The following is a 71,374-nucleotide window of genomic DNA, read 5'->3' as shown; positions in this document are numbered from 1 at the left end:
ATTTCTGAAGTCATGTAAATGAAGAGACAAAGGCTTTCGCTTTTAGATCCACCTGTCCGGTTTTGTGAACAATATTTTCTCATTTCCTTCCTTTTTATAACCCAACTTCCCATGGAACCTTGGTGTTTGGTGTCAGTTTCAGCCTTTCTGGGCCTCTTAAAGAGAGAGACAAAGCGACACAGAGAGACAGAGAAAACGAGGCTGTAATGATTCCTTTGGGAGTATCAGAAAATACCGCCTAAGAGATAACATCTTTCCATTTGTAACATGAAAATTGGTGCATATTTATTTTAAGTAAATTGAACATTCAGTTGGAGAAAACAATTGTTCAGGTGGGATCTGAAAGCAAATCTCTTCTGAGTTTGGAAGAATAAGTCCAGCGTGTACTGAGAGAAGAAACTGCTTGTGGAAAGAAGGTGTGCTGATGGAAAGCATGTGCAAATGCTGTGCTGGATGGCTATACACGCCCTGTGGTGCAGGAAATGATCACTCTATTATCTCTTTCTTTCTGACAGAAGCATGATTGAAACTCATCTTGATAATCTTGCCTCCACCAAAAAAAAAAAAAAAAGTCATATTGGCATATGTTTCAATGTTCACAATTGTGAAAGACAACACCACATGTTCTAAGGACTCAAATGTGGGTACAGGATTGGGTAAGCAGCTCAAGAGGGGTAGAAGAAGGTGCTGGTGAAACCAAGGTATGAAGCAAGTTGGGGGCCATAAGATATGTCTCAGTTTCTGGTTTGCATTTTGCAAGTTTCTATTGAAAATTCTCACAAAACAGTATCATGTCCAAACACCAAAGACCATCCTCCATTTGTTTCCTGTCTAAACCTCAAGCTTAATTTCTAATTATTTGCTGCACGCACAACGCGCTATGACATGCTCCCAGAAAACACCACCAACCGGCATTTCTTCAGGACTTTTGCCAGCAGATGTGGTCTCATTCTGCAGATGAAAACTCCTGAGGGCATGATTTTAAGTGCTGGCTCACATGATACTTTCTCAGGGAATCTCTTCCTTGAATTCTGCACACCCCTTAGCAGGTAGAATTGTTACATCTTCCTGTGTGTTCCAGCAGCGTCTGAAATATTAGTAACATGGCCTCATTTATCTCTGACCTACTCTTCTAGCTTGTGAGAGTGAGTAGGACAAGGGCTGGTACCATGGTATCCACCTCTGCATGCTCAGTGACAGAGAAGTCCCTTTTGGATGAATGTGTACATAAAGAAGTTTTATTCCTTAATTTCGATAACACATTGGTTCAGTCCACAAGTTCCCAACGACACGGTAGGAAGATGGCACATGGCTTAATACATTTTTGTCATGAAAGGTACGCTCATATATCTTTTAATGTGCTCTGTTCACACACATACCTTAGTTTCCTGGAGAATGAGGAGAAGTTTCATCACATCCCAGAGAGACAATACAGGTGACTAGAGGGGCAATTTGGAGTATCTTACAGTTTAAGGAAGAGCCACTCAGGGGTATGTCTATAATTAAACTGAAATAAAAGAATCCCAAATCTGTGAATCTCACCTGTGTATTTATTTTGCCATGTATTCATTTTTTTTTAGCTAGTTATGCTATTAAGATGAACACATCAGTTAAGCGCTGACCCTAATTTAGATACAGTGCTCCGTCCAGTGCTGCTTAGATCTACTCATAGGATTTGTTATCAAGTTCACACCCCTTGGTGCTTCATGGCCGCATCCTTGCCATCACAAAAATCAAAGCAGCAGAGAGTCTGTGTAATGTTTAGCAGCCAGGGAGTCTTAGCTCCCACACTCTATCAGGAGCGGCTCAGAGCATTCTTCCTGTCCAGTCTCTGAGCTCATCTGCTGCAGAGAGCCATATAAATCATGTCCAAAAGACAGGAAGAGAGAGAAAAAGACAATAAATATTGAAGTTAGAGACAAATCCAGAGATTCAGAGGCTAAGATACACTCACTAGTAGTGTTTCAGCCCTAGATTATGTGTGAAGCCCCCTATGCCTTAAACAAGGAAGACAGGTTTCCAGAGGTACCTTTGGGAAACTTCTGATACAGAAATGGTCAAGTAGAGAAAGCTCCAGAAAGGAAGAACATCTCTTTCTGTTCTGCAATTCTCTCTCACCTTCTCAATCTCCACTAAACTGTTTCATTTGTTGGTTCTGTAAATTGTGCTGGGCTCAGGCAGATTTATTCTCCAGGGGTCTCAAATGTCCGCATTTCATACCACTCTCTGTTCAGTCCTCAATTTTGTTCTTCGTTCTAAAAAACTAATAAACGAAAAACCCTATTGCTCTTAATCAGCTGGGAAACTTATCTGACAAATGAAGTATGAAGATAGTCATCAGTGTCATGAGCCAACCCATGTTAACTGCCCATGTGGAGCACACGCAGGAGGAAGCCCACCAACGCTCACCGTAACAACATTCCTCACTGGTGGACAGCTCAACTGATGAAGAAATGGACCCAGAAAATAGCAGAGCAGGTCTTGCTCTCCCAAACCCACAAGCACCCTCCAGGTAAGTACAAGCTACTATTTTTTTCCTATTCCCAGTGGGCCAGAGATAGTCACAGTGCTGGGGAGATGCCAGTTCATGGATTTAGGCACAGACCCATCTGGTTTAATTAATATATTGAGTATAGGGGCGCCTGGATGGCTCAGTCATTAAGCGTCTGACTTTGGCTCAGGTCATGATCCCAGGGTCTTGGGATCGAGCCCCGCATCGGGCTCCCTGCTCAGCGGGAAGCCTGCTTCTCCCTCTCCCACTTCCCCTGCTTGTGTTCCCTCTCTTGCTGTGTCTCTCTCTGTGAAATAAATAAATAAAATCTTAAAAAAAAAGAGTATAAAGAAGCTCTTTGCTATACTTTGCCAGTAGTTCTCTCTGGGTGATAGGGAGGAAGGTTTTTACTCAGCTTGTGACTGGAAATAACTTCAGTTTTTTTGGAGCAGGGGCTCATATTCTGGGATTGGGGTAGGGGAGTTCATACTATCGATTGAGATTTCTTGCCTCTGCATCTGATATATGTTAAGGGAAACTTTTCAACATGACCTGGGGCTCCTTATTGGTTATTCTTTGTGAACCTCAAGCTATGGGATCCTGCCCCACTGTTTAGAGGGGAAATATTCATGAGTGAGGTTGGTAGAGGTGCATGATTCAGTTTTCCTTTGCATACTGAAGACAAACATCTTATTAAGACTTCCCTTTTAAAGTGTTTAGGAGAGGCTGATGACAGAGCTTTGGGAATCAATATTGGATTGAATATCATTGCAAAATATTAAGCATATCCCAAAGTTTTAGAAGGGACAGTATTTCCAGTTAGCCTCCTCTGAGGATGACAGCAGGAATAGAGATTGAACTAACCCTTCGGAGCCGTTCCTTTCTGCGCAGGAAGTTGAGTGTGTCATTGACAAAATATATTCGGGTCCATTTCTGAGTTAAAAAGACTGAGAAACACATAGGTAAACGTGCCTGTTTTTATTTTTACTCATTAGCATAGATCACTGGGAAAGAACTTGGTGTGGTAACCCTGGATTAGGACTTGGTTCATTTTTTCTTCCATTTTGTTCATCTCCATCTGGCTAGACAGTGATCTTGGTCATCAACTTGGACCCTCTGAGCCTCAGCTTCTTACACATTTCAGTGAAGATTTTAATTGCAAGATCATTTTTGAAAAAATAAACAATCAAGATCCTCCCTTTCTGTCAGTTGAGAACTTTTCACGGAGAGAGAGAGAATTTTCTCATGGTTGAATTTCTGTTTAAACTTCACAGTGCACCTGAAATTGAACTTTCGGAAGTATCTCTCCATGAAAATCCCTTACTGGAGAAGGCTGCTTCATCCCCACCATGCCATACATGGCTGATATTTTTGAAGAGGGAGCTGGAATTTCTGGGGGTGAGTGAGCATCTTCCAACCTCAACCAGAGTAGGACTGGCTCTAGGAAAGAGTATTTGGGTGCATGAACAGTTTCCCCACTTGGATTCATGAGGCATGAGAAACCTGGCAGATGAAGAGGTGACACTGGGCCCAGTTGAGTAGAGAGAAGCATTTCCTCATGAAGACTAGGATAAGAATGGCAAATAGGATCTGCCAACTCTGGTCAGTTGCTGGTGGATTAATATCATTAACATCCTATTAATAATTTTTGTCTGCACTTCGATGGAAAGAACAATTATTGTTGTCCGCCATGACTATGTAAATAAAGGTACATGAGAAATGTATTGGTCATTCCTGCATTAGGTTATGCCTGTATCCATTCTTAGAGTGGCCTGATGATACTGGAAAATATTGCATTTGAATTCCATCTCAGGATTGCCTAAAACACCAAAACAATTTCTCATGTTTAGCCTCAATCATAAGGAATTTAATGAAATCTTGGGAAAATACCTTCTTATTCTATAGAACATATGCATTTTTTACAGGTAACACAAATTCTGGTTGGCTTGATATGTCTTTGTTTTGGAACAATTGTCTGCTCCGTGATCAATATTTCAGAATTTAAAGAAGACATTTTTTCGTCATTTAAAGCAGGCTACCCATTCTGGGGAGCAGTGTTTGTGAGTAAATAACTACAATTGCTTCTGAAATAACACTGCACATAGCTTTTCTCTTGTCTAGGTCAGGTCTAACCAATTATTTATTCCAGTATTTAGAGTGTATAAACATATTGCAGTTTACAAAGCACTTGGGTTAAACATGTTAGCACACTTTTATCAGATGAGAAACCTAAGATTGATAAAAGTTAAATGAATTGCCCAAGGGACATTTAGCTAATAAAAAATGAATCTAAACTTTCAGAATCCAATTCCAGAAAAATATCCCTAACACTATTTATCAATCAAGTTATCTTCATAAAGGCAGGGGGAAGTGACTGAGGAGGTGAGGAGAACAAGGTCAAACGAGGTCAAAGACATCTGATGAACTGCTACTATGTCCTAGAAACTCTTTTAGGTGCTTTCTCATTGTATCTCCTTTAATCATTGTACTGTTTCTAAACTAGATGACTGAATGAGACACAAAAATATATAGCTTTATTGATGTGTAATTGACATGCAATAAATTGCACATATTTAAAGTCTATAATTTGATACATTTTGACACCTGTGTACACCTGTGAAAACATTATCAGATCAATATAATGAACATATCCATCACCTCCAAAAACTTCCTTGCACCTCTTTGTAGTCCCTCCCTCTCTTCCTTCTCTTTCCATCCTTAAGCAATCACTGATCTGCTTTCCATCACTTTAGATGAGTTTGGATTTTCTAGGATTTTATATAAAGAGAATTATACAGCATCTTCTCTCTACACTCTGTCTTCCTTCACTCAGCATAATTATTTTTGATTAATCCATGCTGGTTTTTGTATCAACATTTCATTCACAAGGACATACTTTAACTCTAAACAATATCTCATTGGCTTGGCACTCTGCTAAATACTTAGGACTTATCAGGTCACTTACCTGTTCACGACTCTCCTTGAACCTCTGCCATATTTTATTTGACCCTTCTCTCTATTGTCCTTCATTCCATACACTTAGCTTATTAGGTGTCTCTCAACCCATCATACACTCTGAAACTTTGAAATTGTTTTGAATTTGTGCTATCGACTTATATTTTCAATAAATCTCCCATGTACAGTTTCGTAATTACTGTATGTCTATATGACATATGTCAGACTCGAGATATACATGCCACAAACACACGTTTCTTGCCCAAAGGAGCTGACACTCTAACACACAGGATGCCCATACAAACAAATAATTACAACAAATTAGAGTCATTTTATAACAGTCATGTAGCAGGTCTGCTGGACCTTGCTACTCTGAAAATAACCCATGGATTGTCAGGGTCAGCATCACCTGGGAGGCTGGTAGAAATGAAGAATCTCAAGCCCCCTCCAGGATCAACTAAATAAAAGTCTTCATTTTGAAACAGACCCATAAATACAGAGAACAAACTGGTGGTTGCCAGAGGGGAAGAGGTTGGGGCGATGGGCAAAATGGGTGAGGGGAGTGGGAGATGCAAGTTTCCAGTTATGCAATGAATAAGTCAAAATGATAAAAGACACAACATAGGAAATATAGTCAATGGTGTTGTAATAGCGTTGTATGGGGTCAGATGGTAACCACACTTGTGGTGAGCATGGCGTAATGGATAGACTTGTGGGATCACTATGCGGTACACCTGAAACTAATGTAACATTGTGTGTCAACTATACTTCAATTAAAAAAAAGGAATCTGTATTTTAACAAGACTGTCACATGATTCATATGCACATTTAACATTGAGAAGCACTCTATAGTAAATAAGAGTAAGAAAATAGTGAGCTTCTGGGGAATATTAATATATAGCTTTATAGAGCACCCACAACTTTACCTTATATTTGGAGGATTGGGCTGAAGGAGAAATAAAGGTCCAAGACTCACTGTGCTCTTCCCCCCTTCCTTTTGTACAGTTTGCTATTTCTGGATTTTTGCCATTTATGGCTGAAAAGAAACATGCTACTTATCTGGTGAGTTGCCATTCTGTCTTTATCCATCCTTGAGAAGATAAGAAAGATGGAATTTTAGGAGTCTTGAGAGAGGCGTGTCATCATATCCCATATTATGAGTGAACGTGGATATGTGGGTTTTTTTTTTCCAACCTATTATGTGTTGGATATAATCATTAAAAACATAATCATTAAAATATCAGCTGTCTTTTTTAGAAAACAATAAAGCATAATTACCTTGGCACTTGTTTAAAAAATATCCTCACACTGGACCTCGTCCTTGTAAGTACAATCACACGATCACATAGATGATTTGTTTCTGATCGAGGAGATTGTTTGAGGAGACATGATGTGTGTCCATGTGGGTCTTTCTGAACATAGTCCTAGCAAGAAGGTTATAGATGCTTATTAAACAATGAGTATGTTTCCAAGATTTCCTTGTTTTAATTTGCATTTTGAACCAATGCAAAGTTTACTGGGTGCAACCAGCCCTAAAAATGCAGACAGGTCTATTGAATGCACTAGCAGGTGGAGGCTCAGGTCTGAGTGTTGTCCTTCATCATCAGGTGTGGGGAACCCTGGGGGCCAACACTGTCAGCAGCATAGCTGCTGGGATAGGAATCTTCATCCTGACGGTCAACCTGAAGAGGAGCTCGGTTTATATCTACAACTGCCAGGAAGCTTACAGAGAGGACTTCTGCTTTATGGCTTGTTTTTCCACGGTATGTATTTCTTGTGGGAAGGCTAAGACCTGGGTCCCACTCTAAGTAAGAGCCCTCTTTTCCTTTTCCATGAACATCATCCTTTGCTGTAACCTCTATCCCATGATGTAGTGTTCTGGGGGTTCATGCACAGAGATGCTGGCTGCCACACCCTCCCCAGCTGAATTCTGCGAGGTTGGAGTCCCCTGCCTCGAACAATTTTGTGGCTTTCTCGTGTGTGTGTCACTTCACTGGGACTGATCATGTGGGGGTGGGGGATGAAATGGTGATGAAATCAGGGGCTGCTATAAAGGAACACACTTTCAGGGTATCTACCTTGTGACTCTACTTGTCTTGTTGCTTATTGTTTGACAGGAAATCGTGGCAATGATCTTGTTTCTCACCATTCTGGGATTTTGCAGTGCTGTGTCCCTCATAATCTATGGGGTTGGAGAAGTAGTCCAAGGGAACAAGGTAGGTAGAGGCCTGATACTCAATCCTGAATGACAAGCTGAAGAATTTGAGTTTCATCACTTAAAAATACGGCTTGGATTTCACGGAACATTTCGCCCAGAAAATTTTTTGTCCATGTTTCAGTATTTTGGCTTCCAAATCTCTTACTTTAAAATCACAATTTCCACTCACCAGAGCACAAATCTCATGGTATAGCCCCATGAATGAGGATTAGAAAAGTGGAATCTTCATAATTTTAGAAAATGCAGATATGCTTCTAAGTGTGTTGAGCACGAGAGACAAATATGCAGGTAGCCTATGATGGAAACCCTCAGGCATCTGGGCTTATTTTCTCTTCCAGAATAGTTCCCTTATATTTGTTCCTGCTCTCTCCTTTTTCTTGGCTTTTACCTTCATCCTTGCTCGGAAGCCTCAGTTTTCTTTCCTTCCTAATTCACGGCAACCAGCTGCATTTCCACTTGCCTTACCCATCCATTATACCTTTGATGTATGAAAAAGAATCAGCAATACTTGAAGTGTATACACTTATTCAAATCTTCCAGATGATACACACTCTTTCCATCTGTCCACTTGCCTGAAGCATTCAAGTCCGGTGGCCTTTTTATTGCTTTCCTCCAAAGATAAATAAGACAGCAGATATACCCAAGCTCAGACACATAATAGTCTCACCAACTTGTTATTGACGGACATAATTTCTTCTGGGCCCACTGGCCCGCCAGACTGGCTTGGTTTGTTGGAGATGGAGGGAATAATTATGGTGTAATGAGGGAGAGTATGAGACTCAGAAAGACAAAAAGAGATGAGCTAGGTCTCTCAAATGAGTCGTCTAGTGATGGAAAATTCCTGGTGACTGATATTAAATCATTTTTCCCTCATCAGATTGCAGAAGATCGTCTTTATGAAGAATTAAACATATATTCACCAATTTACAGTGAGTTGGAAGACAAAGTGGAGGCATCTTCTCCCGCTGATTCGTAAGAATCATGTCTTCAGAACATTCTGACTCACAGCAAAGGGTCTAGAACAAAATCTTTGTTTAAGGGGCTACCGGCAAAATTTCGATTCTGTCTATGATCTGCCAGTTTTACATTAGGATTTATTCTCCAGAGGGTAATATTCTGTCTGTTGTTTCTGTTCACCTAAACTGCCCCCCCCCCCCCCCGCCGGCCCATTGTGGATATGTGATAGACTCCTATTTTTCTTGTTTTCCATTGCTGTCTCGTACAGCAACTTTTGTGGGAAGTCAACATGTAATCAGCAAGCATTTGCTTTGTGCCTATAACCGAGCAAATAGAGGAAACAAGTGGAAGGTTGGTTGAGCGCTGAGTTAAACTTTGACAGTTTTGGAACACCTGGGTGCCTCAGTCGGTTAAGTGTCAGACTCGATTTTGGCTCAGGTTATGATGTCATGAGGCGTGGGATCAAGCCCCATGTCCGGCTCCTCGCTCAGTAGGGAGTCTGCTTGTGATTCTCTCTCTCTCCCTCTCCCTCTGTCCCATTTCCCACTCCTTCTCTCTCTCAATCTAATAAATAAATAAATAAAATCTAAAAAAAGAAAAACCTTTGACAGTTTGATCATGTTTGGCTCTTAGCCCTTTTCAGAGTTCAAAAGAGCTACACATGTGCATGATATATGGCCCCCTACTGGACTATAAGCATCTAGAGGACAAAGCCTGTGCAGGAAACATATACTGAGGACAAATTAGGTGTTTGAAATTCCCCACACTTGTGTCTTTCACCTCGTGTTTCCCAGTTTCCCTCATCATGGGAGCTCAAAGTGTATTTACGAAGTGAATGGGTGAACATTCTGGGAGGGTATCCCACGAGGTCAGGTGAGAAGTAGAGTAGACAAGGAGAAAGAAATTACTCTGAAGTGAATTTGGAGGTGATAAGGAGACCAAATTGGCAGATATTTAGCATTAGGAGGATAGTCAGATGGAGATTTGAATAGAATCCTGCAGGTTTGTGTTAGTCATTTTGGTGGATGTTTATCCTATCAGCTTAGCAATGGACGCTTCCTGTTTATGTGTGATCTTATATGGAGAATCCAACATGGAATGTTGAAGGATCATCAATCTTATAAAATGCATTGGAATCCCAAGCCTATTGCTTATTAGTTGTGGCAAGTTATTTAATTTTTTTACTTGATCTGGCTTTTCTCATCTGTGAAATTAAGTTATTAGGAATAATTTACCTGCCAGGATATTGGAAATAATTTACCTGCCAGGATTTGTTGTGGGAACACACACACACACACACACACACACACACACACACACACACTAAATTAAGACTAACTTTAATGGCCCCACTCTCTCATTTCACTTCAACTTTCTCTTTAATATGCTCCGTGCTTGACCATCTCACATCAGCACCCTGGCTTGAAATGTTCTGCCCTCTCTTTTGTGCTTGCTTGAATTTCTTCTTTCTTCAATCTCTTCCTTAAATCCCAGGTCATTCTTTAGGGTTTTCTAGTCAAGATTGTTCTTCTCTCTGGAAGATGAATTTTTCAAACCAAATACACACACACACACAACTTACACTAAATGTAACTTTCCACATGCATACATTTTACATCCCCTTAATGATAATTTTTTCAAAGACACAAAGTCTCATAAAAATCTGTATTATTTCCTGAATCACCAGCACATTCACTGACATAATTTGTTCAATAATGTTTGCAGATTGATGAGTGGGCAGTGGGGAGTTTTACTAAGTTGCTCAGTATCTGGTGAGGTGGGTGGGTGAAAACAGGAAAACCATACATGGAAAGATCATTTAATGAGGAATGTGAAATGAAAATAAATTAATGAAGACCTGAGCTAAAAGGGAGTTAGTGGGAATGGAGAAAAATGGTCATATCTAAAACACTGAGTGAAAGAGAAATTGGTAGATCTTGTTAACAAGTTGAATTGAAGGATAAAGTTAGACAAGCCATTGGTCAAAGGAGGACACCTGCTAAGGTTGAAAGAACTGATAGGAAGTCAGAAATACGAATTATTGAGAGAGGAGCACAGATAGACCTAAATTAAGCTCATTCTCAGACTTTCATTTTTAGGTGACCAAAGAGAAATGCAATGGAGAGGCCTGACAGTGTCCAATACAGAGTTTTGGGAAAGATGAAATTTGGTGTCATTATGAGAGAGCTCATTATTAAATGAAGCAGTTTAACACTCTGAATTATTTTGAGATCAAAGGGAAGCCAAGTTAACCTTCACACACCTATAATCACAGGGAAAAAAAGAGGAAAAACAAACCTAGGGTAGAAGTTATGAGAATTATCAGAAAAGTGCACTGTGAAGCAGTAGACAGCGGGCAGCTCCAAGTAGAGAAAAGTCCAATAAAGAGAGAATAACTCACCATCAGAGACACAGCATCTCTAGCATGGGCAAGAGAAAAGTCTACAAGAGAAGTCTTGCCCCCAGCGCGGGTGAGAGAGAAGTCTGCCTCCAGGGGAGGCATGGAGATGGGGCAGAGCCAACAGCAACGGTGAATGAATGGCAGAGGTGCAGAGAAATTCGAACCAGGGCATGGTGGTAAGTAAGTGAATAAAACATTTGCAGAGGCATTTAGTAAGAGACTATGTGATATGAGAAGTCAGAAAAAAGATGGCGGGTAGCAAGTCATGAAGAAAAGTAAGCAAAATGTTTATGTTGCTGTTGCTGTTTTTGTTATTAAAAGGAGGAAAAAGTAGTTCACATCTTAGGGTAAGCAGACAAGTTCCTGTGGAAAGCCTGAAAAATCATCTTGGGGTAATATTCACAAGTCATTAATAAAATAATTATGTTTTATGTACTTAGAGTGCCAAAATTAGAAAGCGACAGGAAGATATTAACTCCCCCAGACTATGAAAGTGATCGCATAACCACACACTTGGTATGCTTATCTAACCCAGTACCTCAGGTTTTCTACTTTCATTTTTCTTTTTCTTCCTTCCTTCCTTTTTTTTTTTTTAGATTTTTAAAAATTTATTTATTTGACAGAGAGAGAGGGAGAGAGACCACAAGCCGGGGAGCAGCAGGTAGAGGGAGAGGGAGAGGCAGGCTCCCTGTTGAGCAGAGAGCCCAACACCCAGGACCCTGGGATCATGACCTGAGCCAAAGGCAGATCCTTAACTGACTGAGCCACCTAGGTGCCGTTCTACTTTCATTTTTCTGAAATAAAATTATGTTTCTCAAAATTTGATAGCAGCATAAAAATATACCCTTTCACTGTGTTGCTGCTAAGCGATATTCCCATTCTGGATCACATCACTTTTGTGGCATATACATTCCCATCAAACTCCTAAGGCTGGTCTACTAGGACCTCTAGTAATGCATCCAGGTTATCTTTACAACGGTACCATACATTAGCACTCTTTCTCCCACTCAATTCATATTTTAACCAAATTGTTGACTATATCTTTCCTGGATACACAACACAATTTTTGTCTTATTCTGAGAGCTGTCCTGCCCCTGCCTGCCTTTTATCACGTGCCCACTTCAGGCATACACTGAGCACAGAACTGGCCTGTTCTTCACACATGCATTGCTTCAAATTAACTTTCTAAAAATTTCAACTTAAAGGTCATCTTCTCCATGAAGACTGCCTGATAGCACACCTGTTCATCCAGCCTTCATTTCTTGCTCCGTAACCACTTTACCCCATGATGCAGTATATGATCATTTATTGTTTGTGTACTTGTGATCTTCTTGATGTAGCCTCAATTACTAGTATTTGTGAAATAAACTGGAATACTTTAAGTTGATTTCCTGTCTGTGTTTGTGTTTGTGTATGAGGGTAAGGGTCTGACCAAGAGTAACAGAGAATCAAAGCATCAATTCAGTGATGCCCAGGACCAAGAACAGTTTGTGGAGTCCTCCTTTTTGATCAATGTTTTATCAAATGGAGCAATCTATAAATAATCCTCTAGACAGAAAACAGTTTTAAGAGCAATTGTCAGCCACCTCTTGCCAATAAATGATGGGATAAAGTGTAAAAGAAACTGTGATCATCAATCTCATTTCACAAGTTGGTTCTGACCCTAATTTATTTGCTGTGTTATGTAAACTCAGAACAATCTTCTCCCTTTGTGGACCTCAGGTTCTCTGAAAATGAGCAGAAAGTTCTTGAAAATGCAACAGAAGATTTCCAACTGATCTTTCTGTTTCCATATTCCGTGCTTTTGGTAATCACAATGATTAACCTTATGGTTGGGATAGCAACAGCAATCAGAGCTAGTTGATGCTGGTTGATGTATGGCCCTAGTAAGGCACCTGGGACAATAGTATTTGTTCTAACCTCCTCTGACAAAAGCAAACCAAAGGTTTCTTTCTGAAAATTGTCATAGAGATAAAATTTCCCAAATAATTCCTATTCTATGAAGTTTGAGTCCACCTACAAAAACACTGATTAAATAGGGTACTGTATTCATAAATTCAGCTTGATGTAGAGTGTTGAGGTGAACTTATATATGCAAGAGTGTGTAAATCCATTGATAGCCACTGTGTTTCATGAGCATTTTCCTCCCCTGGAAAACCTCTACTCGCTGCGCAGTTAGTGTGCTCAATGTCTCCCAAACAACTTCTCTCTGGGACACCTGCTCTCTGGGACACTCTGGGTTTTGGTGAATGACATTGAGGAAAAGGGATTGTTTTGAATGTGAACTTTGGAATATAATACACTCAGAAGCAAATTGTAGTAGCTCTATTAGATACTACCTCTCTCTGGGCAATTTTATCTTAGTTTATTTTTCTTATTTCTTAAATGGATTTATTAAATACAACTATTTCAAATTCATTGTGTATATTCAAAGAGCCTGTAGCCAAGTGTCAGAATGATGTTTAGGACCTATTTTTGCATTCACAAATATTGACGCCTAATCATGAACCTGAAATTAGGAAAAGAGACACGGTCTCAACTTCTCAGAAGCCTTTGACAAAATTCACCTATACCTTGTCATTTCTAGTTGGAGAAAGTGGGTATGGGACCCTGGAATGGACCAGGGAAGATAATTATTAGCAGCCTTCACATAGAATATTTCTAGGTAAATTGAAATGCATGAAATGTACGTTAGAGGATTGTACTGTCTTAGCCCTAAACAGGCGGAGAAGTAGATGGGGAGAGGCCGTAGAGAAACATGCTGCCAGATCAGCTTTGGGAAACTTCTAAAAGCATTTCTCTTGGGTGATGAGAAATATCTTAACACATACTATCAACCTATTAAGAATGAACTGCTAGGAAAACACAGTGCAAGAGCCTCAGTCTGAAACAAACACAAGGAACAGAAGGATGGATAATCAAGGGAGATTCTGGGCTCTAACATTAAGCTGTGCCAAAATGGTACCCGGATGGAACAGCTCATTTCCTGTTCTTGTTCTTTGGTGGCCCCAGATAACATTTTTGGGTTGGATTCTGACCTGTGCTTCCATGAGGACTTGATCACTGGGATAGACTTAGGCCAGGCAGAAGGAGGGCTGGCAACGAGTCTATGAGAGAAAGTTAGGAATGGCTTTCTACATGGTGTAATAGTTTTCAGCACTTTCTTTTCCAGAGACAAGTATCCTAGGATAGACAACTATCACTTCCAGCCTCAAGCCACATTTTTGCCACTTGTAAATGGATTGATATTTTATCTAACAGGATTCTATGGATATGGTAACGGAACAGAATAAGGGCTGATCCCCTACTGGATTCCAGACATTTTACTCCATCACAGAACAGAAGATAAGAAATAAGTTGTGAAGCCTGCCCTTCAGAAGTTTATATCCAAATAGGAATAGAGAAAAAGAAAGAAAGATTCCCTCGGTAAATAAAAGATGCTGTTAGAACACAGAGGAACAGTATCACTTGCAGGGAAGGTACCACAAGAAATTGACAATTAAATTTTAAAAAGCTGAACTGGAATTCAAACTCTCATGGGAGAGTAAGAAAGAGAATAAAGCTAAAGTTAATTGAATTTCCACTAGGTCTCTAGCCTTCTTCTGGAAGCCTACCTTGACTTAGTTCGTTTTAATCCATAAAACAAACTTTGAAGTAAGCAATATCTCTATTTTTTTTTATTTTTTTAATATCTCTCTTCAAAATCTGTAAGCTTCTTTTTATAACAAGAATAAAAACAATTCACCCAAGGTCACTTAGCCAGTAAATGCCAGAGCTTGGATTTAAACCAAAGCCAGCTGGATTTAATATCTATGTTGTTTCCACTTGGCTCTACCACCTCTTTTGGTTATGAGGCGTGTGGAATAAATGCGTCCTGTCATCTCCCAAGTGACTGGTCATTTGTTCCTCATGTGGAAAACTTGGAGCATTGGAGTGACATCAGCGTCATAAAGCATAAGACATCACTCCTCTTTGTTCTATGTATGTATGTATGTATGTATGTATGTATGTAAGCCCCATGCCCAGCATGGAGCCCAATGTGGGGCCCAAACTCACAACCCTGAGATCAAGACCTGAGCTGAGATCAAGAGTTGGACGTTTAACCCACTGAGCCACCCAGGTGCCCCAGTTTCCCATTTTAAACAAATAATTCTGCATTTGTCCCTGAACACAAGTACCTCTGCAGGAGCTGGGGGGTTCAGCACCATACACCAAGGGACCCAGGAAGAGTCTTGCTGACCTGTGCATCTGGTGTCAGGCAGACAGATCTGGGTAAGGGCTGCTTGCTAACTGGCCACAACCCCCCTTGGCCTCAGTAGGGGAAAACCAGGACAGGGCTCATCTGGGCATTCCCTGGCGAGAGAGACTTTGTAGAAATCCAGTCTCATTGAGGAGAGAACCTAGCACTCCGTTTGAGCAACACAAAACCCAAAACAAATGCCAAGTTTTGACACACTGGAAAGGGTAAAGAGGAACTTCCAGTGATGCCCCTTCCTTGAGGAGGCAGAGCATGGGGCTGAAGTAGCTGGTGGCATTCTCTCTTTCTCTCTCTCTCGGAAAAGTGAGAGCAACGAATGAGTTCCCAGCTACCATAGCTGTGCGGGTCACTGCTGGAGAAAACTGTTTCTTTCTTGTAGCACCCTGAGTTTTGAGGCTCCATGACTGCGGGTATGGAGGAGATCGAGAAAGTGACAGATAAGAGTATCAAAGTGCATGAAAGGGACATAGTTCCTGCTGACTGCTTTTAGGACTGCAGCAGAAAGCCCACCCTACAAAGAAACCACCATTAGGCTAATAACAGATTCCTCAGCAGAAACCCTACAGACCAAGAGATAGTGGAATGACATATTCAAAATGTTGAAAGAAAAAACTTGCCTGCCAAGAATACTGTATACAGCAAAGTTATCTTTCAGATATGAAGTTGAAATACTGATTTTTTCCAGACATACAAAAGCTGAAGGAGTTCATCACCACTAAACCTGCCTAGCAAGAATCGCTGAAAGCAGATCTACAGGCTGGAATAAAAAAATAATGTTGGTTAAGAACATGAAAGTATACGGCACACGCTGGTAAAGGTCAACATGCCATCAGTTTTGGAAGCTGTGATTCTGTAACAAGATGGTGTGTTAGCTACTAACAATAGTATAGAGGTTAAGGAAAATCATATTAAAAGTAACTATAGCCACTGTAATTTGTTAACAAATAAGCCATCTAAAAGAAGTAAATTGTGGCATCAAAAATATAAGGGGAGTATGTGGGTGGAGCTTTTGCATACTATTGAAATTAAGTTGCTGTTGTGAATAGTACTGCTATGAACATATGTATACAGTATTTGTTTGAATATTTGTTTGTAGTTCTTAAGGAAGCATATTATGTGATTCCATTTATATGAAGCCTTTAAAATAGACACACCTATACATGCAGAAAGCATATTAGTGGTTTCCAGGGATTGTGGGTAGGGGAGCAATGGACACAGGGTTTCCATGTTGGGTGATGAAGAGTTCCTGGAACCAGACAGAGGTGATGGCTGCACAACACTGTGAATGTAAATTAAATTCTTCTGAATCATACACTTTAAAATGGTTAATGCTACTTTTGGAATTAAGAGATTCTCACTGGGCATTTAAGGTTTCAGATAAAAATGTAAAATGATGAGTAAGCATTTAAGTGTAGAGTCTGCATCCTGGAGTATGTGTCTAGTTTTGGGGATAAAACGGTAGAAGCCGCGTGCACCTAAATGCTAGTTACACTTATGTAACTGGATGTGATCAACCTAAAGGAAGAGTTTAAGAGAAAAGAGAGATATTTCATTTGCAAGTTTTGATTACATGAAATTTTAAAGTGGGATAGAGACGTCAATACAGAAAATGAGAGCTTGTGGTTCCCAATATAAACCAAAATCTAGGTGACATATAAAAGGTATTCTTAAATTTTTTATTTAAAACATCTGTCTAATTTTTCCAAAGAAGACATCCAAATGGCCAACAGACACATGAAAAAGTGTTCAATATCGCTCAGCATCAGGGAAATCCAAATCAAAACCTCAATGAGATACCACCTCACACCAGTCAGAATGGCTAAAATTAACAAGTCAGGAAATGACAGATGTTGGCGGGGATGCGGAGAAAGGGGAACCCTCCTACACTGTTGGTGGGAATGCAAGCTGGTGCAGCCACTCTGGAAAACAGTATGGAGGATCCTCAAAAAGTTGAAAATAGAGCTACCATATGATCCAGCAATTGCACTACTGGGTATTTACCCCAAAGATACAAAAGTAGGGACCCGAAAGGGTACGTGCACCCCGATGTTTATAGCAGCAATGTCCACAATAGCCAAACTGTGGAAAGAGCCAAGATGTCCATCGACAGATGAATGGATAAAGAAGAGGTGGTATATATATACAATGGAATATTATGCAGCCATCAAAAGGAATGAGATCTTGCCATTTGCAATGACGTGGATGGAACTGGAGGGTATTATGCTGAGCGAAATAAGTCAAACAGAGAAAGACATGTATCATATGACCTCACTGATATGAGGAATTCTTAATCTCAGGAAACAAACTGAGGGTTGCTGGAGTGGGGGGTGGGGTGGGAGGGATGGGCTGACTGGGTGATGGACACTGGGGAGGGTATGTGTTCTGGTAAGCGCTGTGAATTGTGCAAGACTGTTGAATCTCAGATCTGTACCTCTGAAACAAATAATGCAATATATGTTAAGAAAGAAAAAAAGAAGAAGAAGAATGTAGCAGGAGGGGAAGAATGAAGGGGGGGAAATCGGAGGGGGAGAAGAACCATGAGTGATGATGGACTCTGAAAAACAAACTGAGGGTTCTAGAGGGGAGGGGGGTGGGAGGATGGGTTAGCCTGGTGATGGGTATTGAGGAGGGCACGTTCTGCATGTAGCACTGGGTGTTATGCACAAACAATGAATCATGGAACACTATATCTAAAACTAATGATGTAATGTATGGGGATTAACATAACAATAAAAAAATAAAAAATAAAAAATAAAACATCTGTCTAAAAACCTGAGTTAGAAAATGACATTTCTCCAGCTTAAAGATTCTCTTTGTTTGGAGGCAGCCAAAGAATAAAGACCTGGCAATGGGCTGTGCCTACTAGGGCCCTCTCCAGTGCTGTGGGGGTCATATCTAGGGAGCCTCCTTGTGTTTTGAAACTTCTCTGTGTTTGTCACAGTCTGAGTATCTGGGCCAAGAAATCTTTAGCAGGATCTCCTGTGGGTTTTTCCTTATCTTTGTTTTAGGCCATGGTGCTCTCTGATAAACAGCTGCAATGTGTCCAGACTTCTAGTACAGTAGATAATTACTCATCTCTGTCACCTAGAATTAGACTCTGATAGCTTTATTCCACTCCCTCTTCCCCTTTTCACTCCTCTCTGTTCCCCTGGCTGAGATGCCACTTATTCTAGAAGTTAGTGTTTCCCATTGAAATGGGTAGATATTGAGGATAGTGCATTTCTTCTCTACCTCTTCTTTATGTCTTTGCTTTAGATCTTTCTTAATTATATCCTACAGTAAAGCCAAAGTGTGGATGGATATTATCAGAGTTAATAAAAGTGGAGAATATATCTCTTTCCCTTGTTTTCATTGCTAATTTTATAGAACAAACATTTATAATCAGAATTTTATGAGCTCAAAAGGAAATAAGCACCCTGTCAATAATTTTATGTATATAATATGCATAATACAATATTTAAATAAAATATAATTATAAAAATATAGTCATATAACTATATATGTAATCTATAATTTATCTATCTATATCTATCTCTTTATATGTAATACCCCCAATGGTCTCCTCAAATTCAAAACAAAAACTAAGAAAAATACCATTGGCTTTCATTTAAGGACATTAAAGAAACTAAAGGTTAGAGAGGTTTTATTATTACCTCGGTTGCAGATTTAGTCACTGGTGTAATGTGAGTCTAACGCTGATATTTATATATCTGTGGCTATAATCTTACAATCTTCTCTCCCTTTTCCCAATTCCAAATGTTATTCACCAAGTCCAGGCAGCTGTTCATCCGGTGGTGTAGGTGGGTTGGTGAGGAGGTGGAAAAGGTGGGCAGTAAGCAGTGAGATTGAGGGAACTTGAGTTCATGGAAGGAAAATAGAATATTTTCACATCCTGGGAGACTAGAAAGAATTTAGTTTATCTACTGCCTGGTTTCCTAAGTAGCCCCTTGCAGTAGACAATTGAAATTATTTGGAATTCTTCTGCACAGCAGGATTGTCTATCCCCCTTTATTTATTTACTCAATCATTTATTTATACCAGTATGGATATTTATTTTATATGTTGGATTCTAATCCAGCAATACTTTATTTATCTTTTTTTGCTTAAAATGTTCCAGCTTTGGACATTATAAGCTCTTTCAATTGTCTCCTCTGTCCCTTTGACATACCCTTATCATGTTTCTTTTTAATTACTTTCTTACTTTTTGGCATGAAAAGATACTCCAGACTTATTTTGTCTATTTCTTACCCAAGACACTAGAATCTGCCATTTACTCAAGATCTGGTTTCTTTTACTGGAGAACAAACAGTATTTGAAGCAAAGATCTGTGAGTTAGGTGTGCTTGTTGCTAGTGGGGTGTTGTTTTTTTAAGGTTCTCTCAATGGAAAGAGCAAGGAGATATGTATGCATGTTGACCCCTGTAAACACATGTATCTATAAATATTCCTACATATATTCACATGTATCTATGTTAACTAAAATATGAGTTCATACTGATTTCTCCATCTCTAATAGATTGCCATGTGGATCATTCTGGACTTCTCCCCTTGCTTGTCTATAATCTCTCATTTCAAGAGTGAGAAACATGGCTTCCACAATCCACCATCCACTTACTTAGTTCTTCAATTCTAGTATATGTGTATAGTAGTTTCAGACTTGACTGACAAAATTAATACATGCTGTAGACTGAATGTTTATGTCCCCTCAAAATTCATAAGTTGAAAACCTAATCTCCAACATGATGGTATTTGGAGATGTGATCTGTAGGAGGTGATTAGATCATGAGGGCAGAGCCCTCATGAATAAAATGAGTGCCTTTTATGAAAGAGACCCCAGAGGGCCACCTTGCCTCCTTTTGCCATCTGAGGGCTGGCTGCTATGAACCAGGAAGTGGGCCCCGACCAAACACCAAATCTGTCTACACCCTGATCTTAGATTTCCAAGACTCCAAAACTGTGAGAAATAAATTTCTGTTGTGCATGAGCAACTCAGTGTGTGGTATTCTGTTATATAGAGTAGTCCAAACAGACGAAAACAAGACAGAGTTATTTAAAGAAGATTTTAAAATCAGTACAATAAATTCAAACCAACCAACAGAATAATAGAAGACACCAACATTCAATTCCAAAAGAGCTAATATAAATAACGATAAACATGTGAAAAGATGCTCACCCCCATTTTAAGCCCATAGAATGGGTACAAACTGGTCTCTTGTATATTACTTATTTTTAATATCTTATAAAACCAAGAATTGGACAGGATGTGAAGCAATAGTAACAGCAGTTGTCACATATTTCTTGGAGTAAGATAATTCAAACTATGAGTTTAGAGAATAATTTAACTATATCCTATGGTAGGAGGTGTGCACAATTTAAGACATAAACCTTGCAAATTATTTCCCAGTATACAAAGACACATGCTCCAGGATGTTCTGAATTGGGTTTCTGCTGAAATAAAAATATTGCAGGAACTGTAGATTTTATCAACATGCAAGAAAGAAAATGTTTGTATTTACACAGTGGAATATGGTAAAATAATGAAAATGAATGAATAAAAGCCACACATTATGATAGTGAGTGGAAAATGCTCTTTGAAGAAGATGAAGTAAACATGATATATTTTTAAAACACAATCATAATATATTAGTGAACGTGGTTACGGACAACTCTACTTTTGTCTGCCCATATGCTAACAGAATGCCCTCCCTTTCACAGACATTCAAAACCAGCGAAAAATGTAAAGAGCAGAGCATTGAAAATCAATGTGGGAAAAATATGATTTTTATTTAATGTTATATTTTGTAGAAAAGTGGAATCAGTAAAAAAAAAACAAACTCTTTTGATCTGATTTCTATCTCTTGATCTTCTGAAACAATTGGTTCTCTGATTTAAAAAAAAATTAAGTAATTAGCAAGCCATAAAATAAATGGAATATCCTCCCTGATTTACAAACTGACTGTTGGGACCCAGGGCTGTGGGTAAATATTTGAAAACAAGTCTTAGAAGACAGAGTAGAACATTACGAGTTACATCTCAAGCAAAATCATAATCATAATCATAATCAATGAAAGTAGTGGTTGAAGAGTTCTCCCGTGTAACCAAGAGAAAAGGGATAATAAAAGGGCTGGTTAATAACTTTTTTTTTAAGTAGGCTCCATGCCCAGTGTGGAGCCCAGTACAGGGCTTGAACTCACAACCCCGAGATCAAGACCTGAGCTGAGATCAAGAGTAGGACACTTAACCTCCTGAGCCACCCAGGCACCCCAGTAAATTTTTTTGGTATAGCCAGTTGTAAAGTGGTTAGTGATTTTTTGTCCTGATGTTTGTTAACAAAATGTTAACTTGTGGAAATTCAAATTTATTCTTAGCTGCTGTTTGGCCTTTGGGATAAAAGTCAGAATCACTTGTCTTCATGTGACTAAGGTTTTGATAGGAAAACCCTTAAATATGGTACTTAAGAAAATAGCCTGGGAGTGCAATCAAGATTTAAAAGCAAGTTTCTGTTAGTTGGTCCTTGGCTTCACTATCTCATGTGAGCACAAGTTTATTCACTGAAATTTCCTTGCAGCTGCCCTGTGGTAGGCAGGGTAGGATGACCCACAGGAAGTAATGGTGACAACACAGCTGAAGGTGATTGTCCCACTACTCTTCAGATCAGATCAGACTCTTCGGTGGAAATGGTTTTAAGGAATCATGGTCAAGAGGAGCTCTCACCTCCCATTTGGTGCAGTTCTAGAGGGATGCAAAGGTAGGAAGAGTTCATTTTCTATTCTCAGCTTCTAGGAAGAATTCTGGGTTGAGCTATTAGTGGGTGATATGTAGGAACATGGGTCAAAAGTGTCTAGTAAAAGCTGAGGTGAGAATGAAATTTGGGACGAGTTAGCCTGCTTTTGAAGGACAGGTTCTCATCTATGTGGGAGTGAATGTTCAGGCTGGGGAATTGTGCCCCCTTCAACAATTACTTCAAAGGAAAAATACTAACTAACTTCCAGAATAAATGGAATCTGAACTGGAGAAATTGAAGGAAAGGAAAGGGAAGAAGTGGCTGGCTAAAGATCAGATAAAGTCCTCCTTTCCTGGTAAATGGTTCTGTTGTGTATATTCATGTGCAGAAACACACCTTGGCTTCACCCGTGACCTGATGTGAGAGGGAAACTATGAAACTTGATCATGTAAGGAAACTTCTGGTCCATCCTTTATTCCCTGTCTTATGACAGAATATTACTCTTTCAGGGTGTCTGGGTGACTCAGTCAGTTAAGCATCTGACTCTTGATCTCAGCTCAGGTCTTGATCTCAGGGTAGTGAGTTCAAGCCCTGTGTTGGGCTCCACGCTGGGCATGGAGTGTACTTAAAAAAAAAAAAAGAAAAAGAAATATTACTCTTTTTTGAGACACATAAGGCACATGTCATATACTAACATGTTTTGACATTGCCCCATATCTATGGGTCTTAAAAACACACAAAAATTATCTGAGACCCGATGTAACCTAAGGTCACAAGTTTAGGTTTTATCTTCAGGATGTTTTGCTTAGACCTGGATCCTGATCACTTAACAGATGGCTGTCAAAGCTCTGTCCGCGTTGTTTTTCCCAGACAGAGGTAGTGATGTTATTGTTTGAGTCTATTTGTAATTAGCTCTGTTCGTGTGGGCAAATATGCAGGAATGACCTTTTTTTTTCCTTTAAGACTAAAGAATGAGACAGAAACTAGGAAATATAGACAAACCAGACTCACTATAGGTCACTTTAGAACTAAGGCAGAGCATATAAGGCAGTATGAACAAGGGTGCATCAGTGATTTATTACCACAGTAATGGTGCCTAACAAATAACCCCCTGAAACTTAATGGCTTAAAGCAATAAACATGCATATTGCTGACAAGTCTGCACATGGGTGTTCATGGTTCTTCTGAAATTCCCTGGGATCACTCACGTGAGGGTCGATAATTGCTATCTGGTTAGGGATGACTTCAGCTGAGATGAGTGCTATGACTCTTCTCATTTCTGTATCTTTTATCCTCAAGCAAGGTGGCCCAGCTATGTTTTTTCAGCCATGACATGAGCTCAAGAGCCTGTGCTTTTAAAACATTTGCTGATATCTCACTGGCCAAAGTGAGTCACAAGGCCGAAATCAAAATTGAGGGGGACAGGAAATATATTCCACCTTTTAATGGGGGCAGCGGCAGTGTCATGATATGAATGCAGGGAAGGGTAAAGAATAAAAGCTGTCATGCAGGGCGCCTGGTGGCTCAGCTGGTTAAGCGACTGCCTTCCACTCAGGTCATGATCCTGGAGTCCCGGGATCGAGTCCCTCATCAGGCTCCCTGCTCGGCAGGGAGTCTGCTTCTCCCTCTGATCCTCCCCCATCTCATGCTCTCTCTCTGTCTCATTCTCTCTCTCAAATAAATAAATAAAATCTTAAAAAAAAAAAAAAGCTGTCATGCAACAAATCTATTTGCAAGGATAGTATACAACAATTAAAGAGAACTCTGAAAACCATTTTGAGTTGGCCTGGCACATCAGAGCTTTTAATAAATCATCACTATGCTTGTGGTGTAGGGCAACATTAGCAAAGGCCAATTTGCTAGAGAAATTGAACTCTCATTTGGTTCAAACACAGAAATGCTGACTGACATTGAAGAAGTGATAGAATCCCTTTAAAACTAAGTTTTCTTACATGGAAAGTGAAGGTTCTCATTTTATGTAGTTTCTGTTCACATGCACTTATAAATTCATTATATAAATTAAAAACTTATTTTCTTTTACTGTATTGTAGGCTTCCAATTGACAGGAATTGTGCATGTTTTGTTCATTGCTATATTCCTAGCAACAAAACTTATAACAGGGTCTGGCACATAGTAGACATTTAATCAATATTTGTTGACTGAATGAATGAATGGATATTACCCATATCCATAATATAATGACCAATGAATGATATTATAACAATGGCACTTACAGGACTCGCTATAATGATTTCTTCATTTTCCATCAGTTTCTTTTCCTAGAAGATGTAAATGTAAGCATTCTGAATGCATATTTATCATATTAAATTTTAACAATAATACAATAAAAATAATAATGACGCTATCTATTATTTAGAATATACCAGGCACTCAGTTCCAAGTCTTACATGTACAAATCTGTTGAAATCATATAGATGTATGACAAGCAACAAGAGGCAAGTACCACAAGCACATCCTTTTATAATTTTATTATTTATTTATTAGGAGTTTATTTATTTATTTATTTATTTTAGAGAGAGAGAGAGAGAATGGGGGGAGGGGCAGAGGGAGAGAATCTCAAGCAGATTCTGCACTAAATGTGGAGCCTGACGCCAAGCTCCATTTCATGACCTGAGCTGAAACCAGGAGTTGGATGCTCAACGGTCTGAGCCATCCAGCGCCCCCCCGACTTTTTATAATTTTAAAAACTAGGACATGGAGATGGTAAAAGAGACCTGCCCCAGTTTACACAGTATGTGACTGGAATCATAACTCAGGCAATTTAACTTACCATCATACCAAACTGCCTCATTAATACCATTCTTCCAAAGGCTATTTTTCATGTCTACAAGAAAGGGGTTGAAGAATGAATCTGTGCTCTGTAAAATATTTGCATTTATAGCACTAAAGACTGTGTTAATACATCAGAAGGAACAACTGCATGGTTTGGCCCGAATCCTCTAGAGAAAAACATCATCCAAGTAGACCAAACAGACAACCTGAAGACCTTCCTCAAGGGGGAGCCCCAAATACTGCGGGTGAGTGAGCTTGACCTTTAAACATGGTATTTGGGAAGATAGCCATTTCCAGAGAGGAGAACAGTTGTCCTTTGTGGCTCCTGAGGTATGATTAACTGTGTCATAAACTGACCTCCATAAACCTTACAGTGGCAGGAAATAGATTTTTTAAAAATCAGAGGTGCTGTAATCTGAAAGGAAAATGCATTTCTCTAGTGAGAGGGGAAAAAGAAAATTATCATAAAACCTTTCTAAATAGCCTTGAACTTGAGAAAAGGCCATGGATTCCTAGGGGTTTCATCCTGGGGGCCCTTCTAAACTCAGGAGATGGGAAATAGCTCTGTGTAAAGACTACAAAATCATCTTCCTAGAGACCTGCGTGCTTCATACTCTGAGCATCCTCTTTTTCACTCCCCAGGTGGCTCAGATCCTGATCGGTCTGATGAAAGTATGCCTGTGTGTGATAGGTCTGTGTTTTTATTCTTCTGACTTTTCCTTTTGGTGTTATCCCCTAACCATGGTCTCAGGATATCCTATATGGGGATCCTTATTTGTGAGTATGTGGAATATTTCAACTTCCTCAGTGGTAGAATTCTGCGAATATTTCTTCCAGCATTCCCTTTCAAAAACCAATGACTTGATCTGGGATTTTACTTCTTAGAGCAAAAGATGTGACCTAAATTCTTTGGGGTTCTGATGATCTCTGGTTTGGGGAAGTACAGATGCAGGTTCACCAGGCTGAGTGGATTCTTCCATTTTTAGTTCTTTGTATCTAGAGCTGTGTCTATTGCTGCTGGAAGAAACATGACATTAAACCTGGTAAGTATTTCCCTGGGCCCAAAGCAACAAGCAGAATCAGAAGTGCTCTATCTCAAGACAAAGGAAATAATCTCCAATTCTCTGAGTCATTTGGGCTCTATGGGGGTCATGGCGAATTCTTCCACGAGGAAACTGAGGTTTGACTTAATTTTATCACCCCTATTTCTGACACTCCATCCCTGGGATTAGTTTATGAATACAGAATCCAATGCTTCAGCCCATGCTCCTCTTTCTTTCTTAAACTTAGGAAAATTATTTAAGAATGTGTCTTCAACCCCTTCAGAATAAGTGAATGTTTTTGTGTTTTCCAAAGGGAAGAAGAGCATGAAACAGAGGGACATAAGGGACACTGATCATTCTCTTCCAGATCAAAGGCAGCCTGGGAATGAACATGCTCAGTGCCGTGGTTGGGGGAATAGGGATAATCATGTTAACAGTAGAGCTGACTATGGTACGTGGATCGGAAAAAAGGGTCTTATTCTTGTAAGTGTTTCTGAGCTGCTTTCATTTTCTGAAGTTATATTTATATTATCTAAATGTATATTAGTCTGAGATGACTGTCTTTCAGTTGATCCTGGCTTATCACCACAAACAGAAAGATCTGGCACTTGGATCTCATGGGGAGAATTTTCAGTCCCTTTTTGCTAGGACCTACCAGGACAGTTACCTTTTTTTCTCACATTCTTCACTGAACACAGCGATGTTAGAAAATTGATCATGAGGACCTTTCTTCAAAGTCTCCAGGTTCGAGTTGAGATGGCAGTGGGCTGCCGTGCTGGCTCAGCAAACTCTGTGTCATTTGTAGGTGGGGTGAGGAGAGTCAGGGCTCTAAGCCAAGACGCTCAGAGCCTCGGGGGTATATGTATGTGTAAGGAAAGAACAATGATATCACTTTCGTAGACCTGGAGGTTCTCTCCTCTTTGGATGAGGAAAAAGTATAAATTCATACAGGGAGGTTATTATAAGGAAAATAACTTGATAACTTGAAGTGGACAACAGAGAGAATTTCTAAGCCAAGAAAACTAAGGAAATACATCTGCTTTAATCTGAATTTCCCCACACTTATGAAGTTCCAGAGTAGAACTCCTCTCAGCCATTTTAGGATTTTCTTTCCAATTTTTCTTTTTTGGTTTGTTAGGAGAGAGAACATACCTGTTTCTATAGTGGAGAATGAGTCAGATTGGCATCAGAGAATCCAGGGCCAGGGGAAGTATCCATCTATTAATTATATTCCTTTCCTTTTTCCTCTTCTCTCTCCTGGTGGAATCTGCTTCTTTTTAGAGGGTATTTGAGACTGCGATATTAGTCCTCTCCCTGCTGGAAGTCAGCATCGCTATCTCTCTTTCTGTGTTTGGGTGCAAGGTGACCTGCTTTGTCACACAGGTGAGTGTTCAGGACCTGAGGGAGGGTTCACATTTGTCATGTGATGCTGAGTCTGTGTTCCTGTTTCTCTCATTGTGTCTCTTCTCTCTAAACCAATGAGAAGGATAAAGATGAAGAGTGAAGGAATGATTGTTGTGTATGCGATTCCTTCCTGAAATTGGAGGAGACAGCAGAACACAGAGAGAGCTATGGCAGATGTTTCTGGGAGCCTCATGTCTTGCTGGATATTGATTTTTATCTAGTGGGGATGTAAGGCCCTGAGGGAAGGGATATTTAACTCTCAGGTCCCAGGATACAGAAAAGAAGTAGGGGTCCCCAGGATGAATTGAATCCCTCTAGCTGGAAGAGTATGTGAATAACAATATATATTATTCTCGAGCTCCACAGGTGGTGGTTATCCAGCCAACCAATGACAAGGTGCCCCCAGTAATGGCCCCTGATAAACATGTTTATGAGGACCTGGAGTTTTAACAGAATAGTTCCTGCTTTTAGAAAAATTATTCATTGGGTATCACTAGGTCAGTAATAACCTGCCTGCTGGAAAGTGTTCACATCTGTGCATGGGAACACTGTTACTGCATAACCAAAAAAAATACATTTTTCCCCCTCTATTGATGCTGATTGTGATTTTGAATCCCATCCTCCCACATCGTCCCATAACCAATCATATGACTGGGATGCACAGTATCATTTCTCATGATAACTTTTAATGGAACTATACAGAAAAGTGAATAGATCATTGTAACAGCTGGCCAACTTTTTTAAAGATTTTTATTTTTAAGTAATCTTTACACCTAACATGGGGCTTGAACTTACAACCAGAGATCAAGAGTCACATGCTCTACCAATTGAGCGAGGCTGGTGCCCCCAATTTTTTTTTTTTTTTAAAGATTTTATTTATTTTTCAACAGAGAGAGAGAGACAGCGAGAGAGGGAACACAAGCAGGGGGAGTGGGAGAGGGAGAAGCAGGCTTCCCGCTGAGCAGGGAGCCCGATGTGGGACTCGATCCCAGGACCCTGGGATCATGACCTGAGCCGAAGGCAGACGCTTAACGACTCAGCCACCCAGGCACCCATGGTGCCCCCAATTTTTAGATGAATAGAAAGTGAACATCTTCATGTAACCAGCACTTGCATCAATGAGTAAACATTACCAAAGTTTCAGAAGACTGTGAATGCCCCCTTGCATTCGCTCAGATCCCCAGGGTAACTGCAATCTTGACTTTTACCACTAATATGAGTTTTATCTCTCTTTGAATTTTACAAAATGGAATACTTTGATATGTATAACTGAGTATATATGCTGGATATGACTCCTTTCTTTTAGCATGTTTGTGAACTTCATTCATGCTATTGCCAGTAACAATACTTATTCTTATTGCTGCAAGATATTCTATTGTAAGATTTATAGAACAATCTATTATCTAAGTATTGATGAATATTTGGGATGCTTCTACTTGGGGTGAATAATGCTGTGCATGAAAATGTATCTATACACTTTGGTACATGCATGTGTAAAATTCCACTGGGTATAGACATAGCAGTGGAATTGCTAGGTTATATCCAAAGTGCATATAACACGCACGTGCCTTCTCACAGTGCTTGAGTTCCAGTCGTTGCACATTTTCACCTTGACATTGTGTGATTTCCATTTTAACCATTTTGATGTAGTTGTATCAGACTGTAATATTTTTAATACTATTTATTTTTATAACAGCTTTAGATTTATTAAAAAAAATTGAGAAGATAGTAAAGAGAGTTCCCATACACCCCAAATCAGTTGGCATCTTACATTAGTATAGAATGAACCATATTGATACATTATCATTAACTTAAGCATTATTATTATTCAGATTTCTTTAATTTTTAGCTAGTGCCCTTTTCCTGTTCTAAGATCCCACCCAAGACACCACATTTATTAGCTGTCATGTTCCCTCAGGCTCCTCTTGGCTGTGACTATTTACGAGACTTCGTTTTTGATGACCTTGTTAGTTTTGTGGAATACTGGTCAAGTGTTTTGTAGAATGTCCCTCAACTGGAGTTTGCCTGATATTTTTCTCATGATTAGACTAGTGTTTTGAGCTTTGAGGAGGAAGAACTCAGAAGTAAAATATCATTCTTATCACATTCAATCAAGGGTACAATCTATCAACATGACTTACACTGTTGATGTTGACTTTAATCACCTCACTGAGTACAGTTTTTCTAGTTTTTTCCACTCTAAAGTTAGCTTTTTCATGACTTGTATACTGTAGTCTTTGGAAAGACGTCACTATACAACTACTGTGTGCAGCCCAGCCTCAAGGATTCAGGAGTTACGATCTACTGCTTTGAAAGTGCAGCAACTACATAAGTTATTAGATATTCTGCACTGGGGTTTTGTCTATTCTCTCCCACCTATTTATGCATTCAATTATTCATTTGTACAGATTCATGAATACTTATATATACTTTGGGTTATAATCGAATACTACTTTATTTTATTGCTCAAATTGTTTCTGATTTCATCACAGTGGCTCCTGCGTCCCTTTTGTGTATCCCGTCATTGTGTCTCATTTTGAGCACTTCCTTGTTTTATTGCACTACCATATTCTCAGGCTCATCTTATGTGGTTCCTGCTCAAGTCTTGGAATCAGCCATTTCATCAGGCAGCCCTGTTTCCTTTTAGTGGAGAATGGTATTAGAAATCAAGATCTGGGCTCTAGGTGTGCTTGTTGCTATTAGGATGTCATTTCTTTCAGGTTGTCTCAGCTAACAGAGCAAAGAAATATACATATGTCTACTAACTCATGTGTCTTAGTTGAACTGCCGTAACAAAGTAACATAAACTGGGTAGCTTAAACGCATTTATTTCTCACAATACCAGAGGCTGGATGTCTGGGATCAGGGTACCAGCATGGTCAGGTTTTTTTCTGGCTTCCAGATAGCCATTTTCTGATTGTATCCTCAAATAGTAGAGAGTAAAGAGACAAATCAAGCTCTCTCATGTCTTTTATGTAAGGTACTAATTCCATCACGACAGATCCACCCTTGTTACCTCATTCCCTCCCTAAGTCCCCATCTCCAAAAACCAACATTTTGGGGATTAGAGTTTCAACATACGAATTTGGGATGGAAGAGGACACAGACACTCAGTCCATAGCATCATGTTTATACAACTCTATAAAAGCTTCTATCTGTAGCCATCTGTTATAGTATATGTTACATCTGGTTTTGAAAAAAAAAAATCACAAGAAGTGCTAAAAAAGACAAAAGAAAGCCCACAATTTTTATACATTTTAAAAACGATTCTGTGACCCTGTGGACTATTTAGAACTATTGAGAACATACTTTGTATGATTTCTATTCTTTTAAATTTGTTGAGTTGTGTTTCAACACATGAAGTAACCAACTGGTAAATATCCATGTACATTTGAGAAAAATGTACTGTTGTTGGATGGAAAAGTCTATAACTGTCAATTCGATCAACCTGATTGATACAGCTGCTCTGCTCATCCATACCCTCACTGCTTCCCTGCCTGGCTGATATATCAGCTGCTGTCAAAGAGGTGTTGAGGTCTCCAAATAGAATAGTATATTCGTCTATTTTTCCTCTTAGTTTCCTCCATCTTTTTCCTCAAATATTTTGGACCAGCCATAAGTGGCCATTGAACATTTCGAATATGGTTACTGAGACTAAGAAAATAGACTTAAAAATATTTTTATTTTATTTTATTTATTTTATTTTATTATTTTTTAAAGATTTTATTTATTTATTTGACAGAGAGAGACACAGAGCAGGAACACAAGCAGGGGGAGTGGGAGAGGGAGAAGCAGGCTCTCCGCCAAGCAGGGAGCCCGATGTGGGGCTCGATCCTAGGACCCTGGGATCATGACCTGAGCCGAAGGCAGACGCTTAGCCGACTGAGCCACTCAGGCGCCCCCAAAATATTTTTATTTTAAATAATTTAAATTTAAATTGCCATATGTATCTAGTGGTTATTGTATTATATGGAACAAAAATGGAATTGTTTGATCTCATGGGACATAGTATTAATTTTACTGGACTTTGAAAATTTTTGGTTATATTATTCAAGAAGAATGGGGTAACATTTTGATTAGTTGTCAGTGGGCCAATTAAGCAACACAAGCTTTTATATATGAGCTTATTTATGTAAAATACCATCAGAAAAGCTTAATGTACTTAGAATGATAGAGTATAATTAATTAACCTAACACTATATTAATGAAATACTATAACCTATAGTATTTCATATAGTTAAAACTATTTTTGCCTATATTTACTGTTTTCCTTGATGGATATCCCAATCTAAACTGAGTAAGCACGAGCTAGACCATTTGAGAGATAAATAAACCTAATGTTTAGTCACAGAAGATACACACCCAAAGACACAGAGTGTAAAAGTGATGGACCAAACTTGCAAAGTATTTTCACAATTAGTTCAGGAAACTACGTTTACTTCACTGTTTTTCATCAAACGTTAAACTTCGGAACTTTACGTCACCCTACATTTCCTGTCTCCCACACAGTGCTGTTTAATGGACTGTGGCAAGAAGAGACACATGCTTCTTCCAGACCAAAGTACCTAATTGCCAAAGGTCCGACTTCTAACTTTTTCTTTCCCTACCTTGGCAAAATTAAAAAAAACAAACAACTTTTTGAGATATCATTCTATTTGGTAGAACCCATATCAGTGTGGGTCTAAAGTGAATAGCCTACTAATAATGAACATGAAAAATAGGAAGTAAATGAACTTCTGATGTGTTAAGCCATCAATATTTCTAGGTTAAGTTTTGTAACAGAGCATAAACCTAGCCTGTGATGACATCCAAACATAACAAAAAAAGTGGTGACAACCAAATTCTTAATATTATAAATGCCAGTTGCTATCTTTATAACTCTAAACCACACAGTTGTATCCTCACATATTGTATATTTGTATATATAAATATACACAGGTATATTTATGCCTCAGTGGTCCCAGTATGTGCTTCTTGCTATCACTGTGGATTCAAAATACAGAAGTGCAGCCTCATATTTGTTTGCTAGTATCTGTGGGATAACGTGAAGGTGTTTCTTCCTTACGTTCAAGTTCTTGATAGATTGAAGTTTGAGGAAATAAGTCTTGGTAAATACCTTCAGAAGGTGTTTTCCAGCAAAACAATATAGAAATCTGTAAAAAACAAACAAACAAAAAACGCTAAGGAATAATCCGTAAAGTCTGTAAAATAAGCCATTAAGAATAATATAATCCAAGTCCTCAATGATTTGTCTCCAAATATATGCTATCTTACTCCAAAGATAAATTGTGTGTGCTTTGGGCCCAGAGGAGCCTACTGGCTGCTCTCCAAAAAAAGGTAGAGGGTGAGGTCAATTTCAATCATGACTAATACTACCCAATGATTCAACAAATGGTGTTGGGAAAACTGGACAACAACATGCAAAAGAATGAAACTGGACCACTTTCTTACACCATAGACAAAAATAAATTTTAAATGGATTAAAGACTTAAACATGAAACCATAAAAATCCTAGAGGAGAACACAGGCAACAACCTCTTTGACATTGACCATAGTAACTTCTTTCTAGATATGTCTCCTGAGGCAAGGGAAACAAAAGCAAAAATGAACTATTGGGACCTCATCAAAAAAAAAAAAAAAAAAGCTTCTGCACAGTGAAAGAAATAATGAATAAAACTAAAAGTCAACCTACGGAATGGGAGAAGATATTTGCAAGTTACATATCTGAGGAAGGGTTAGTATACAAAACATATAAAAAACTTATAAAACTCAACACCCCAAAACCAAATAATCCAATTAAAAATGGGCAGAAGACAGAAACAGAGATTTTTCCAAAGAAGACATACAGATGGCCGGCAGATGCATGAAAAGATGCTCAACATCACTGATCATCGGGGAAATGCAAATCAAAGCTACAGTGAGATATAACCTCACACCTGTCAGAATGGCTAAAATCAACAACACAGGAACAACAGGTGTTGGAGAGGATGTGAAGAAAAGAGAACTCTCCCCCTGTTGGTGGGAACGCAAACTGGTAAATGCATACTGGAAAATAGTATGGAGGTTCCTCAAAAAGTTAAAAATAGAACTACCCAATGATTCAGCAATTACACTACTAGGTATTTACTGAAAGGATACAAAAATACTAATTCAAAGGGATACATGCACCTCAAATGTTTATAGCAACATTATCTACAATAGCCAAATTATGGAAACAGCCCCAAGTGTCCATCAAGTGATGAATGGATTAAGAAGATGTGGTGTATATATACAATGGAATATTACTCAGCCATAAAAAAGAATGATATCTTGCCATTCACAACAATGTGGTTGGAGCTAGAGAGTATTATGTTAAGTGAAATAAGTCAGTAAGAGAAAGACAAAGATCATAGGATTTCACTCATATGTAGAATTTAAGTAACAAAACAAATGAACAGAGGGAAAAAAGAGAGAGAGAGGCAAACTAAGAAACAGACTCTTAACTATAGATGGTTACCAGAGGGGAGGTGGGTGGGGGATAGGTGAAATAGGCGATGGGGATTAAGGAGTGCACTTGTGATGAGCACCGGGTGTTGTATGGAAGTGATGAATCACATATTATACACCTGAAGCTAGTATTTTTAAAATTTTATTTACATTATATTTACAAACCCTTGTGTTGAGGGCTGACTTTCAATAGATCACAGCAAAGGAGCTGCTCTGCTACGAAGAAAACCCCCACCCAGAAGCAGGTTGTCTAAGAATGGTTTAGCACCAGGGTCCCCATGACGGTGCATTGTGCTACAGGCAAGGGGGTGGCCCCCTTTCTGGCCACACCCATTTCCCAGGATGAGTGGATCTCCACATCACCTGAAGCTAATATTACATTGTATGTTAACTAACTGTAATTTAAATAAAAAGTTAAAAAAAAACTACCCAATGATTATTTTTTTCCAGATATTTAGCCAGGTGAGTATCAGACTACCTGGCTTATTACTGTTTAGTTTTTAGGAAGATAAAGGAAAATATAAGCATGCCCATTAGAATAATTCTTGAACAGAAATAGGGAGATATAATAGAGCTTTTTGCCTTCTTTTATCATTTTGGTATGAAGACTGTCAGCCCAGCTAATATTAGGACATTTGTATATATGGTACATTGCTAATGGGATGGAAAATAATGAGCTGATAATAGAATGTAAGTTTTTGAGTGTCTGAACACATTATGTGTGATTATGTATATAAAATTTTAAGTATTTTTGTATTTTGTATTTGTGATTTGATATCTGTCTCTTATAATGAATGATTATTTGATGAGAGAAAGTAATGTGAGGTTTTTAAATAAAGGATGATTATTGTATTTTCATAATTTTTAAAACTAACCCATGGAGCTGTTGCTATCATTTCCCCTCTCTTAACAGTATAATTTGTTTTTAACCTGGAAAATGGAGATAAAATTGTGACTATATTTCCTGGCTCTCTTGCAGCTAATTATGGGCAAAAATTTAAGTAGCCAGCAAATGTAAGAATAAATAGCATGTCTCATTTTGGAGTTACATACTTAAAAAGAAGGGTATGTATTCCCATTTCCCTTTTCCTTTCTGCTGGTTGGGATGTGGATGTGATAGTAGGAGCTGGATCCAGAGGTGAAAGCCATATTTTGAGAATAAGAGATTTACCTTTCCATCCCTGTTTTTGGTGAAAGTATATTGCTATAGAAAGCAAAGACCTGGCTTACAATAGCCAGGGAATATTTGAAATATAAAGCAATTCCAGCACCACCTATACCATCAGAGAGTAGGATACCAATACTGAGAAATACCTAAGAAAAGTATACTCTCCAGTGTCTACTCTATTGATGGACATGAAAATTAGGGTACAAAGAGCCAGAGAGGAAAATGAATAAGTTAATATCTCCCAGAGACATGAACTATGGTATAATTTAAGTATTTTATGCCATTTTGGTGGGCAGGGAATCTCCATAATTCCTGCCTTCAAAAATATTGTATTGCTGGGCGCCTGGGTGGCTCAGTTGGTTAAGCGACTGCCTTTGGCTCAGGTCATGATCCTGGAGTCCCGGGATCGAGTCCTGTGTTGGGCTCCCTGCTCAGCAGGGAGTCTGCTTCTCCCTCTGACCCTCCCCCCTCTCATGTGCTCTCTCTCATTCTCTCTCTCAAATAAATAAATAAAATCTTTAAAAAAATATTGTAATTGCTATAGATTAGTGATTTCACATTTCTCTTTTTCTCCCCACATTGAAGTTTTATCATTATCTTTGGTCCATTCCACATATATATAATAGGTGTGAACAGAGATGGGGCAAATAATTTGTCTTTCAGCCCGCATTGCAATGAGCTACTTCTGAATTTGTTGGAGAGAACTACAAATATACAAAGACTCCAGGGCAATAAATGGCTTGGATTATCGTCCTTTGTGAATTGGTGAGTGTATTTTAGGTGTGTGGAGGAAGGTAGATGTTTATATTTGGTGCCTATAGAGAGGAATGAGATTGAGAATGCTCATCTTCCTTTAATAATAGAAATTCTATCTACTTTAGCTAGATTTGAGCCTAACAGAATTCTGCAGCGTCCATTATCGCTCAGTGTGATTATGTGATACTGTTGATCTAGTAGATACATTTCACTTCAAATCCATGACCTTACAAGAATAAATTGTCTTCCCCCTCTCTGTATCTTTTCTCACTGGATGCTGCACAAATATGAAGAACAGAGCTGAGGTGGGCAGAATATTATGGTGTTATTACTGTAATTATGTTATATCATATAACAAAAAAAGACAGTATTTGGATGAGCCTAATCTAATTATAGGAGTCTTTTAAAAACAGAGTGTTCTCTGGACGGTAGAAGAGGAAGTCAGAGAGATTGAAAGCATGAGAAATGTTTGACAAAGAGGAAGTTCTCTGTTGCCGAAATGGAGAGAACCACTTGAAAAGATCCAAGAGGGCTTCTAGGAGCTGAACATAAGTGACTCCTGGCCAACCATCTTGGTCCCATAATCACAAGCAACCAAATTCTGCCAACAACAACAATGAGCTAGCAGGCCATTCCAGAGTTTCCAGGAGGCTGGTGCCTCCGGTACATGGACTTTAGCCTTATGAGCTTCTGAGTAAAGCATCCAGTCGGGTCCACCCAGACTTCTGATCTACAGAGCTGTGAGGTAGTAAGTAGGTGGTAGGTATTGTTTTAAGTTGATATGCTTGTGGCAATTTGTCAGGCAACAACAAAAAGTTATCATGTGTTTTGGTACTGGAAATGGGGTAACAATACAATATTATTGCTATAAGTATATCTAGGATCTGTAAATAAATACCAAAGGTACAGGAGTGGCTTTGGCATTAGGCAGTGGGATGAAACAAGGTTGAGAAAAATTTTGAGGAGCAAAATTTTCAAGAACAAAACTTGGAGGAGCAACATTTTGAGGAACAGTATGGATAAAGCCTAAAATGTCTCAAACGGTTTGTTAGTGGAAATAAAGACATTGAGAATGCTATCAGTGTGGCTCAGAAAGAAGTGAGGAACATATTACTGGAAACTGGAGAGAGGGTCTTGTGGTGCAGTGGCAGAAATTTAACAGAATGTTCTCTGACAGTTATGTGGAAAGCATAACTAGTAAATGATAAACTTGGATAACAAACTGAGAGTTCCAAAGCACTGAAGGAAAAGCCTGGCTTCTTCTTGCTTACAATAAAAGGTGGAAGAGAAGAAATTCTACTTATGTGTGACACCTTTTGCCATGTCCATGGGTCCATCCCACCCATGGTCTTCCTTTCCTGACTGACTGCCCTGAGGAATTCAGACTTGCTTAACTAGCCCTTAGAATCATAGAATCCAATGCTTGTGATAAATGTTATATACTTGAAATGAGGGGAGTTCTGATGCCATAAAACTTTCCATTTTCTGTTTGAATTAACTCTAACTGACACACAGCTGTGGTAGTCATTTCAACACACAAAAAGAACCAGTTGATGAGGTTGGGGAAAGTATGCCAATAACTCTGTATTACCTGTACTTGTTACATGTGATAATAAAACATAAAATTCTAACTATATTTGTGTTTCTTAGCTTATTTTATTTTCAATTGTATATACCTGCAATTATATATTTCATCTCCTTCAGGTTTTTAAATTAATTATGCCTTGATTTTATTATTTTTTGAATGATAGATACTTTGTATATTCATCACACTCAAGAGTATACTTCATACAGTAAATTAATGGATGGATGGATGGATGGATGGATGTTTGAATTCATGGATATATACCCCTCAGTTAGAGTTTATGTATGGACTACAGAATTATACACTGTGTATTCCAAGTGTGCTCAACACACAACTAGTAGCTCCCAGGTTGTCCGTAGAATCACTTATAGTTTATATTTTTGTTCATTTTACCAAAAAAAAAAAAAAAGTCACTGACAGCATCATCTAATGAAATAGTTGAAATCATCCTCATTCTTCCAAGAATTGCACTTACCCAGTGAACATTCTTGTCATCCACATTATAGTTGAGCATGGAGAGAGGTAATGAAATTAAAATTTGCAGACAAGTTAGGTTAATCAGGACAATCACAAGTTCCTGTTAAAGAAAATAAAATGTCATGCATTACCATATGCCAATGATCATGACTCATCTTCCTCATGCTCAGATAACATTCAGTCTTCCCAGAATTCAGGAGGATAATACTTACAGTTGCAATTGATTTGATGTCCAAACAGAAAGTTTCCTTCTTGCAATCATAGGAGCAATTTTTTGTTAAATTGTATGACAGAATACAGATCCCAATAATCGAGACCAAGGTGCTGAGAATGTTAGCACCTAGATTCCCTCTCAGCTGAAAAAAAAGGAAATAACTAGCTTATAAGTTAAGGACCAGGGGTTTCTAGACCCTATAAGCTGGGAGGAGAATTCTGACTTAACTTAGCCATGGGATCTACAGGCATTCATCATCCCTGGATTGCCAATTCAGTTCAATGGCAAATCACAATTGGGAGAAGAAAAGTTGGAGAGGATTGATCTTTCTTAAACACATACCATGGATAGGATAAAAACATTGTGGACATTTTAGCACCTCTAGTTTCTGACCCTGTATTAGCTCCTCCCTCCACCAAAAATAAAACTCTGCCTTGCTCAAGCCTAAGCCATGCTTTTATCTTTATTAACATTGCCCTACCCCATACCATAAAAAAGCTTTAATAGCTAGATAAATCTTTACTCATTCTTCTTATGGTGACAAGATATGGGGATCAGAATTTCTAAAATCCCAGGAGATCCAGCTTGTTTGTGTCTAGCTATAGGATGATCACATGATTCATTGGGCCAAATGGACAGTTACATGATGAAATGTACTATAAAATGATGAATCCCCTGGGTGACTGGGCTTCACATGGGAAAGTCAAGAGTGTCATAAGTTCTGACAAATGGAAATGACAAATGGAAAACTTGTTAGCTTACCAGTGATTTTGTTTGCTTCTTGGCAGACACAACAGTCAGACTTCCAGAAATGATAAACTGTTTATAAGATAAGAAAGATGTCTGCAGAGTAGCAGCTTCTTCCAACTCACCCTCCCACCCCATTGCCAGATGCATATCTCTCTTCCTATCTAGTGCCCCCCACCTCCCAGGCACCCCTTCAGAACTCAGAGGAAAGCAAATCATGAAAGTGTGTGCACTGCACAATTAAAGTACCATAATTATACTTTTATTCTTATGAATAGTAAAATTCCTTTAGCTAAATAAGAGAAGTGGACATAAAAACCACAGCAGAAAACTACTTATTCAATGTGGAGAAAATAAAATAAGTAGAGTAAATATAATTCAAAGACACACTTTGGGGTGCAGTAAAGGGGAAAGCGTGAGCTCAGATTACATGGCATTTTTCTCAATGTATTTGGCCAAGCAGTGTGATGACTTAAGAAGAGTAACACTTCCCTACCCCCAGCATCTTCTCCGATCCAAATATTATTACATTTCAGAGACACTTCTTCCATGTGTCAAACCCAGGATTTTCTCCTTGAGCAAAACAGCAAGATTATACTGAATAGTATCATACTACACAGCAATGAATAGAGCTTAAGGAAAGTGTTACATTAGAATATATATTAAAGTTCAGGTTGGAAATTCAATCTTAACTATTGTTGCAAGTATTCTAGAATTGGCAAGATGCCATACAAGTTGTGTGTTTAGCTGATGAATGAATGAATAAATGATTGGATAATTATAATTTCAGATGTGAGATACTCACAGACAATGCCCCCCAGAAAGAGAAGCCTGTGTAAATTGAGAAGAAAATGATTCTGTACATTTCAGAATTAGGAACAAGAAATCCAATTATCCCATAAAAGAAGCATTTCACACCAATCATAATCTGAACCACCTGGATAAGAGACAAAACAAACCAAATTACAAACCATCAAAATTAACAAAACAAAAATACATGTTTTAAAGACAAAGGTGAGCACTTTTCAGGAGAGAGAATCACCTGGTCCAAATATCTTGGTCATCCATAGGATTGACCCCCTTGAATACTAGTAAAAGATCTGCTAAGAGTCAGATTCTGGAGATGTGCTTTTTTTCCCCAGAGGCCAGCCCATATGGGTCAACTTTGCTTTCATAAGGTACAGTCACAATGAGGCTCATCCAAGAGCCTCATTTGCAGTCTCCTCTTAATGCACCCCTCCCATGCCCATATAAACATGGTCCCTTGCTTTTAATCAAAGTGTCTTTCTTCCACTCCACAGAATGATTGACACAGGTCATAACCTGGTGCCTCTATGCCAACCACTTCATCAGCCAAAATAATCCTTCACCCTCAATATATCCCCCAGTTTCTCCTGGTTCAAAATTCTTTATTAGTGGTTTACTTACTCACCCCCAGTGCTTCTAGATTCCCCTTCAGGAATTTCTGCAGCTTGTCTAGTAGATATTTCAGGGTACTAGATGTTTCTGTCTCTCCCAGTGGGGTACTTTGGTTTTGGTTTGAAGGAATGTCCACAGGCATCCTAACAGAATTCAAAGTTTTGTTCATTCTGTAATAGATGGTCGTCTGTTAATAGCATCAGATATGCACCATCATATGCCAAATATTGTTAATCCTATTGTAAGGGCAGTAGATACTGGGCTTCTTTTGTCTGAGGTCTTTATCATATATGAAGAGAAGTCACTGGCCAAGTGATGTTCATGTGTCCATGCTGCTGACTCTGATATCACTGATGTGATAAACAACAGTGTAAATGAGGAGAGAGATGAGAGAGGTTAAGGAATATCAAATCCTACATAACTATAAGATATCCTCCCAGGTTAAGGAATGCTATAAATCTCAAGCCTGGTTTTGGGTTTGTTTTTGTTTTTGTTTTTTTTTAAGTTGCATGTGGCCACAGACTTGTAAAAAAGTACCCACCATGAGAGTTGTGATATATTTATTTAGCCTTATCCATGGTGGAGTGAAAATAACCTGGGATTTAAAGGCAAATAGAGGGACACCTGGTGGCTCAGTTGGTTGGGTGTCTGCCTTTCGCTCAGGTCATGATCCCAGGGTCCTGGGATGGAGTAGAGCTCCTTGCTCAGCAAGGAACCTGCTTCTCCCTCTGCCTGCTGCCTCCCCCCACCCCGTTTGTGCTCACTCTCTCTCTCTTACACAAGTAAATAAAATCTTTTTTTAAAAAAAATAAAGACAAATAGATCTGAATTAAAGACATTTCCCTTAAATTTAATTAAATGTGTCACATAATTTATCATCCATTCCAAGATAGTTTTGAGGATGAAAGAGAATAGGAGTAGTATCCATAATTATTCTAGGGAAATAAGAGAGACCCGAGAATACACTATATAAAAGCCACCTTACCTTTAATTTCTGTGTGACAATGAATGCTATATTTAGTTGAAGCCCCAGGTTTGTCAACATAAAATACAATCATGCTTATGTCTCATATGTGTGACACTGGAAATGATGCATCCAACTTTCCTAGTATCATCAGAGATGTAAAAATGTAGCATAAATTCTCAACTATCTTCTTAAGAAGTTAGGATATGCTTTGGCACTTGTTGTCAAAAACAATCATGGATTTCCATCGTAGAGCAAACCCCAGAATGGCCACCCTTGAAAACTAACTCATTTTTAACCTTTTTTCCCCCCAAAATGTTAGCTTCTTATTTCTTTATCATCTTCTACTATATCAATTTTATGAATATTTGCTAACATTAAATTAAGTTTGGAAAATAGGGGCAGACTTTATTCCTTATTGCATTGGTATTTATGAATTCTATCACTCTCCCTATAATGTTTTAACTTAGTTTTGATTACACTTCATACAATTTCTTCTTATGTTTTCTCTTCCCATTATGCTAATTATATGGAATTAGACCCTTCATATAACTGCTTATGTATAAAATTCCTGGATCAAAGTGGAAACATAGTTTCTGACTCTTGAGATCCATGCCAAATTTCTTAAAAAAAAAAAAAAAAAAAGAGGTAGCAGTGTACTCTGGTCCAAATAATGTTTGTATGTGTAAATTTCTTTGCAGTTCTAATGAAAAGATTAAGATATCATGATATGGAACTCTTATGGGACACTTAAGATTAATCCTAAGTATTCAATTTTTCTATTCCCAATAGTTGCTTTCAATGAAGGAGTTGAAACAAGGAATTTATCTTATGTGATCACACTGGAGTGCTAACAAGAACATTTCTTTTTCTTTTTCTTTTTCTTTAGTGGATGAGTCTTTTCCACTAATATTTCATAAATAAAGAGTATCTCATCAATCAGTTATTATATCTTTTTAAAATGTGACCTTTATATCCAAAGATGGTAAATAACTTGCCTAAATTCACAGACATTTTACAGATGTGGGACCAAAGAGTCATAGGTCTGATAAGTAAGAATCTGTTCTTTAGATAAAGCCTGGCTCAGACTGACACATCCCTTATTTAGCCTCCTGAAGCCCACACATAACAGGTTTGAGTGTTTGAGGGAACCAGAGCTTTCAGTATAACTTTGTCGGGGGGAAAATAAACTGTTGACTCCAAAAAGTATCTTCTATCACGCCTCACTGCAAATGTCATTATTTACTCATCCATTCACTCAACAAATATGTATTTTAGGTTCAAAATATTGACCATAATATTTACCGGGCACATTTTTACTCAGTAAAATTCACTTTAATGATTTTTATTACAGATATGTTATTATATACTGTAATAGTCTGTCAAATCTTAAGCCTGTAGTGCAGCCTTTGACTGCTCCTTTAAGCTACCATTCAGCTGTTCAATATTTTGAGTAGGATTTTCACATTTACAGTCATCATCTTTTTAACAAATGCTGCTATTTCACCTCTGTTGCCTATTTAGAGAAGGACATTACAGTATTTCTTGGTTACTCCACAATACAAAAATTAGTCTTGTTTACCACATTGTCCTCACCTTAAATATTAACTTCAAAGCCCCATTACCCTTTATAAGTTAATACAGCTTCAAACCCACCTAATCCTCTTCCTTATACCTCTACGAGATTAGTTATAAAACTCAAATGATTCTCACTAAGAATACTATTGTGAACTTAGCTGGCTCACCATGTCCAGTCTTGACGTTCTGAATTGCACTTGCACATTATAAACAAAAAAGTTTCAATGTCACAATTCTAACCAAATTTTCCCCCTGTTATCTTAAATTGGCTCTGCTAGAAAATAGGGCTGGAGACTAACTTCCTTCTTAATGCTAAGCCTTACTATCTATCCACTGATGCGGAAAGTGCGTTTGCATAATCAGAAAGTCAGAAAGCAGGAATGAAGACAAGATCAAATGTGTCTAAGTCACTGAAACTTTCTACGTTATCTAAAAAAAAAAAAAAATTCCTGAAATATTTGGCATTGAGTATCTACCGATGGAAAGAAAGGAAGAACTCTCTCTGCCTTGAGCCCACATTCTGTCCAGTCTCTGTCTGTCCAGGTTCTACATCTGTGCCTCTCAGAACATAGACAAAAGTACTTTCTGGTGCTCTGGATAATGGAAAAAAAAAAGTTCTACCTACCTAGGTTTATTCCACTGCAGGAATGTGGGAGTCTGTAGTCTTCTTAAGCTTATATCTCTTCTGTGACTATCAAGGACTGTACCAATATGTGGGGGAGGAAAATCTATGTTTTGACCTCTGTGTTTCCTCATTTGTTGTTATTTCCACACCTAGAACTCCAGATAAGCAGTTCTGGTGTATTCAGACAAAGTTGATATACATCATGTTTTGTTGCACAAAATTAGAAGCATTATAACCATAATCCTCAATACCAACTGATGGTTTTATTTCCACACATTCTCTTTCCATTTCTTTCCATTAATCTGACAAAGACTGTATTTATTCTTTTAACTTACTAAATAAAATTATTTCCTTTGGAGCAATTTCTAGGAAATTCATATTTTCAACCAACTTCTCTTGGTCTTTGCTTTAGCATCTTATTAACTATACCTTCACTAAAATAAAATAAACATAAACAAAACAAAAAATAAATATATTTCCAATGATATTTAAATTTCAGGAATAGTTATCTGTCTATCTATCTATCTATCTATCTATCTATCTATCTATCTATCATCTATCTATCCCAATGATCAGGCTCAAATATACCAAGCAAAGTATTAACATATAACTGTATTAAGATGACATTACAATAAAAATCAACAAAATGGATTAAACTTCGTTCAGAACAACCAAAGAAAAAAGAGAGAAGACAGAAGTTATCAATGTAAGGAATAAAAGAAGGGATATCACTGCAGAATGCAGAGATTTTAAAAGGAAAATGAAGAAATACTGTGAACAAATTTATGAAATAAATTTAACATCTGGAAAGAAATAGAATTACTTGAAAGACACAAATTATCAACATTGACTCAAGAATAGATGATCTCCATAGTTTAATACCTTTTAAAGAAATTGAATGTATAGACAAAACCATTACAACAACAATAACAAAACCAACTCCATCTGGTTAGCCATATCACTGGCTAATTCCACCAAATATTTAAGGAAAAAAATAATTCAACATAATCCCTTCTATTTTATGAGGTCAGCATTACTCCAATACCAAAACAAGACAAAGATATCATAAGAACTACATAGCAATAACTTTCTTTTTTTTATTATGTTATGTTAGTCAACATACAGTACATCATTAGTTTTTGATGTAGTGTTCCATAATTCATTGTTTGCATATAAGACCCAGTGTTCCATGCAATACATGCTCTCCTTAGTACCCATCACTGGGCTAACCCATCACCCACCCCCATCCCCTCTGAAACCCTTAGTTTGTTTCCTGGAGTCCATAGTCTCTCATGGTTCATCTCCCCCTCTGATTTCCCCTCCTTCAGTTTTCCCTTCCTTCTCCTAATGTCCTCCATGCTATTCCTTATGTTCCACAAATAATTGACTTTCTCTGCTTAACTTATTTCACTTAGTATAATCTCCTCCAGTTCCATCCATGTTGATGCAAAAGTTGGGTATTCATTCTTTCTGATGGCTGAGTAATATTCCATTGTATATATGGACCACATCTTTATCCATTCATCTGTTGAAGGGCATCTCGGCTCCTTCCACAGGTTGACTATTGTGGACATTGCTGTTATGAACACTGGGGTGCATGTAGCCCTTCTTTTCACTACATCTGTATCTTTGGGGTAAATGCCCAGTAGTACAATTGCTGGGTCATAGGGTAGCTCTATTTTTAAATTTTTGAGGAACTTCCACACTGTTTTCCAAAGTGGCCGTATCAACTTGCATTCCCGCCAACAGTGTAAGAGGGTTCCCCTTTCTCCACAGCCTCTCCAACATTTGTTGTTTCTTGCCTTGTCAATTTTTACCATTCTAACTGGTGTAAGGTTAGCAATAACTTTCAAGATAGATACAAAAATCCTCAACAAAATGTTATCAAATCAAATCTAAAAGTATATCAAAGGATAACACACCACAACCAATTGGGTTTATTTCAAGAAAGCAACACTGTTTTAACAACAACAAAAAATCAATGTAAACAATTCATCATATTGACAGATTAAATACAAAAGCTCATATGATCTTCTCAATATACAGAAAATGTATTTGACAAAACTTATTTATTCATGATAAAGAAAAAACTCAAAAAACTAGGAATAGATGGGAATTCCTATTATCTGAAAAAAACCATATACAAAACCCTACCGTTACAACATATTCAATAGTGACCTACTGAATGTACTCCCCTGTCCCCCCAGTACTAGTATATCTGCCCTTCACACTCCTGTTCAACATCTACTGGAAGTCATAGCCAATGTAATATGGCAAGAAAAGAAAGAAAACATCTACAGTTTGGAAATTAAGAAATATAAATGTCCCTATTGAAGACATAATTGTATATGTAGAAAATCCCAAAGAATCTTTTTAAAAATCCAGTATAGTAGGGTAGAGTATAGTAGACTTTGCTTTCTGGAAGAAAAGCATTAAAATAAGAAATGAAGTTTAATTTGTTAGGCCACAATTGGATGTTTTTTCTATATTTTTTTTGTTCCCATAGACCAGAGTCTAGTGTCTAAGACAGTGCTAAGTGCCAATTAATATATTGTAGTTGACAACATGCTATCAAACTGTGACAACAGTTAAGTCAGAATCATACAGAGGATTGCCAGTTTCTGATCCCATTGCAGGTGGTACAGGCAGGATTACATTAAGCCATCTGCTAGTACCTTCTTAAATTTTGGTTAGACATATACTAAGAGAGGCCATCTGTGTCTTTTGACTACAGATTACAAACTGATAGTGTTCCAGGCCTTTCAAAAAAGTCAAAATGTGATGATGACTGTTCCCTTTTCAAGTAGTGTGTGGGTTATTTCAGGCTGCATCAGGATCCATGAAGCAAAGGAGACTAAGGACCTGCAGGGGATCGATCACTGAAAAAGTAGAACCTGTGTGCAGAAAGTGTGTGTATTTTCCTTTTTTTTTTTTTTTGGATTGTATTCATTTATTTGAGAGAATGAGAGAGAGTGAAAGAGAGAAAGCACCAGTGCAGGGGCGGGGGGGTTGTGGACCAGGGAAGAGGGAGAAGCAGGCTCCCTGCTGAGCAGGGAGGTGGATGCAGGGCTCCATCCCAGGATCCTGGGATCATGACCTGAGCCAAAGAGAGATGCTTAGCTGACTGAGCCACCCAGGCACCCCTGTATTTTCCTATTTTAAAACATCAGTCACACTTTACTCATTGGATTGGTTTTATAGGACCCTGAGATTAAAAGACCATAACTGACTTCATGATGTCAAATCTTCATGGTACAGATAACACTACAATGGAAAAATAAAAAGAAATGATGACTACTTCAAGGTGAAAGGATAAGAGCAGGGTTTATTTAATTCATTTATTTCATGGAAATTTGTACTCTTTAGGGAAAGTGTCAGTAACAGCATGATCTACGCCGCTGACCTATTGTACAACTCCCAGTATAGAGTTAACATTATAGTCTGAAGTGAATGGCTTCTCAGAAACTGTGTAGGTGAGCAGTTCTGAACATACCCTCCAAGGCCAGACCAGAGTCCCAAAACACCTACAACCTTTCCGGTATGTTCCATTTTTTTCATATTGCAAAGGCTGTGAGATGATGTCAGTGCTGATGCTGATGAGTCATATGCTTCATTTATCATTTCCAAATGTGATCATAATTGGGGATAGAGTAGGAGACCATAGCAGAGTTAACATCAGCAAATCTGTAACTTTTTCTCCCCTTGAGAACACTGAAGAGTCTGTTTACTGTCTGATTATTAATTTACTCTCAATAATACAATTCGAGTAAATCCAGGAATAGTTCAAAAGTTGATACATCAAACAATTAAGTGGGTTGGAAAACCACCTCATCATAGTCATGATTAAGAGTGGCTATGGGAAATCCATGCTCATTGGAGGATAAGTCGACAACCACCTGTGGAGGAAGAAAACACAGTAGATGATATTTCATGATATCATATGACATTTCACTTGCCCATGGCCCTGGTTCTCTTAATGCACAGACCCTCCTTGGGGCCACTCTTCTCTTTCTGACGTGAACATCTACATCCATCCAAGCAACCTTCTGCTAGTGCCCAGTCCAATCTTATGCATGTGGCTGCTGGTGGCAAAACGGAATGTGAGGGGCTCCTAACATGACAGAGGGTCTTGGATGTTTTGTATGTTTTGAATGGTTCAGTGAAACTTAAATAGGTAAATGTAAAAGTGGCAAAGAATATCCTAGAACACATTCTAAGTCCTCTGGGTCACAGACACTCACTGAGGTCATATCACAGCAGACAGCACTGCATCCAAATGCAGACAGCAACACTGAGATGATGAGTCCCAGGATGATGAGGATGAGCTTCATAAACATAATCCTCTGCAAATTAAAATCATGCAGGGAAGAAAGATGGAAGGACTGAGCAAGGGAACGCCTCCCATGGAGCCTGCATGTTCTCCTTCACAACTGATTGATAGATTGTCAATGGTAGTGAAATATCCCACTCTGGCTTCACCTTCAGATAAAATCTGGGCAGAGATACACATAATTACTCTAATTTACAGACTCCCAAATTTGCAATTTCATTCATTTATAATTTTCACACAAATGAAGTGAGATCTTGTTATTCACTTTTTGTTTCTTGACATAACCAACTGATAAAAAGCCTGCGCATTTGCAAACCATGCTTTATTGAGATGTCTAAAAATTAGAATGTTTTAGGATCCTTTTATATCTCATAGTAGTTTTCACCATATGATCAGTAGATCAGTGTCGGTTTTGTTAAATATATACTTTCTAGAAAGGATCCTGGACTTTGTCTATCATTGTGCTGAATGGACTAAACATCTAGACTTCTTTTTACCTTAGTGAAGACAGCAATTACAATCATTGAGTGAGTTCATTGGCACCCATTCTGATCTTATCTAAAACAAGGGTTTTATTTAGCTTCACCTGATGTACTTAAGCCCTAACACCACCAATAGTTTATAGTTCAGAGATTTTATTCACTCAGGATCAAGACCCTGACCTTCTCAAGTGATTTGTCAGTTTTAAGTGGTGCCCACCTGTGATAAGAAAGACATTTGCAAGGAACTTTATATATGTGGATACATATCAGGAGATTTTTTTTCACTGGATCTGTTAATACTTACAGTAATGAAATAATGAACTGATATGCTTGATAAGAAGTAATAGGATATGCTCACTTTGATTGCAAGGATTATTAGCGACATGCCTGTTAATATGGCATCCACAGTGTTTGCTCCAACACTGCCACGGATCTGAAAGAGAATCAGAAACAGAATCCCCTTTCTCACGCTCTTGAACCTGGCAGGTGATTGTGCATTTTGTTTAAAATGCAAGTAAAATTGGAATTCCTAAAATGTATGCACAGGTTTGCTATCTACTACTGGTAATTTCTCATCTGAGCCGGACAGAGACAACATGAACTGTTGGGAGAAGGAAGAAATCATTTTGGGATCTCAACTCAAGGCAAAGTAAAACCTGGGAATCGGAGACAGCTTGATCATTTTAGAGACGAAGGTTGGTCTACGCTATGCCTCTTTTAATTTTCTGAAACTGTAGATAAACGCACCATCTGTTTTGTTGTCTTCTTTCCAGACACAGTAGACACAGTTCCAGATATGATTAACTGTGCAAAAGTGCCAAGAGATTAACTGATAAAGTGCAAAGAGTTAGTCTGCGAAAACATGATTCTGTCGTCTTTTTTCCTAACACCAAATACTTCTCAATACTTTCCCCCAAATTTTGTGCTTATAAATGATAACTATTAAGGATTTTACATATATTGTAAGTAATACAGAGGTCAAAGTGATTCCAATTTACTTACAAAAATTGGTCCCAAAAGGAAAACGAAGCTATATACACTGTTTTCTAGTGCTAGATGTAGTTCATGGAATGAAAGGAAGACCTCTACCATAATCCACAGGCAAATATTCATTAGGCTGATCATGATTTGGCTCACCTGGGAAATGAGAAAATGCCTCTGAGTTAGGAGGAATAAGTTTTATTCTTAGAATTATTTGCCCCAATTTGGAGGTTGTAAATGAGTCAGGATTCCTTTAATTTGGAGAATTCCATGATCAGTGCTTAAATTTTCATTCAGTGTTCCCAAATATAAAACAGTTTGGTGATTTGGCTAAATGGCATATGTGGTTTCTTATTTAGAAGTCCTATTTTCCTCTTGACATGGGAATTATTGTGACCATTCCAAACTCTTCTCCCAGGTAATCATGTAGCTTTGATCCAGAGCGAATTCAGGGGAATACGAGCCACCTCAAAATCCTTAGATGACCTTCATTAGTACTTGCCCCAAGAATAACTGGCTTCCCCTTTAAGAAATTCTGCAGATTGCCCTGTGCCCCCTGAGGGAAAGGCATTGGCCCAGACTGGCCCTGGTGGATGGCTGGATCTCTTTGTTGAAGATCCATTGTTGTGTCCCTTGATGCTATTGGTCTTCACCACCTGTTGCTCCCCTCACTGGTGGTGTTGAGTCAACGCATGGGAAGCATGTGCTGGCCAGAAAGATCAGATAAAAGGATTAGTCTCTTTGATTCCATGCAATAGTTAGTGTTCATATATATTTTAAAGTAAAACGTAGGTACTGTGCTAAATGTAAGAAATTAGGCCATGCAATTGTTTAAATTCTTGAGTGGGAAATCTGACATTGATTAAGTATTTAGCAATGTATCTCAGGCAGTTCAGAATGACATATTCTCTTTTATACTGAGTTCCAGAAAGGCTATGTAAGTAATGTAAATTTACGTTGTAGGAAGCTGAGGATCTTAGCCTGAGTGCATGTGTCTTATGGATCCTTTTGTCTTGAAATAATGTTGACCATCTTGACCATGAAGCTGAAAATTAACATTGCCCACTAGTCCTGGTATTCCTGCCCCATAGAGAGACAACAAAGTATTTGTTACTTTGTTTCTTTGTTTTGCTATGTAGAATTCTTTCATTTACACCTCTGTTCCTAGGTAGTATCTGGCGTAGTTATTTTTGTTTTGTCTCTGGGTTCAGGCTCCTTCTGAAGTTTAAGAACTAATAGCATTTGGGCGCCTGGGTGGCTCAGTCGGTTAAGCAACTGCCTTCGGCTCAGGTCATGATCCTGGAGTCCCGGGATCGAGTCCCGCATTGGGCTCCCTGCTTGGCAGGGAGTCTGCTTCTCCCTCTGACCCTCCTCCCTCTCATGCTCTCTGTCTCTCATTCTCTCTCTCTCAAATAAATAAATAAAATCTTTAAAAAAAAAAAAAAAAGAACTAATAGCATTTGACTCAACAAGCCACAATGTAACATGCATGCTCTTAGACTCAGAGTTTGCTTCCTTTTGATACTCCTGACTAACTCACAAACTACACACCACTCACAGAAAGCCTGGAAGGGACCACATGTCTTCGCACTGGTGTGGCTGGGCAAGTGGTTTGGAACCACATCTGCCTGAGCCTACAAACCCTTGCTTTTCTACTCATGATCTGCCTACAGAAATGTTAAGCAAAATACCCACATATTAGGAATGCTTTTCTTCTCTGGACAGCAAGAAATCTTCTTTTTTTATTTGAACATATGGACCATCCTGAGTATAAACAAAAAGTATCACCTTTTCTGGGCACCTGGGTGGCTCAGTTGGTTAAGTGACTGCCTTCAGCTCAGGTCATGGTCCTGGAGTCCCTGGATCGAGTCCCACATCGGGCTCCCTGCTCGGCAGGGAGTCTGCTTCACCCTCTGACCCTCCCCCCTCTCATGTGCTCTCTCCCTCTCATTCTTTCTCTCTCAAATAAATAAATAAAATCTTTTAAAAAAAAAAGTATCGCCTTTTCTGTCTTCATCATAATGGCAATAGATATACTCTGTTTTGTGTACATTTCTCTTTGAAGTGAAATCATGGGAAACTTGGTATAGTCCATGGAGCTACAATTTCACTTTTCCTCTGGAATTCACTGTAAAATTTCTAGCTGTACAGTGTACAGGTATGTTCGAATTTACCAGGAAAATATATTAAAACAATAGCGATAAAAAAAAATATTTCTTCTATCTACCTTTGTGAAGTTCTGTAAAATGTGATGGTTGTTTTATAGAAATTAATGCCTTGTATTCTGAGAAGATTGACCAAAAAAAAAAAAAAAAGGAAACATTATACAATTGAACCTTGAACAACAGAGTTTTGAACCTCGCAGGTCCACTTATATGTGGATGTTTACAGTACGATAGTACAGTACTAAAAATGTATTTTCTCTTCCTTATGATTTTCTTAGTAACATTTTCTTTAGTTTACTTTATTGTAAGAATATAGTATATAATATATGTAACATAAAATGTATGTGTTAATTGACTCTTTATGTTATTGGTAAGGCTTCCAGTCAACACTGGGCTATTAGCAGTTAAGTTTTGGGGGAGTCCAAAGTTATGCCCGATTTTCTACTGTCGGGAGGGTGCCCAGAATCCCCCTGTGTTGTTCAAAGGTCAACTGTAATTACTTTCAAATGGAAAATGGGAGGGAAGAAGTCATGCACATTTGAAAGCTAGTATTTAGATGTTGAATTTGCATAAAGATCCAAGTGGGAATAGAAGCATTTGTGTTTAATGCAGGCCAGTGATCCTTTATCTAGAATTGTTCTATGATATTCTGACTTTATTCAATGACAGTTTCAATGACAGTTACTGACACTGTCTTCTCATACTCAAAATCTCTATTTTTGTTATCAACAGAGGATCTACATTAGGTATGGAAATAAATGTGTATTTTTTCTTCTATCTTGATAATATTATAATCAGTATGATACTGCCCTTACTATCTAATTTACTTTTTTAAAAAATCTTTAATCCTGTTCCTTATTATTAATCATATCCGAAGCAAAAATGTCATGTTTCTCTGAACAAATTGTGATTCACTCTTCATAATGGTAAAGTCAACATCCTAAAAAATATTTTTTCATTGATACCTGATTTACAAAGCAGTCTTTGGAACTGAGAGTCCACTCAATGCCATATACTTTTTCTCAACAAGAGTAATGATTATGCAGAGAATATAATTCCAGATCAAGAACATCCTCCTTTTGGATCAAAGTTCTTTCATTGACAAAAAAAAATGTCAAAGTAATCATTCATTACATAAAATTGAATAAAGCAGCACTAAAAAAACTAGCAAGCCAGACTTAGGGACCACTAGAAAGGTACTCTGTGTTGCAAATTCTAGATAGTATATGATTTTTAGGCCAATTGTTTTCTGTCTTTTGAAAATGACTACATGGCTGAGATCATTTCAAAGTGCAATCTGAAATAGTTCTATGGGCCTTTAAAATTGTAACATTAAGTTTGCTGCTAGAGAGTCAATCATTTTTTTTAATGGAAAAAAATCCCCTTAGACATTTATGTGCTTCTCAAATAACTAGTTTTATAAAAAGTAGCTTTTATAAGATTATTCTACTGCTATGGTTTCCTCCCATGGAACAATTCCAGGAAAATTTGTATGAGTCTTAGGGACTGGCATGGAATTGACATGCCCTCTTACAGGCCAAAGGAATAGCCATGTAAATAAGAACAAAAGAAGAATACAAAAATACATACCTCTGTCCCAAAACAACATTAAGTCTTAACTCGATATCCATTCAGGACCTGGGAACATCAGTACCTCAGAGTCGGTCTCAGAGTCTTTCCAAGGAAGTTCCCCCAAAGCAGCAAGCAGTATATTAGGCACTGTAGGCTGTGGGAATTTGGTATATGTAGGTTTTGCTCAATAAGACAGAACTCCCTGTTGTATGAAGAGATAATGATACATCACCCTAAAAGGCATCTTTCTGCTCTTTCTTGCAGATGGGTTTCTTTTTTTTTTTTTTTTTTAAAGATTTATTTATTTGACAGAGAGAGACACAGAGAGAGGGGGAACACAAGCAGGGGGAGTGGGAGAGGGAGAAGCAGCCTTCCCGCGGAGCAGGGAGCCCGATGTGGGGCTCGATCCCAGGACCCTGGGATCATGACCTGAGCCGAAGGCAGACGTTTAACCGACTGAGCCACCCAGGCGCCCTGCAGATGGGTTTCTATGATGGGGTAAAATGCATGATGTTGACAGAGATAATCATTTATCTCTGCTGTTCAGACAGCCACAGTGTTGAGTGCCAAAGCTTTGCACACTCTTTTCTCAGCGTGAGGGCAAATCTTAATTCCTATTTACCCACCACTCCCCAAAGACCTTGCTAATGAAGCATGTGCTTTCTGTTTGGGGAAATATTTTGATTTATAATAAAACCTTAATTTGCCCATATAAATACTCACCTTTAATATAAAATATGGGATTTTTCTATAAATATGGGGTTTTTACTCTCTTGGCTCCCAAATTATACTTTGTGTGTTTTGCTAACAATACCAGTTACTCTGCAGTGACATTAGCTTCCTTACTCCCATTTCTACTACTTGACAAATAATAATAGAAAAATAGCACACAATATTTATAGAGCCCATGTCAAGAAATCCAAAGATGAGAGTAATGTGCTATTTGTCCATATCTCTGGTATTATATTCTCCAGAAGTATAAGGAAGCTTTTGCATATTCTATAACCTTGGCTAAATTATCTTTTAATTTAGGAAGAAAGTAGAAATCTGTCATCCTATCCACCTTATGATTCCTCTGGGTTCTTTTATGGTACTTGCCCATGGTTACCATCATGAATGATGGAAAATCTCTGTACCACCACCCCTGCCTTCCTTCAAGGCATAATAATTTGAGGTAAAGCTTCTAATAGGAAAAAAACGTGCTCTTTTCCTATTCTTGTGTCTGTGTACAACTGTGTAAAAGAAGGGTTAAATGTTCCTGTTCTTGTTAGTGTTTCAAATCCATCAAAAGGAATGCTCTGCCTTTTCTTCAGAAACTTGAGTGTCATCCTTGTGCAGAGGCCATGGAAGTCCATGGAAGTTGGAAGAGCATGAGACTCTTGATCTCACAGTCTTGAGTTTGAGCCCCATGATGGGTGTAGAAATTACTTAAATAAATACAACTTTAAAAAACTTAAGTAACTTAAAAAAATCAAATCAAATCATGTATAAAGAAAAGATTGAAGGTTTGAACAAAGTGAGTTTCTGCCATTGACCCTGCTTGCTGTCCTTCACAAATGATTGACATTTCTCAATGGTGATGAAATATCCCACCCTGGCCTCCACTACAGATCAAATATAAGTCACTGTGTGGCATAATTAACCACTATATTATACAGATGTTCAAATTTGCAGTTGTATTCACACAATGACATGAGCTCCCATTATCTGTGTTTTTCCTGATATCCCTAACACCAAAACTGAAACATGAGAACTGCTGATTAGCAAACATTGCTTTATTGAAGCTTAGGTGATTTGGAATATCTTAACAACCTTTTTGTACTTCATAGCAATCTTGACTATGTCCTCAGTGTATCAGTACAGGATAGATGCCATGTGATGTCTGTAGAGAGAATCTTGAACTTTGTCATCATTCTGAAAGGAACAAAATGTCTAGACTCTTCATTTTTTACCTTATGGAGACAGGAATTGAATTCACTGAATGAATTAATTGGCATCCATTCTTCTCTCACCTAAATAAAGGTTTTAGTTAGCTTCACCTGACCATGTTAAGACCATGTCTTCACATGACCAATAGCTTATAGCATAAAGAAATGTATCCAATCAGGGTCAAGGCCCTTCTTCCTTCAAGTGGTCTTTCAGTGGTAATCTATGCATTTCTGCCACCTGCATTGAGAATAACTTCTGAAAGTCATTTTGTATATGTGGATAAAGATCAGGAGATCTTTTCACTAGATTTGGAAATCCTTACAACAATGAACAAATCATCTAGTATGTTTTGCGTGTCATAAATGAAGCTGTCCAAACTGACAACAAACATTATTAGCCATACTTCTGCTAATATGGCACTCACAGTATTCATCCTAGGCCGAACATATCTGCAAGAGATTCAGAAAGTGTGTTCTTTTTTTCATATTCTTTAAACTGACAAATGATTATATATGTGTGTGCACTACATTTAAAATAAAAGTAAGTATCATGAATTGGAATTCATGAAAAGTTATGGAAGAATTTGCTATCCACTACTATGGAATTTTCCCATATAAGCCAGAAAAGAATTCTGGGGAATTCTGGGGAAAGAATCATTCTGGAACCTCAATTCAGTCTCAACTCAAGAGACACCTGAGAAGTTGAAACAGCTTGGTCATTTTGGAAACACAGGTTGGCCTATTCTGACTCTTAATTTTCTCAAAGCATAGAGAAACTGACCATCTTTTCTGTAATTTTCTCTCCAGACACAATAGACAGAGTTCCAGATAGAATTAACCAGATATAATAATAGAGTTACATGATTTAATCTATGAATATACCATCTGGAGTCTTTTCTACTAGCACTGAATGGTTCTCAATATGCTTCCCCAAATTCTGTGCTCAAAAACAACATATGAAACAAATATTAGGAACATGTACATATTCTAACTACTAGAAAAATCAGAGTGATTCCAATTTACTTACAAAGACTGGATCCCCAAGGAAAATGTAGGAATTTTCAATTGCAGGCAGAAAGGCAGAACACAGAAAGGAAGGCTTTGCCATAATCCGCATGCAAATATTCATCAAGCCAATCATGATTTGGCTCACATAGAAAATTAGACAGTGCCTCTGAGTTAGGAGGAATAAGCTCTTCTATTCGCAAATTAATTGCCTCATGTTTGGAGGATGCGAACAACTCAGGGCTCCTATAATTTGGAGAAATTCTTGTCTAAATGTCTAAATTTTAAATTCAGGGTTCTCAAATCCAGGACATTTCAGAGATTTGGCTGAATGGTATATATAGTTTCTTATTTAAAAGCCATTTCTAAATCACACAGGCCTCCCTGAACTAAGGTCTCTGTCTTTTCAAATCAATAAAGAAGTTATGCTTTCATTTGATCTTGCCTTCTTCGCTGGGGACTGGACTATTCCTCCAGGCATAAAGCCTGAGTGTAGGGCTCATCTTATTTGTTTTCATTCTCTCAGAAATGAAATCCCTGTGCTCCCTGTTATATAGTGTCTGGAAAGAATTCTTTCATAAATTCTACTCATTTTCCTATTTGTTCTATTAGGAGAGCAATCCAGGTGTCTGTTACTCTATAAAGTCTGGTTTCATATTGGTTTTATTTTCTTATTTTCTATGGAGGCTGAATATCTATTTTTCATGTGCTTATTGGACACTTAAACTTTTGCTAGTGTCTATTTAAGTCTTATCTATTTTCCCCATTGTTTTGTCTCCTTGACTTACTGATTTGTAGGAGACACTTATGCATGTGGAAGTAAGTCTTTTGCTGATTATAAGTGTGACAGATATCTTCTATCATTTGATAGCTTGCCCTTTACATAACTTCATGATAACTTTGATGAAGAAATTTATATCTAATCCAGGCAATTCACATTGATATTGTGGTACTATCTAATTCCCAGAACTACTCAAATTTTATTAATAGTCAAATACTTTCCTTTATAGCAAAATGAACCAGTAAGGAATCATACACCCATTTAGTTCCCTATCTCTTTGGTCCCCTCAGTCTGGACTAGTTTTGTATTTTCTTTGCTGTGATTTTGATGGTTTTGAAGATTCCAAGCTAGTTGTTTTATAGAATGTTTCTCAATGTGGAGCTGTCTGATGTCTCATCGTGATAGAATGAGGGTATGCATTAGGGCAAGGACAGGACAAAAGGGTGGTGGGGTTTTTCTGTTGCATCTTTTGGATGGTGCATGATTTTGATTCATCACTTTACTGATGATGCTCTGAATTTTCCTTTAATGTTTACTTCTATATTTACTCTGATGATGTTTATCAAAGGGCAGTGAATTTTACTTTAAAATGTGGTATGTAATCTTTTATGAATGGACCCTTTCAAATGTTATGACAGCTAATCTGTAGCAGGGATTTAGGTGGGAAAACATGTGGGTTTGGTAGACTGACCTAAAAACAGCAAATGTTCATGCCCAAAGGGAATGTTCCTTCTGAAGCAAAGTAATTTCCCTCATCTAGAAATCTTGTTGGGCTCTATTCACATAGTCACCAGCAAGAAATCTGAATTTGAGTGGGTTCTTGATCAGAAACAACCATTAAAATATTTATAAAATGCAATTGTGCAGGCATTCCTCCTCTGTCCTCATGATCCAACTGCTCAGATAATACTAGAGGTGTATCTGCAACCAGAACACAGACTGGGACCTTGAGAAAAAATCAAATAAGTCTACCCAGAGAAGACCCCCTGAGTTTGGGTCTTATAAACTGCCTGAGGCAATTTCTCTTTGGAATCCATTTGCTAGACAACTGGCTTGTTACTGACTTGATTAAAGCTGCTTCTACAAAGAAACGGTAGAAATATTTGATGATTTCAGGGATGCCTTGGTGGCTCAGTCGGTTAAGCTTCTGCCTTCGACTCAGATCATGATCCCAGGATCCTGGGATTGAGTCCCATATTAGACTCTTTGATCAATGGGGAGCCTGCTTCTCCCTCTATCTGCTGCTCCCCCTGCTTGTGTTATCTCTCTTTGACAAATAAATAAAAAATATATTTTTAAAGATTTTATTTATTTATTTGACAGAGAGAGAGATAGCGAGAGCAGGAACACAAGCAGGGGGAGTGGGAGAGGGAGAAGCAGGCTTCCCGCCGAGCAGGGAGCCCGATGTGGGACTCGATCCCAGGACCCTGGGATCATGACCTGAGCCAAAGGCAGACGCTTAATGACTGAGCCACCCAGGCGCCCACAAATAAATAAATAAAATACTAAAAAAGAGAAATATTTGATGATTTCAGACAGTCAGAGAGGAAGCAGCACAGAAAAGCTCATTCATAATGTGATCAGGTTGCTTCATAACATAGGCAAGGGACTAGCCCTCTGAGAACCTCCTTGTCCCACTGTTCTGATCTGAATCCTAAAATTCTCTCCTCTTGATGGAAAAGCAGGTCACATAGTTTACTGATGGGAATTCCTGGGTTAATGACTGCACTGCTGTCTGGAGGACAATAAAATCTGGATGGAGTCAGATGGAGTATTTCAGAGGTGATCGTAACTTATTTAGCAGTAGAAGACAAGTCTGGCTCATGCCTCACAGGGGTGTGTGGGGTGGGAGCGGGGCTTAGCCAGAAGGCTTTCTAGGTGATCAGGAATATTGGCCCCAGATGGCTAGACAATAAGGATCATTCCCATGTGAGGCACTCAGTTATAGAAATTTGTAGAAATTTAGAGGAAGAATTGGTTTGGTTCATATAGGTGCACCCCCCAAAGAAAATAAAATGAAACAACAAAAGCAGCTTCTGGCTCAGAAGATTAGAATACAGGGGTTGATGCCTTAGTCTAATGCAGAGATTCATAAAATGAAAAGGCTATGGGTGCTCAGTCATGCACCAGTAGCCAGAGAGATGATACATTCCCCTCTCGTGTAATAAAAAGGCAAGTGCACTGCGTTGGACCCCTCCTGGTAGTCCCCAAGAGCTAAGAATGACTGACACCTATTCTACTCTTGACTTCCCTGTCTTATAAAAGGAGCAACCTGATAATGTAAAATTAATGAGTGGGAACAATGAACTCTTGATCAGTTTAGATACTGAGGATATATTGATGCTGGTCAGGTGTATATTTTAATGCTACCTATGGAAAATAATTGACAAGGCAGTTTAATGTTACACTGACCAACCGTATTTCTCATCAACCTCAGAGCAGTGCTTGCCTGTGAAATTGGAATGAACAATTGAAACATCTGTTATGCAAAATATTTTCCTTATTGTTCTACTTTTGCAGAGAGATTTTCATGGTTGGGAGAAGATCTTGTTTTCAACTATATTTCTCCAACAGGAGTAAAATATGACATGCCCTCTTTAGAACATCAGGAAAGGTAAGACCCGAGACAAATGACAGGTCATTGACAGCCATGATTTTCTCCCTCAGGTTCACTGGGTGTTCCTTACCTATAGATTCTTCTCCAGAAAAATAACTGGGGGTTTTGAGAAGGTTGCCAGGGATTATGTCATTGTTGATGAGGCCAAAATGGAGTTCTAAAAGACTAAGAGAGAATTCTTAAGACAATGTAACTTCTGCAAGGAATATTCCCTATATTCTTCTCATGTCATGATTCTTCTGTGGACAAATTGGCTTCTGATTCTCAAAATGTCACTTTTTCCAATACTGATATTTTCCCTCATGTAACCCATTATTGACTTCTTGCACAACTGGTAGACAGAGGGAGGGAAATATGTGTCAGGCTCTGGGGATAAACATTTGTAGGTTGTGATAAAGGTCTGAATGTTTCAAAATAAAAGATAAAAGACTATCTCACAGAGAGTCCACGTCTTAACCCATCTTAACACCTTATCAGGAGGAAGTAGAGGCTGGAGGGTGCCCGTGAGCGTGTTGCATAATTATTTCTTTACACAACAGGGGAACTCAGTTTTGAAGAAAAAACCTAGCGTAATGAGAGAAATATCCAGCTGCCTCATCATATAGTGCCCCAAAGAACCCAGTGTACTGCTTCCTAGGGAAAGTTCTGTGATAGGATCGAAACCAATGCCTTACAGAGCTATCATCCAATGACCCTGGTGGAATGGGATGTTTATGGGACAAGGCATGAATCCCTTTCCTGTTGTCCTACACATATGGCAAATCTTCTCCTTTTGTTCCTGTTAGAAAATAAGTTTAGCCCCAGGTCAATTTCTGGGGCTTATCCAAATTCTCTTTTTTGAGCTGCGATTTTGAAATTTTGTCCAATAGGGGATATCTCTTAGGAACAGATTATTCCTTTAAGTAAAGATTACTGCATTGAGAGCATTAATTGGGAAGGCTAAACCCCTTTCTGAAACATTTCTAATTTTGTAAAGAACATTAATGTTACTATCTTGCTGCAGATTTAATGTTGCAAGTTTAAAGCTACAACCAATCCTTCTAGACTGTGTTTTAAAAAGATCTCAGTTACTTATTTCCAATTAGCATTAGACCTTTTCCACAAAAATAATAGAAAACTGGTAAAGATACTTGCCTCACAGCTGTTTTGGTAACCAATATAAGCATCCCAGGGGATCTTCCCAAGAGAAGTATGAATCTCAGGGGTGCTTACGTTGGTTAACTAATGTGCGATTTTCCCTTTTACAGTCTTCCTCAATATTTGTGGAAAGATAACTAAGTTTGGAATTCTTGTACTGATTTAAGACCTTTCATCTAAGAGGGAGGCCAAATTCAAAAATTAGTTTCTGTGAGATTTTGGAATGTTCCTTCTGAAGCAAAGTAATTTCCCTCATCTAGAAATCTTTTGGGGCTCTATTCACATAGTCACCAGCAAGAAATCTGAATTTGAGTGGGTTCTTGATCAGAAACAACCATTAAAAATATTTATAAAAAGCAATTGTGCAGGCATTGTATATTTTCTGTATATTTTCACTACGCTTGTTGTAGAGTAAGATTGTTCTAATAATTGTGTTTGGCAATTGTGGAATTAGTGCAAGAGAATGAAAAGAATACAAACTTTACACCCAGAAACCTCTGGTCAAGTTCTACAAAAGGGAACAGCAAAATCCTGTCTGTTGCTTCATTGTTGAATTGTGAGGAGTTCTAAATACTAAGAGCAAGGTGATTTGAAAGCTGCAAATACGGGTGTTTTCAAGAGAGAATGGTGATGATCTGATACAGGAAAGTATATTTTATTCAAACTGTTCTGTTTGAGAATACAAAAATAAAGGAAGGATTTTAAAAACCTGAGCACACAATTGGATGTGTGGCAGCTTACTAGCAAGGGTAGGAGCAAAGACAGAATATCAGTGTACAACCACTCCTAACTGCCATTACAGCAACCTGCTGAACATCCTGAGGAAACAGTAGGTAACAAAGAGGATTATTCAAACTTGCAGTTTTATCAGTGTAAGGAAGGAAAAATTCTTCCTCTACCCTTCAGATTCTTCCAGCTGGACGAAGAATGCAATCTACATGAGACAGATTAACAGGAGGAAAAAACCCAAATTTTTACTGCGTGCACATGGAGGTTTGATAATAAAATTGAGACCTAAAGAAATGACCAAGGAAGGCAGTTTTTATACTTTTTAGACAAACAGACAATAAATCTTTGAGGAATTGACATGACGAAGAAAACTGAACTTTGCAAGCTTCAGTTAGTAAGAAATTCTAAACATAATTTGGGCTAGGGTAGTAAATTAGTAAAAAGTAACAAGTGTTGTTTTTATAGCCTTCCTGGCTCTAAATTTTCTACCACTGGTGATAACCATGACTCTGTCCCTCTTGGTTTGAGAGGGTACCTTTCACATGAGAGATTTATTTCCTGCTTTCAAGGGCAACAGAGGAGGGTTTGAGTGTCCTTTTTGCATGGGCTGTCTCTTAAGTACTTTTATTTAAAATAATGTATTGGGGTGCCTGGGTGGCTCTGTTGGTTAAGGGTCCGACTCTTGATTTCAGCTCAGGTCATGAGATTGAGCCCCATGTCAGGCTCCACGCTGAGCGTGGAGCCTGCCTGGGATTCTCTCTCACCCTCTTGCTCTGCCCCTCCTCTCCTCCCCCACCCCCCACCCACTCATGCTCTCTCTCTGTCTCTCAAAAAATCAATCAATCAAAAAATATGTCAAAGTGGTGCATTTTGGGGCAGCCTACCCTTGGTCTCTATATCAGCTATGAGATGGTACATACCAGATAAATTAACTGATGAGGTGGTACATAGTAGATAAAGATGCTTATCGTGTTGATAAGGAAAAAGGACATTGGTAAAACAATTGTTTTTGCCTTAGCTGGCAAGCAACAGCCTTAAGAACTTATGATCTTTGTTTATCAGTCAGATTAATGAGAACTGTAGGGGTTCAGAACTAGTCACCTCAAGATGTCCATTCTGGCATGCGGACTATTTCAAGCTGTGAACAAGCAAGGCCCAAATCACTCAGAAAAAAAATTCTGACCTTCACCTTAACTACCTGAAAGAATTTAGATAGAAGACTTGCTCCAGGAAGAAAGCTATCACCATAGATAACTACAGTGTAATATGAGCTAGGGGTGGTGTACAGAGAGAAATTTAGCAAAGTCTGTTTGTTGAAATCCCTCTATGTCCCATTGCTTCTGTGTGGCCTAGTAAACTTTTTTTCTTTTCTTTTTCTTTTTTTCTTTTTACCAGACATTTACTCCTTTACATCTTCCTGTGAATTACTTTACTTCCCTTTGGAATCTGAGACCCCATACCCCTCTCCTGAAGTTTAGGAGGGCATATATACCTCCTTCTGTATGACTGTCTTTGGAGTTTCCATGTCTCTGGATTTCCTGTACATATGGAATTAAATTTTATTTTCTCCTGTTCATCTGTTTCACATCAATTTAATTCATAGACCAGCCAGAAGAATCTTGAAGGATAGGGAAAAATTTTCCTCCCAACAGAACTTTGTCGTTATATGTTTAGTTTCCTTCCTTTCAACATTAATGGAGAACTTTTCCTATTGCATTTGGGAGAAACTGCCATTTTTCTAGTTGACACAAAGGAGCTACATTATCTACTTCTTATTCCTGCTATTTTGTCACTAGATCTTTGGAATACAGAGATTTCTTTAGCAGAGTTCCCTAAAACCCGTAGACCTTGCTGCTTTCTTAAACTACTTCTGTCATTTAGGCCCTCTGAATAATCTTAATTTAGGCCCCCTTAATAACTCTACCCCTGTTAGGTCTATTAGGTCGAGATATTCTTTGTAAATGGAATATCACCATTTTTCATGGCTCAGGTGGATTATTTTTAGATATCTCAGAATGTATATCAGAAGAAAGGGTATATTTCTCTATAGGATCTCCCAGCTCTAGATTCTAGATTACTGGTAATCCAGTTTTGTCTAATCTACTAGAAAAGTCCTTATTACATTATGCATTACAAGAAATACTGGTACAGACTGTTGAACCATTAAAAGTTACCATGGATCCTAAAAACCAACTAACAACAAAATTGGATTCCTTCAGTAACCCGAAACAAGAAGCCACATCTGGTTTAGAATGAATTGCATAGGATCTAAAACAAAGAAGGTTGAACATATCTCAGAAAAGGCTGTTTAATACCCCTGTCCACTAGCAAAGACACCTCATGGATAAAACTGCTCTTGCTCAGGATCTCATAGCTGTGAATAAGATTATCTCTTGCATTTTAATAAATGATTTCCAACCAGACAATTATTCTTGCCTCCTATTTCTTCAGATCCTATTTATTTCATAGTGGTAGAGCTCCACTCTACTGCCATTAGAATTCCTGTGTGTGAAAAGTTTGCTTTCACTTGGGAAAAGCAAAACTCCACCTAGGCAGCCATACCTCAGGGCACCTGCACACACCTCTCAGGTTGTAAATCAAGACTTGAACCGTAATTTGAGGTAAATTCTACTCTTTTTCAATATATGGGTGATTTAATCTTTTGCTCGTCCTCCAGAAAATTGTCACTAGAAGGCTCTCTATCTTCATCTAAAACTTGCCCCAAAAGCTTATTCCAAATATACAAACTTTCTAATATTAGACTTATTTGGGGCATGGCATCTCCAAGACAAGCAGATATCAACAGACCATTAATGGGGCATCTACTTTTTCTCAACCAACTTCCAAGAAAGAGCATAGGGTTTTTTGGATGGCCATAGGATATTGTCATCTGTAGGTCCCACGTTTCTCTGAAATAGTCTCTACTATTCCCTGGCCAAAATTGAGGTCCTCAAATTCTTCCCTAAGATTCCTTTCCTGATGCTACCTCTCTGCCTATTTCAGGACTACTGTAATGGTGAATAAAAACATTTAGAATTTTCCCTGTTGCCAAATGGAAATAGACCTCTCTCTTCCCCACTACCATCTCTTTTTTAAATCATGTCCTTGAGAAACCTAGTATTTGTGAATCCTTTCTATGTTCCTTTGATATGTACGTGAAATTTTTTTTGGCTAAATAGACCTCTTGCCAGCATTACAACTCAAGAATGCTTTTCTTAAGGGCCTAGAGCCCTTAATGTAAACAATAAGAAAGATAGCATCACCATTTCTTTGTCACTGTGGGAGTTTGGCTTAGTACCTTGCTCCCAACTGTAACCATCTGCTTGTCATAGGGATACCAGGTGCTTTATTATTCCTTCACACAAAGACACCTAGCACAGATGGCTATTCCCAGGGCTAGATAAATTTGGGATGAAATATAAAAGAATGTACGTGCTATCAAGTGGTCCGCCATGAGGTCAATTGCCATTATTCTTGGGAACATGTATCTAAAGGATTGTATCTACTTAGCTGTCTAAAAATCCCTTTTGAGGATTAGCTATTGCTTGTTGAGGAATATAATTAAAAACAAAATCTACTCCCAACCCAGAAAAATCCACAAAGGAAAAAGAGAAACAAAACCTTTTCATCATTGAGTAAGCATTAAGCCAGAAGGTGATGTGATTAATAAATTTCTCTGGAGTTCCTGTCAATCATATAAGTCATGTCACATTTATATGACAATGTAGGCCCTACAACAATTTTTACGTCTTTCCAAATAATGTTTCTCAGATGCAAGATGCAAAGACACACATGGTCATCATCTAGTCTGTCAGGAGGCAGTTTTGCAACCTAGTGAGGGCTGCCTGTTGGAGCTGGACTCCTACCCTCCACAGAAACTGGGAGGTAGGGGCACTGTCTTGATGACTATATTTCAAAGAGATGGTCCCAGGTCATTGAGAAGGACATTCCTGGGTCTTAAAACTATCAAGAGATGTATTTAACTTTTCAAGATGATGCTGGAAGGCTGGGTACAGGGACCCAGATTGGGTCCTGCAAGACCAGCCAAGAAGGTCTTTGGCTTCTCGAAGGGTGGAAATCAAATGTGAGCCAGCAGGACGTGACCATAGAGTTTACTGAAGATGTAGAGAGAGCAGATAAAGAGCACATCCAGGACACTCAGAAGGAAAAGAAGCATGAGTCTCACGTTTCTTAAGGGTCTGGGGTTTCTTATTGAGGATGGAGGTCTGGTGTACATTTCCTTTCAGGCATCCAGGAACTGGTTGGAACAAAGATGAGGGCCCAGGTGTCATTCCTTAGAGCTAGGGGGTCTTGGCATTGAGACGTTTAATGCCAGTAGTCTGGAATACACATATGATGGCTTTGTCTGGTCATTCCTTAGATGTAATCTATTCTAGAGAAATCATGAACTCCTCGTCCCTTACCAGAAGGACATACGTTATTTGCATTCTGAGGCGTGTACAGAGTGGGGTGGGGGTGCGGGTCCTGGCAAGAATAGAAGCAGGAAAAGGAGCAAAAAAGGAGATTTCCCTGTCTCAGAAAGATGGACATATATTTCAAAGAGACAGAGAAAGAACTTACCAGTTTTTTAAAGTAAATATTACAAGAAAGGGAGGGAGAGGGAAGTCTTTTCCCCCATTTTCAACAGGGCAAATTAATCCTTCTATTTTAACTTGTATTTACTCTTACAGATGTACTTGGTACACTGGCTTATGCTTATTCAAGGTAACATTGAAAAATGTGTGAAGGGGAGTGGGAGATATAGGCTTCCAGTTCTGGTATGAATAAGTCACAGTGGTGAAAGGCACAGCATAGGGAATATAGTCAATGGTGTTATAATTATGTCTTGTGACAGGTTGTAGCCACGCGTGTGGTCAGCACTGCCTGTGGCCAAAGTCAGGTCACCCCCAAAATGTACCACAGTTTTTTACACTTAGCATTATATAGTAAAAATCCTTCCAAGTGTCTTCTAATCATCACTTGTACATTTGCACAATATTTGATAAAAAGGCTAATGGTATAATTTATTGAGCATTCTCAAGATGCCGTATATTTAAGCGATGTTTTTGTTATTGTAAATAAATATCCATTTAACATTAATATTTATAAAATTTCCTTTTGTGGGATTATTGCATCAGAGCATAAGGATTATATAGCATGTGTTACACGCCAAAATGTTTTCTCTGTTTTGTCACTAGAAATACCTGGATCATCAGGTTATGACACCGTCACTGAAACACTTCTCTTCTAAAGATTAAATCAAATATTTACAAAATATTTCAAGCTAAATATAAAAAGGAGTAGCAATTTTTTTTTTCTTTTTCTGGCAGTGACATCCTAAAAATTTAAGATTTCCTTTATTGGGATGCCTCGGTGGCTCAGTCGGTAAAGCGGCTGCCTTCGGCTCAGGTCATGATGAGATCGAGCCCCGCATCGGGCTCCCTGCTCAGCGGAGAGCCTGCTTCTCCCTCTCCCTCTGCCTGCCTGCCACTCCCCCTGCTTGTGCTCTCTCTCGCTCTGTCAAATAAATAAATAAAATCTTTAAAAAAAAAAAAAAAGATTTCCTTTATCTTTGTTTCTTTAGCATCTAGACCATCGCTTGGCATCTCAGTGGGAGAATAAGTTTTACTTTTTAAATGAATTAATGATAGACAACGAAAGGAAGATTAGAATCTATTGCTGAAATTCTATAACAAAAACAAGTAACGTTTTTATGGGTAAAATAGGAATTCTGATGCAAAGGACAGACAGAATTAAGGATGACGCACTTTGCTCTAGAAAATTCCTGAATTACTTTTGACCATGAAGTGTACATTTGCCTCTGTGAAATACTCTCTGTGTATTCAGAGTTCAAGAAAATGGCATATTCAGCTTTTGGTGAAGAAGATAATTTTATTTTCCAAAATTCTAATTTTAAAATAAACACTGCCCAGACTCAAGCACAGAATCATTGCCAAATTCTATCAGAATATATGAAACCGAAAATGCGCTGCACCCACCTTGATGTCTCTCTGAGGCTGCTGGGGTTTTAAGTAGCAAGCTATCCCGGTTTGCGACCTTATGTTTCATCTCTCTCACGGAGTTGCCCCCCTGCTTTCTGTCCTGGAGAAGGATGGTTATGGTAGAATTGTTACTCTAGACTTCTTTATCTTCAACTTCGGCTTACATATAAGGGCAGTAGAGATAAGCTAACCTTAGTAGTATTGGAAGATAATCAACAATCTACCAAGCTCCGAAGTAACATAACAATAAAAAAAAAATTAAAAAAAAAATATTAAAAAAAACAAAAAACAAACAAACAAACAAAAAAAAACAATCTACCAAGCTCCGAAACAGGTATTTTAACAGCTTCCTGAACTCTTCTGATGGTACATATTCCATCGTATTTGTTTTCACTTGATTCTTTTATTTAGACTCAAACTCCCTGAATGACATTTATATTAATAGTTCTGTTCTAGTTCTTGTGATGTTCTCAAGGTGCCCCTATCAAAGAAGGTGACTTCAAACCCTGGCTTCTTCCCTGTGCCACACGCTTTTGCTCCTTGCTGAGAGTATACTTTTGAAAGGTTAAAATGTTTCCTTTCCCTTATCTCAAACATCAGAGAGAGGTATCATCAATGGCACTCAGAATTTCTTCTTCCAGTCCTTACATGACCCAAGGATCTACTTATTATCTGTATTTTAGAATTTTTTTTAAAAAAGGAAACTGGGAATTGATCCAAGATCACACAAGCAGTAATTAGTCAAACGAGGTCTGTCAAAACGCATGCCTGTGTCATCAGGGTTAATTTCAGCAAGCCTATAACCACCTGAGCCGCTTGGCAGGAGTACCTGCAGGTGCTGACCCTTAGGTCAAGGCATGAACACATTGATTCATTGTGTCGCTTTGTAACCATGGCTCTGAGGAGTTTCTGGGTGATTTGTGCCTGCTTGTCAGCATTATTTATTGATAACAGTGTGACTAGTGATTTGCTCGTGGCTTCAGGGAGACCACAGAATGTGTGCTATTGGGGCTGGTTACATAACATGCCCACAGGAACAAGCCAGGAATAAGAAGTCCAATCACCACTATAATTTGGGGCTCCCTGGTCCTGAGGGATTCTGTTGGGATTCCCTATCAAAAACAGAACGTGCATTCCAGAGGAAAGGGGAAGGCAATTGGAACTCAAGCCTGGCATTATGGACCCCTGCTGCGAGGCACTTTTTTTTTTTTTTAAAGATTTATTTATTTATTTGAGAGAGGGAGAATGAGAGAGAGAGAGAAAGTACATGAGGGGGGGAGGGTTAGAGGGAGAAGCAGGCTCCTCGCTGAGCAGGGAGCCCGAGGCAGGACTCAATCCAGGGACTCCAGGATCATGACCTGAGCCAAAGGCAGTCACTTAACCAACTGAGCCACCCAGGCGCCCTGCGAGGCACTTTTTAGCTGGAACATATATCCTTAGTTTAATGCTATTGCGATATTGTGTCCTATCCCTGCAATAGATCCTAAAGTTGTATGCAGAGTCCTGTTGGGTCCTATGAGTCTTCTTTAGAAATTAAACCCTAACTGCTTGTGTGGGAACATTTGGCATCAAAAGTGACATTGCATTAAAGACCCAGATTCATCTTTAACTAAAAATATTGCTAAGGATTTATTTATAGATAAAAAGGATGCTTTTGATAAAGGGGATGCAGAGGTCGTTACTGAACCACTATGGCATGAAGTAGCACAGGCTTTAAAATCAGTTACTGATCATAGAACTTCCTGGGATAATATGGAAATGATAGATCTTAGGATCTAGCAAAATGGATGAGTAAGAAACTGCAAAAAAAGTGGCAAGTCAGCTAAAAATTCCTTTTTGCGTTCCTGCTTAACAAAAGCAAAAGTGAGCTTTTCCCTTTTTGGCCAGCAGGAGGAGTGCCAGCCAAAGGAACCCGGACAACTCACACGGATAAATTGTCTCCATCTATGAAGCGCCTGGGTGGCTCAGTCGTTAAGCGTCTGCCTTCTGCTCAGGTCATGATCCCAGGTCCTGGGATTGAGCCCTGCATTGGGCTCCCTGCTCGGCGGGAAGCCTGCTTCTCCCTCTCCCACTCCCCTTGCTTGTGTTCCTTCTCTCGCTGTGTCTCTCTCTGTCAAATAAATAAATAAAATCTTAAAAAAAAAAAAAAAGACAGCTCTTGAGAATTTAGTTTAGAATGGATTAAGGGAGAGGTGCATCCTATACACTCAAAAAAGGGCACGTGCTCTGCTCATGATGGTCAACAGCTACTGAAGCCATAGAAACACTGCAGAAGCTGGTGGCATCGGAATGGCTCCACAAAGACTCTATGAAACAAGCTCCCAAGTGGGATGCGCCTTGCCTAGGTTATGACTGATACCGTGATAAAAGACGTCCCACCAGAATGAGCATCTTATTTGACTTTGCCGTTCTGACCTCAGGAAGATGGAAGATGGCAGTCTTGAGGCATATTTTCTTTCCTTCTAATGTTTTTTTTGGCTTTGGTGTCAGGGTAATCCTGGCAAATGGAATGAGTTGAGAGTGTCCCCTCCTTTCTTTTGTGAAGAAGTTTGTCATGGATTGTTATTATTTTGTCTTTAATTATCTGATAGATATATTCACCAGTGAAGCTATTTGGTTCTGAGCTTCTCTCGGTGGCAAAGTGTTTGAATATTATTTTAATGTTTTCACTTGTTATAGATACATTCATGTTTTCTAATTCTTCTGTGATCAGTCTTGGTAACTTATGTCTATTTTATAATTTCATTTATTTGTATAAATTGCTGGCATAAAATTGTCCAGAATTATATTTTATAATTTCATTTATTTGTATAAATTGCTGGCATAAAATTGTCCAGAATTATATTTAATGCCCTTATAATGCTTTTAATTTTTGTGGAGTTGGTGGTGGTCTTCCCTCTTCCATGGCTGATTTTGATAATGTGTGTCTTCTCTCTCATTTTCGTTTGGTCTGTCTAGCTGAAGTCATCAATTTTGCTGGAATTTTCAAAGAACCAACTTTTGGTTTCATTGATTTTTCTTTTATTGTTCTGTTTTCTGTTCCTTGATTTTTCACTCTAGACTTAATTATTTCTTTATTTCTGCTTACTTTTTTTCTGGTTTCATAGGAAGGGGCTTAGGTTATTGATTTGAGACATTTTTGTTTCTGACATAAGTACTTAAAGCTATAAATTTTCTTCTAGGCCCAGCAGTAGCCATCTCCCATACATTTTGATATATTTTCTTTTTCATTTAACTTAAAATATTTTTGGGGCACCTGGGTGGCTCAGTCGTTAAGCGTCTGGCTTCGGCTCAGGTCATGATCCCAGAGTTCTGGGATTGAGTCCCGCATCGGGCTCCCTGCTCAGCTGGGAGCCTGCTTCTCCCTCTCCCTCTGCCTCTCTCCCTGCTCATGCTCTCTCTGTATCTCTCTCTCTCTCTGTATCTCTGTGTCTCAAATGAATAAATAAAATATTTTTTTAAAAAGTTAATTGTCTTTTTATCATTTTGGTGAATATTTTTCTGGTTTTCTCTGATAAGTTGTTAAGGTTTTGTCCAAAAGAGACTTTAAATGTGTATTATTCGAATTGACCTCTCTTTAAATTTCTGGCATTTGCTTTACTATTCAGAACATTTTTTATTCCAGGGGCACCTGGGTGGCTCAGTCGTTAAGCGTCTGCCTTCGGCTCAGGTCATGATCCCAGGGTCCTGGGATCAAAGGAGCCCCACATCAGGCTCCCTGCTCAGCAGGAACACTCCCTCTGCTTGTGTTCCCTCTCTTGCTGTGTCTCTCTCTGCCAACTAAATAAATAAAATCCTTAATTTAAAATATTTTCCAATTTCTTTTTTTTATTTTTTTGACCCATTGTCAATTGAGAAGTGAGTGATTTAAATTTACAGTTATGTGGGGATTCTACAATGTAGTTCTGCTATTGATATCTCATTCAATTCTGTTTTGTTCGGAGAACTTACTTTATAGTTTTTCAATCTTTTAAAATGTATTGTCTTTTAAGTTCTAGCATGTGATTGGTATTTGTTTTCTGTCGCTGTAGAAAAAATACATTATTACCAATTTCATGGTTTAACACAATCCAAATGGATCATCTCAGTTTCCTTGGGTCCAGAGTTGAGCATGGCGGGATGGGGTTCTCCATCCAGGGTCTCAAATGGCTAAAGTCAAGTGTTGGCCAGAGATGCTGTATCATCTGGGGCGTGGGAGCATCTTCCAAGCTCATTCAGGGTGTTGACAGAGTTTAGCTCCTAATGACGCTGGGAATGAAGTCCCATCTTCTTGTTGGTCAACTGGGGGCCTCTTGGAGGTCATCTGCCATTCACTGCCACATGGCTCTCTCCAAGACATGGCAGCTGCCCCGTCATGGCCAAGAGGAGAATGTCTCTGCTGCT

General features: G+C 38.5%; 2 protein-coding genes and 1 long non-coding RNA gene across 6 annotated transcripts; 1 reads left to right on the top strand and 2 right to left on the bottom strand.

Annotated features, from left to right (window-relative positions):
* Window positions 1–2,339: 2,339 nt before the first annotated feature.
* MS4A2 (membrane spanning 4-domains A2) lies at window positions 2,340–12,409 on the top strand. Of its 2 annotated transcripts, XM_036110614.2 has the most exons (7): window positions 2,340–2,512; window positions 3,766–3,889; window positions 4,417–4,551; window positions 6,452–6,508; window positions 7,054–7,209; window positions 7,564–7,662; window positions 8,542–12,409. In XM_036110614.2, exons 1-7 carry the CDS (start codon window positions 2,454–2,456, stop codon window positions 8,638–8,640), a joined length of 729 nt encoding a protein of 242 aa, XP_035966507.1. In that variant the 5' UTR covers window positions 2,340–2,453; the 3' UTR covers window positions 8,641–12,409. The 2 variants fall into 2 exon arrangements, with proteins under 2 accessions (XP_035966507.1, XP_035966508.1); XM_036110615.2 differs by lacking the exon at window positions 4,417–4,551.
* Window positions 12,410–30,055: 17,646 nt separating this feature from the next.
* On the bottom strand, window positions 30,056–43,340 carry LOC118547252 (high affinity immunoglobulin epsilon receptor subunit beta-like). The gene is made up of 7 exons (XM_036110617.2): window positions 43,263–43,340; window positions 40,109–40,265; window positions 39,482–39,613; window positions 38,692–38,748; window positions 37,928–38,071; window positions 37,714–37,815; window positions 30,056–32,396 (listed from the first exon to the last, which is right to left on the bottom strand). The coding sequence occupies exons 2-7, from the start codon at window positions 40,262–40,264 to the stop codon at window positions 32,256–32,258; spliced, it is 732 nt and encodes a 243-aa protein (XP_035966510.1). The 5' UTR covers window position 40,265; window positions 43,263–43,340; the 3' UTR covers window positions 30,056–32,255.
* Window positions 43,341–46,567: 3,227 nt separating this feature from the next.
* LOC118547253 (uncharacterized) lies at window positions 46,568–67,485 on the bottom strand. Of its 3 annotated transcripts, XR_004923024.2 has the most exons (6): window positions 66,989–67,485; window positions 52,811–52,946; window positions 49,077–49,761; window positions 48,379–48,507; window positions 47,504–47,754; window positions 46,568–47,158 (listed from the first exon to the last, which is right to left on the bottom strand). It is a non-coding gene; the product is annotated as an uncharacterized LOC118547253 (long non-coding RNA). The 3 variants fall into 3 exon arrangements; XR_013442319.1 differs by having other exon boundaries at window positions 47,504–48,507; XR_013442320.1 differs by lacking the exon at window positions 52,811–52,946 and having other exon boundaries at window positions 47,504–48,507.
* Between the last annotated feature and the right edge of the window lie 3,889 nt (window positions 67,486–71,374).

This window comes from Halichoerus grypus, chromosome 11, assembly GCF_964656455.1.
Source record: "Halichoerus grypus chromosome 11, mHalGry1.hap1.1, whole genome shotgun sequence".
Lineage (NCBI taxonomy): Eukaryota > Metazoa > Chordata > Mammalia > Carnivora > Phocidae > Halichoerus > Halichoerus grypus.
This window is presented reverse-complemented; position numbering and strand designations above follow the sequence as displayed.

Bases quoted from the DNA above. Each gene is read 5' to 3' on its own strand.
- LOC118547252 (XM_036110617.2), bottom strand. From the start codon at position 40,264: ATGAACAAAACTTTGAATTCTGTTAGGATGCCTGTGGACATTCCTTCA. The intron at 39,614-40,108 runs GTGAGTAAGTAA...TCTCTTATCCAG, and splicing joins GGAATCTAGAAGCACTGGGG to GTGGTTCAGATTATGATTGG. The intron at 32,397-37,713 runs GTAAGTGCAATT...TGTTTTTTACAG, and splicing joins ATGACAAGAATGTTCACTGG to ATTTCTATATTGTTTTGCTG.
- MS4A2 (XM_036110614.2), top strand. From the start codon at position 2,454: ATGGACCCAGAAAATAGCAGAGCAGGTCTTGCTCTCCCAAACCCACAA. The intron at 2,513-3,765 runs GTAAGTACAAGC...TAAACTTCACAG, and splicing joins AACCCACAAGCACCCTCCAG to TGCACCTGAAATTGAACTTT. The intron at 3,890-4,416 runs GTGAGTGAGCAT...CATTTTTTACAG, and splicing joins GGGAGCTGGAATTTCTGGGG to GTAACACAAATTCTGGTTGG.